This window comes from Zootoca vivipara, chromosome 9 (assembly GCF_965207765.1).
Source record: "Zootoca vivipara chromosome 9, rZooViv2.hap1.1, whole genome shotgun sequence".
Taxonomy (NCBI): domain Eukaryota; kingdom Metazoa; phylum Chordata; class Lepidosauria; order Squamata; family Lacertidae; genus Zootoca; species Zootoca vivipara.
The window spans coordinates 13593554-13665642 of record NC_142592.1 but is presented as its reverse complement, the minus strand read 5'-3'; the positions used below and the strand labels follow the sequence as shown (position 1 = coordinate 13665642).

Genomic DNA, 72089 nt, shown 5'->3' with positions numbered 1-72089 from the left:
TTGTGGACTATCACAGTGTAATGCTTCCTATGATTTCTTTCTTCCAAGCTCCAGATGTGAAGCAATATTCTCATCCACAGATAATCCCCATCTTTGATTCAGAGGAACTCCGTAGGGAAATCTGTTTACAGGATCCTCCCTTGGATGCAATTATGTGAATTCCAAAATTACATGTGTGCAATTGGAATTGTTCTGCGCAAAAGAAGAATGAGTCATCTGTGACACTGGTGTGACTGAAGAGGAATGGGTGTGGGTAGGAAAAACTTACTCATTTGGCCAAGAGTAGCGTCAGAATACACATACCTTGTCAGAAACTGTAGTGTGTGGTGTCACACTTTGCTGCTGAAGTGACGCAGTGTGACATTGAAACTGACATTCTTTTCACAAGTTTTCCTGACAGGAATGCTAAGATTATGAATGTCATGTACTGATTGATTGATTGATTGATTCATTCATTCATTCATTCATTCATTCAATTTATCACCCATTATCCAAAAATCCAAGGGCTGTGTACAACATTAAGAACATAATTTACGCAGCATAATAATAATACAGTTGTACCTCCGGTCACAGATGGGATCCGTTCCAGAGGTGCGGTGGGATCCTGAGGATTCTACAACCTGAGGACTGCTTCTGCGCATGCACGCAGGGCGAAACCCAGTAAAATACTTCCGGGTTTGCCGCGCATGCATCCCAAAGTTTACGTAACCAGAGGGTTACGTAAATGGAGGTACGACTGTAATAACATAATGCACAGCATAAGAACACACAGCATAATAATAGCAGGGCATAGATTATTTAATGACCAAAGGCCTGGATTAAAGAGGAAGGTTTTCATCTGGTGCCTAAAGACATGTAATAATGTCTTTGCACTGCAAACGTTCTGAAACAGAATGGATCATTGGGCCAATATAAGATGAGATGGAGCTTCCCCTTTCTCTCTCCCCCCTGCGGCCCCTCATGGTCTCTCCAAATCTGTTCCGGGGGGAGTGTCCCTCAGCTTCCTCGAGAAGATGTGGGGGGCGCCAGGGCGCCAGCTATGCTTAAGACGGCCCTGAGTAGGAAGGAATAGGAAGCCATTCCTCCAACAGTGTTCATAGTGGCAGAAAACACTACTGAATTTCACTCTAAATTATTAAAAACAAAAGCAAATCTCTTAGTTTCACACTTTCTTTTTTACTGAAATAACTATTGTCAGTTTTTAAAATACACAAGATCTTATGGTGGTTTTTTTTTAATGTCTTGGCTGTCCTCATGTTCAATAAGATGAATGATCCGCTCTGCATTCTTTAGATATTTAGCTTGTACAACTCACAACCTAGGGTCTTGTTTCTGCTAATTTAGTAATGTTCTTGGATTATTTAGCCTTTGAAAAGATACTACAGGATGCAAAGGGAGAGGAAAACAGTGGCATACAGATGTTTGAAAGTTGCAATTCAAAATAAAAATAGATTGTGCACTGGTAAGTACAACAACCACAAAAGATCTGAGAAGGATGGCATTCTTTTTGTGCAATCACAATTGCACCATTTTGTTCAGAGTTGTGTGAGGGAGCATTATTCTAAGAGCAACAGGACTGCTAGTTCACATGGCGGCTGCATTGGTACAGGAACAAACCTAGGAGAGGTTCAGACTTAGGCACTCCCTCATTCCTTCTCCTCTCTGCATCCAGCATAATAATAATTGTAATTTATAATAATAATTTATTATTATTTATACCCTGCCCATCTGGCTGGGTTTCCCCATGCTTGCAGGGAGGAGTTTGGCAGCTTTACTTTAATCTATTTATTTAGGATAAATTATAGGCCACTTAATCAGAAATTCACTCTTTCAGTGGCGTACATAAAACAACTATCAATAAAAAACAAGCGATATCAGCAAAACTTTTAAAACAAATATAGATGACTAAATGATAAATGACATTATGGTTAATCTCAACTATGGTTTGTTCACAACATACCAACTTCAAGCCATGTGTGATGAAGCTTTAAGGTTAACTGCAGTTTAGATAAAATAAAAAAAATTCCTTCAGTAGCAGCTTAAAGACCAACTAAGTTTTTATTTTGGTATGAGCTTTCGTGTGCATGCCCACTTCATCAGATACACTGAAACAGAAGTAGCCAGACCCTTATGTATATTCAGAGGGTGGGGGTGGGGTGATGGGAATGGGTGATGGGCTGATAGGAGTGGTAAACCTGTTGATGACTGTTAACGACGGTTAATGACTGCAATTGGTCTTGCGGGGTGGGGGGGAGCAAGGGCTGAGGTGCTAAGGAAAGCTTGATCATGTATAATGAGGTAAGAATCCTATGTCTCTGTTCATTCCAGGTGGCTCCATGGTTTTAAGCTTGCTAATGAGTTGCAATTCAGCAACTTCTCTTTCCAGTCTGTTCCTGAAATTTTTTCTGTAATAAACAGCCGCTTTGAGATCTTGTACACTGTAGTGAATGAGAAGTCAAAGCTTCCAGTCTCCTTGTATTCGTGCCGAAGGAAAAGACAGGAAGGCTGATCCTACCATTAGGCAGAGTGAGGCAGCTGAGGGGCTATGAGTGGGCAAATTTGTGGTGCACATGCCATGCAAACTGTCCTGCAGCTCCCCCAGCTGCAGTGGATGATATTGAAGTAAGTTTCATCCACCCTAAGCAACTAGCCTGCAGGGCTTCTTGCCAAAAGTTGGCTGCCTCTCTGGTACAGTTCCCACTGTGAGCAATGGAACATCATTAATTCCGAGCACTCCTGGGAGGGAGAAGCCACAAACTTTGAGGGTCTGGATATATAGTTTCTGAAGTTTTGTAGTGGGGAGGATGGAGCAGGGCAGAGGCAACACGCAACCCTCCAACCACCTTGTAACTTGTAAGTATTTTTAGATGTGTGTTTGTCTGTGGATTTTAAAAGCGTTTCCCACTAAAAATCTGCCTGGAAATGGGATGGGATAAACTTAGTGCTGTGCCCTCTAAGAACTGGGATGGGCCAAAATTTAACAGGTTCATCCATCCCTAGTCACAACACCAGTTAGACTCCTACCTGTCCGGCTTTCCTTCTATGAATATAGATAATTTTTTTCCTTGCTCTCTGCTAGCCTACTTGCTGGTAAGCCACTAAAATGTCAACTTTAGTGCCAACAATTTGCATGCAAATGGAGCTTAGTGTGACTAGTCCAATGTGGTCCGACGTTTAGCCTTGTGACATCTAGCTTGTCATAGCAAAAGCCAAAAGATATTATGACCAGTCATGTTCTCTCAATAAAGAAAGAAGTATGGGAGGATGCCAATGAAATCACTTTTGGCTAATTGATGATGTAACCTAGATTCTGCTTCGTGGTAAACCTCCATGAGCCACATCCAACGGCCTTCATGTGGACTTCATAATAATATGCTCAGTCCCATCATGTGAAAAAGTTGTCGGGTGAAACCTGTGGTGAAGAAGATGAGATGCCAAGGAGGAAGTCTGGGATCGTAATCACACTTCAGCAAATCGTTTTACAAACAACACAGAAACTATCAATGATACATTTCACAATACATTTAATTGGTCAGCTTGTTAGCTCCCTGCCACCTGGAGCCTAAAAATATGCATTGGCTTTGTGTGTGTCACATTCTCCCAGTACAGATAAGGCATTAAAGCAACATCCTTCACGAGGCAAAAGAAGCATTCCTACACCCTCCTAAGTAGAAAGCCAATTCGGTTTATGCCAACATCGTTGAGTCATGGTGAAGGATCAAAAAAATGTTATGACATATACTTGAGGCCGTCACACACGCATGTACAGCACCTACTTTAGTATTACAACTTAGGGGTTCTCTTGAATACATGGACAGATTTCCATTGGTGTTGTATTTGAGGCATACAAGTTATACCTCGGTTTAAGTATGCCTCAGTTTGAGTATTTTCAGTTTAAGTACTCTGCGGACCTGTCTGGAACGGATTAATCCACTTTCCATTACTTTCCATGGGAAAGTTCACTTCAGGTTAAGCACGCTTCAGGTTAAGTACGGACTTCCGAAACCAATTCAGGTTAAGTACGGACTTTCGGAACCAATTACACTCATACCTCGGGTTAAGTACGGGTTAAGTTCAGGTTGAGTACTCCGCGGACCCGTCTGGAACAGATTAATCCACTTTCCATTACTTTCAATGGGAAAGTTTGCTTCAGGTTAAGTACACTTCAGGTTAAGTACAGACTTCCGGAACCAATTGTGTTTGTAAACCGAGGTACCACTGTAGTGGGATATATGCAAGTTCAGTGCGGGACATATTCAAGGTGTGATATAGGGAGATACATACAGAAAATTAGAAATGTGGAAACTTTGGGCCCTCCAGATGTTGGCTCCCCAGACTCCAGCTCCCACCAACCCCAGAAAGCAGGGCCAATGATCAGGCATGATGGGAGTTGCAATTCAGCAATCCCTGGAGGGCCCGGTTCCCACCCCCCATTCCTGAGTTAGGTGGAATCCTCCCCTGACGACTTCCTTCTCCTCCCTGCAGCCTAAATGTGATGGTTGTTTTTCAAACCATGGGACTCATTATTGGTACGAGAGCGCACCAGAGGGGTTAATGTTGGGAGCAGATTGCAAGGAAGTAAAGTGTGTGAGAAACAACATGTTTGGATACCATACGAAATTAGTTAGCTGACATTTTTCAGAAGACATTTTTTGGAGAAAATGTACGAGATGTTTCTTTTTTCTCCCTCACTCCCTATTTCCAGAATTCTCTCAGAAAAGTATCTGTTGTTGTTGTTGTTGTTGTTGTTACTTGGTTGTGTGGTAGCTGCCATTTTCCCCTCACAACGCTCTGGGAACAGCGCTAATTCTAGGGCAAAATGCAAAATGGGGGCCAGACTACCAACACTCTTGATGCTGCTGCTACTTGCAGTGGTAAGCATGTGGGGGAAAGCTGTGTTCCTGCTACTGCGAATAGCGTGCCCCATCATTTGAGAAGCAAATTTCTCTGAATAAAGTTCGTTAAATGGTTCCTCCGCCCACAAATAAGACAGAGAATCTGAAAGGCCATTTGTGCACACTTCTGCACTGAACCATGAGTAAGACTCAACCAGTGTGGCGTAATGGTTAGAGGGTTGGACTAGGACCTAGGAGACCAGGGTTCAAATCCCCACTCAGCCATGAAGCTCACTGGGTGACCTTGGGCCAGTCACTACCTCTCAGCCTTACCTACCTGACAGGGTTGTTGTACGGATGAAATGTAGAGGAGAACCATGTACACCACTTTGAAATCCTTGGAAGATAAAGGATGGTATATAAATGTAACAAACAAACAAGTCTTGGTGAGCTTCATGCTTGCATGCACCCACCCACCCTCATTCCTTCTCTTACTCCTGCCTGCATGGCTGTGAGGAGGACTCTGGAAACTTTTGCTTCCTCTTTTACTCAGCTGCATCTTCTTGTGTCATGTCACCTGAAACAAACAACCATGTAAAATCTAAATTGTGGTTTCTAAACAAGGAATATTTGATGTTATGTTGGAGGGGATGCCAGTAAAACAGGGAATCGTGTCCACATGTGGTGGGGGTGTAAATGTGTACAATCTTTTGGGGCAAGGTGTGTTTAATGAGATAACAGAAATCACTGAGTTAAAGCTGACCGGAAATCCTGAGATAGCGTTATTATCAATTTACGGTGGGGTGGAAAGTTCGCAGGCTAGGAAGGACTTGCTCACAAATTTATTGACAGCTGCATGAATTATAATAGCAAGGAAGTGGAAAGGGCAAGCAGAATATAAAATGGAAGAATGGTATAAAGAAGTGTGGGATATAGCTATTAATGATAAATTAACATGTGCCGTTAAGGTAAGATGGGGAATATGCAGGAGAAATTATTTTGAGGAGATATGGAGGATGTTTATAGAATTTATACTGTCAAAATGGAAAGGGGTCAAACCATTGCAAGAGGTGTTGAAATTTTGGGAGGTTGGATAGTTACAATGGAATGGTCTCGGTGGTGGGTGCACATTTTTATTCTTATTTATTTTTTATTATTACTTTGTCGAAGAAGAAGAAGAAGAAGAAGAAGAAGAAGAAGAAGAAGAAGAAGAAGAAGAAGAAGGGGGAAATAAATAAAAGTATATACAAGGGGGAATCTACTGGTAAATTGTGGTTTCTTCGAAAGAAGCCCAACTTGAAGCTATAAAACTCCAAGCTCATTTCGGCCTGTTTATGTCACACTAAACTATGGATTATTGTGATATCTGAATGCGGCCTACATTACACTGTGGCAGTTCCCCACACTCATCATGCACTTAATGATTAGAGGCAGGATGTAAGCATGTTGCTATTTTACCTGGCAGCTTTGAAGTTGATTGCAATCTGCATTGACCTTCATTAGAAACTAGTACAAGTTAACTTCTAGACTTGTTAAACAAACGTCATGGTCCTTCAAAGTCAACCTCCACGGTAATCGATGACATGTGATCAGATCAGTTTGAAAAATCCTCAGATTTATGATCCACTTCAGCCATCTTGCCCAGCCACTAATTTGTTCTCATGAGTTCTTTTGGCTTATAATGTGTTCTTCTGTTCAAGTTAGCAGTATGCCATTTTGCCTTAAGGGAACCAATAATTATTTTTCCTGGTATGATTTCTGTGACTTTAACTGCTGCAAACCTTTGCTAATGGATGTTTCCCCCACTATATAGTGTACTGTACTGAATTTGGCAAACTATGCTTCTAAACCATATTCTGCACAATCATCTCATTTTGTATTTAATTGGGTACACTCAAATCTTGTACTGATCCTGATGCGCTACGTTGTTAAAGATGAGCTGTGAGCAAACAGAAAGCTTAATTGTCATGATAGATGTTACAAAGAAGAAAGCTTTGACAATTCAATAGATTTGTTTCAGTGTTGCACACAGGAGCGAAAGCGGAAGCCTGAATATGGGGTTTGCCTGATGTTGTGGTAACATCAAATAGCAATAAAATATACTGATAGCAGTCGGTGTTGGTCTTTATTCGATACTGGGGCCCTGTAATGGCTGGATAAGCATGAAGGCCTCAGCCAGTCTTCCTGTTCTCCTCACCACTATGCCTAATAATAATAATAATAATAATAATAATAATAATAATGGCTTTTTTCAGCCAGAACTCACTGGAACTCAGTTCCAGCACCTCTCAGGTGGGTGCCACTGCCATTATAATATAACCAAGGGAGATATTTGTGGTGAGTCCACTCTGGGTGGCTTCCAACAGAACATTAAAACACAAACAGGCCAAACCAAGGATAAATGGACATAAATCTGACATCAGGAATCACAAGACAGAGTAACCAGTAGGAGAACACTTCAATCTCCCAGGACATTCTATACAAGATCTCAAAGTAGCTGTTATATTACAGAAAAAAATTCAGAAACAGACTGGAAAGAGAAGTTGCTCAATTGCAACTTATTACCAAGCTTAAAACCATGGAGCCACCTGGTCTGAATAAGGACACTGGATTCTTATCTCATTATACATGATAAAGCTTTCTTTAGCACCTCACCCATTGCTTTTTCCTGCAAGACCAATTGCAGTCATTAACAGTCGTTAACAGTCATCAACAGGTTTACCACTCCTATCAGCCAATCACCCATTCCCACCACCCTTCTGAGTAATACCCCTCCCCACCCTCTGACTATATATAGGGTCTGGTGACTTCTGGTTTCAGTGTATCTGATGAAGTGTGCATGCACACGAAAGCTCATACCTATGACAAACTTAATTGGTCTCTAAGGTGCTACTGGAATGATTTTTTAAAATTTTATTAAAACACAGTAAGACATCAAACATTAAAAACTTCCATATACAGGGCTGCCTTCAGATGTCTCCTAAAGGTTATATAGTTACTCATCTCTTTGACATGTGATGGGAGAGTGTTCCACAGGGCGGGTGCCACTACCGAGAAGGCCCTCTGCCTGGTTCCCTGTAACTTCACTTCTCTCAGTGAGGGAACCACCAGAAGGCCCTCGGAGCTGGACCTCAGTGTCTGGGCTGAGCGATGGAGGTGGCAACACTTCTTCAGGTACGCAGGGCCAAACACAGAAACTGTATGTGTAGCACCTTTTGGGCATGCGCAATTCCCCGTCCATCTAGGCCAGGGGTAGTCAACACACAATCAATGCCCTCCAAATGCTGTTGGACTCCAACTTCTGTCAGCTCCAGCCGGTATCGCTAATTATCAAGGGATAATGGACACTGGAATGCACCATCTGGAGAGAACTGTGTTGGTTACCACTGATCCAGACATACATGTAAGGAAGATCTTACTTAGGTTGAGACACGAGGCTGGCATCTTGCACACAGACTCCTTTATGCTCCATTGATTCCAACTGGATTTGAATAGTGTATTCATTTTGTGAAATAAACAACCGAACTGTGTTTAGTTTTGCCACCTACAACTGCATGTGTAAGACCAAGAGCTAACCAAGACGAAACATGAGTTGTGTAAATGCAATTGATGTGCACAGTTTTTAAAGTTTAGAGAGCAGGGCAGGGTGTGGAGACTGATTAAGGTTCCATGAAAGCTTGGGTGCCACTTATCGAGTGGTCATGTACACTGTTTCACAGACAACAGCCCTCTGTTTGAAGGGCTCTTTGAAAGATAAAGCACCATAATAACAGAGAGCAGAGGCCTTGAAGTTGCCCGTCAACATTCAGCACCTGAACAGCAGATAGGTTCGCCCCAACACAGTCTTCCCCACTATGCTGAGATGTATTGTATTTCTATTCAAACTATAAGTAATTATTTCTAAATCCACACCTATAAATATAAATCATTATGCAAACTTCATACAAATCAGTGTCCAGTGGCAATGCGTGGGTGACCACCCTAATGCAACTGGAAGTTTCCCTTCTAGAGTGATGAACAAGGAATGATTTTGATTGGGATCACAGCTTTGGGGTCTAGTCAAAGCCCCTTCCATTACTGATTCATCCTCCCATGGCTATTTTTGATGTCAAAACCAGTGCTTTTCTTTGAGAAGATCAAAAGGGTGCCGGTACTCACCATGAAGTTGTTACAGCAAGTGCCACACTTGTAATAAGTACACACACACACACACAGAGAGAGAGAGTATATATCAAAAAATCACATAAAATTCCAATGCATTTTTTTTAAAAAAAATCTTTTATATTGTCAACTTCCCTTCCCATTTTCCGTGATGTTTATCTTATCTCCCATTTTGCTGCACCCTGTCTTTCCTCTTTTTTAACATTGTCACAACACAATAATCTTTAATTCTTTCTGATGCTTATAGTTTGAAACCTGCTCATGGATTCTTCATGCTATAGTATTTCTTAAAATAAACCAAAAAGGCTTCAATTCCTCCAAAAACAACAAGAAGAACACCCAGTGCTTTTCTTCTAGAAAAAAAGTGCTGGTACTGATATACTTGAGTACCCCCCAGAAAAAAGCACTGGTTAAAATGTCTACTAAAAGCAAATAAAAAAAATTAATATATTGTTATAAGAAGAATTTTAAGGTCATATATATAATAAATGTTCATAAATGTACCAAGCAAACACATACATAAAAATATGAACCACATGTCTGAAACCCACAAAAAAAAGTCTTGAAACCATTTTGTCTCTCCCCAAATTGACCTCAAATATTTCTCTGCAAGGTCGAAGAAGAAGAAGAAGAAGAAGAAGAAGAAGAAGAAGAAGAAGAGGAGTTTGGATTTGATATCCCGTTTTATCACTAAACGAAGGAGTCTCAAAGCGGCTAACAATCTCCTTTCCCCTCCTCCCCCACAACAGACACCCTGTGAGGTGGGTGGGGCTGAGAGACTTCAGAGAAGTGTGACTAGTCCAAGGTCACCCAGCAGCTGCATGTGGAGGAGCGGAGACGCGAACCCGGTTCCCCAGATTACAAGTCTACCTCTCTTAACCACTACACCACACTGGCAAATGGGAAGCCTCCCTATTGTCTCTTTGTTCACAAATCCTGCCTCAAGGGCACATTTAAGATACGAACAGGGTGAGTCTGTGACCTGTGACCTGGATTCAGGAATTAAGTAGTTACAATAACAAAAGAGTGGCCAAAACCCAGGTAATGCAATCAGGTAACTTGGCAGACAGGAGATAAACAACACACTAAGGATACTGTTTTAGACCGCCCCCTGTGATGTATTTCTGTTGTAGACCGCCTTTTCTGTGATGTAGGTATAATGTATTGGGGTGGTGGTCTTGGGCTCCAGGGTGGGCAGCTCAAAAGTCTATATAAGGGCTTGTCCTGTGTCCTCTCTCCTGCATGTGTGGGGAGCACCCTGTTGCAAGGGTTTAAATACGAAAGATCATACAAATGACAAACTTAGTTGGTCTCTAAGGTGCTACTGGAAGGAATTTTTTTATTTAGTGTTAATAAAGACCAGGCTTACCAGCTGCTTTGCTTCTCAATATTCTCTGGTTGGCCTCTGTTATTTTCTCCTACTGATAGGGAACCCACTTAAGGACTCTATATGGGCTCTTGGATACCCCATAAGGGGAAAAGGGCAGATTTTGTTTACAACATACTAATTGCACCCACGCAATTAACATATTGCCCTGTTCAGCCCTTAGTGCCTCATCTAGATCACCCCCCTTCCCCAAGAAGTAAGTGCCAATTGTTTTCAGGACTGCAGTCAGAGATTGAATTTTAAGGACAAGCTTAATTGTATTTTACAGGCACCCAGAAGAGAAATCTTCAGCTGTATGGGATTGCTTGTGTGGTCAGGAGTTGACCAACTTATCTAGACCAGCTTTACCACCAGTCCAGTCATGCCTTCATGACACACTGACTCCTCCCGCCATGCTTGTTCCAGTAAACAGTGCAAAGTCAACAAAGGGATTAACTGTGTCGAACCAGCTTCTGTCGGTGGATGTGCAAACGCAGTCTTTCAAGCTGCATAAACTCTAAATCAAGCAGCTAAATGTTAAGAGAACAAGAGGCTTTGCTAATGCATACGCTTTGGCTATCTCACACAAGGGACTTGCTTGTAAAGTTGTTTGTCTTCCTGGTCAGTTGCCAGGACAGGAAACTGAAAAGTTGGGGAGGGGAGTTGGATGTGCTATTTTGTTTTGTTTTGACTTGCTTTAGGGCAGTTAAAATTATGGTTGTACCTAGTGGAGAAAAGCACTGCTCTCATGCTCGGAGACACTGTCTTTATGTTAAATCGAGTATGCAAAGATATTGCTCGCCCATCAGAGTGGAGGAACCTTCCAATAATGCAGGGAGAAGAGTGGGCGGGGTATACATTTATTATTATTATTATTATTATTATTATTATTATTATTCCACAAATACTGAAATGGTGCCCCTGAAGAACTAGGGAGGGGGGGAGCAGAAGAAGAGAAGACCCATTGGAGAAAAATTAATAATAAGCAGCTTCGAGTTAAAAATCAACTCGTTATTACGGAGGGAGGATTGATCTCTGCCCACTTCCTTCATGTTTGCATTGGCAGAGCTGGATACCTTACACTGGGCAGCTGGTGGAGAATGGTAGAATTAATTAGTTAATTAATTAATACCCCCCACCCTTCCTCCCAAGGGAGCCCAGTGTGGCCAACATCAAAGTGACAAAACAAGAATAGAATAAAAGCATTTTTTACAAACAATTTAAAACATCTAAAATCATATTTAAAACATAACAAGTTAAAACAACTTTCAAACAACTTAAAATATCTTTCAAACACATATCCTCAGAGCTAATAATTTCAAGGTTACCAGGAACAGTATCTTTCCACCATTCAATGCCTGGGCAAACAATAATATTATTATTTTTCAATTCCTCCTGCAAGTTTATAATGAAAGAGAGAGAGAGACAGATGCAAGTCACCAGATAAGAGTTTGGGACTTGGATCAGAGAGGGCTGGATTCACATCTCCACTCAGGGTCAAACTACATGTTACATTGCATCTGTCTACTCCCTTTACTAAAAAGTAGCTTAACCCCTTCCTCTCTGTGCCATTTTTTGGGGGAAATGAAGGGTACTCAGTAATTGTAAGCATGTGTTCTGAAGCCCATGTTTCATGCATCATTTCACTCTCAGTCACAAAGCTCCCTTACCTTGAAGGGAGGATGGGATGCATATTGACTAATAATAATAATATTTATTCTATTTATTGCATATATATCTAATCTCTCCTCCAAAGAAATCAAGGTGGTGTGCCCGGATCTTCTCATCTTTTATCCTCACCACAACCCTGTGAGGTAAGCTAGGCTGAGAGACAGTGACTGGCCCAAGGTCACCCAGTGAGCTGAGCAGATTTGAACTCTGGTCTCCCAAACCCAGGTCTAACCACTGCACCACACCAGCACCAAGCTCTTCGGCATCTCTTGTCCCACTATGCTATAGATAGGCTGTTGATAATTGTTGGAGTCGTACGATAATTTGCACAATAAATAAAGACATGCTTTTATATATAAAAATAGTTATCAGATTCCAGTTCGCATCAATAAGACGACGATTCCTCCCCAAATAGGTGCGATGCTTCAAACTTGCTGTATTTTTATTTTTAATAAACTGCTTCCTTACAAAAATATAATTCTCACCTTGATAATATGCTATATAATGAGAGGGGGGTCTGGTCATCTGGGCAGCCCAGGACCTCCATATACACTGCTCAGGCTTGCACCCCGGAGAGGTCACTATGTAGTTTGATTTCATTCCGGAGGCGCACTCCATTGTCTCTTGAGGCAGACAGAGGCCAACAACAACAACTTTAGAATTTGAAATATCAGAACAGTGTTACATGAACTTGATTGTTGAAACAGACATTTTACTGCTGATCTGTAAATGGTGCATCAAATTAGTCATTGTACTGGGATTTTGTATGTGTTTGAAAAATGGTCATGTTGTTGATCTTTTATGTGAGGATAATTTTGTTACAAAAGCTGGGTGCCACCAACTTCCAGGGGGTTCCAGGTACTCATCCAAGTTCTCAATTCCTTTGGAGAATTGAGACACAGCGGAGACTGTCATAGCTTTAAGAAATATGGTTTATTCGCCTATTTACACCTTCAGTCTACATGGAGGGAGTCCAGATCTTACAGCATAATCATTTCAAGAGGGGCTTGTACCGCACAGCAATGCAGCCCTGGAGTCTAAGGAATCTCTCCCAGCCAGCCTGCAGCCAGCCTGCCCAAGATGGATCCCAATCTTTCTTCTTATAATAATTAATAATAATAATTTATTATTTATAATAATAATAATTTATTATTTATACCCCGCCCATCTGGCTGGGTTTCCCCAGCCACTCTGGGCAGCTTCCAACAGAAAAATGAAATAAATTAATCAATTAAACATTAAAAGCCTCCCTAAACAGGGCTGCCTTCAGATGTCTTCTAAAAATCTGGTAGCTGTTTTTCTCTTTGACATCTGATAGGAGGGTGTTCCACAGGACAGGCGCCGCCACCGAGAAGGCCCTCTGCTTGGTTCCCTGCAACATGGCTTCTCGCAATGAGGGAACCGCCAGAAGGCCCTCGGTGCTGGACCTCAGTGTCTGGGCAGAACGATGGGGGTGGAGACGCTCCTTCAGGTATACTGGACCGAGGCCATTTAGGGCTTTAAAAGTCAGCACCAACACTTTGAATTGTGCTCGGAAACGTACTTCCCCCTCCTTCCCAGAACACCCTGTTTAAAAACACTCTTTTCCTGTCACCACACACCTAGTTACCCTGGCAACCTTCCAAACCCCTAGTTTCTGTTCACACCTCATGGCAAAGGGGGTGACCGTTCTCTTGCATTGCCAATGGCTCTCAGTGGCTCTATATTGTCTCTTAATGGCCCTAGCTTGGACAAGTTGTTGGGGTTTTTTGCATAGGCTATCCATTCTTAAGGAAATCAGCCCTGAGTGCTCACTGGAAGGGCAGATCCTGAAGCTAAGGCTCCAATACTTTGGCCACCTCATGAGAAGAGAAGACTCCCTGGAAAAGACCCTGGTGTTAAAAAAGGTTGAGGGCACAAGGAGAAGGGGACGACAGAGGTTGGACAGTGTTCTCGAAGCTACCAACATGAGTCTGACCAAACTGCGGGAGGCAGTGGAAGACAGGAGTGCCTGGTGTGCTCTGGTCCATGGGGTCACGAAGAGTCGGACTCAACTAAACGACTAAACAGCAACAACATCCCAGGAATTCCTCTGCAGCTTGTATTTCTCCCTTCACGTCCCAAATAATCAAAATCCTACCATTTATTTCTTTCAAATCTGTATAAGTTTTTAGTCTTTTTATTGTGCAGCTAGGCTAATGACTGATGTGGGATCACAGGGGGAAATATATTAATCTCTGCGGAAATCTGGTTAGCGCCTACAGAAGCCATAGCAGAGAGATGGCGGAACAGTAGTCTTGTATCCACCCCCCCCCCGGGCATTCCTTTTCACTCCCTTGGCCTGTTAGCTCTTTTATCTGTTTTGTTTTCTTCCGTCATATTGATGTCTGGGTTGTAAAAAGCTTTTCCTTCAAGATTAGATTATAGATCTAATCTGGCCATGGGACTTGTGAGTTCAGGAAATTGTGACTTGCGGAACTCTCCCTCCTCATCCGAGGGTTGGGGATATGTTCTCCTCCTGGGGGAGTGTCCCATTACTAGAGGAGGAGGGCGAGTCCAATGGGGCCCATTTGCTTTCCCATCTGTGGAAAGGAAGTCTGTCTTGGCATTTCTCCACAGAGTCCCTGGCACTGCTAATGTTTCCCAGAAAAGTGGGTGGGTGTTGCTACTGCTTTGGAAACAGGCTGAAGCTGGCTCGAGACTGCACAATCTATGCCTATTTTGTACGTGTTTTTTAAGAACAAAAAAGGAAACTTGAGACAGACGGGAAGCTATTTGGTTGTTGCTTTTTGCTTTTTTGCACTTTGGACCTCGGATGTGAATATTGTATTCACCAAAAGTGGAGGGGACAGGTCTCTCCATGCCCACCATTGATAAATATATACCAGTTTACGGGAGCTCATTAAAAGCAAATCAACGATTCTTTTGCAAAAAGAAGCAGGCGGATTAGTTCAAGGTTCATTGTAGCAAACCCACAATGTCTGTAAGTGCAAGAGAGAATGTGTTGGTCCCCCCCCCCCAACTCTGGGCTTCTGCTATTGCTTGATCTGTAAACACCACTGTACTAGAAGCCACATGGATTTATGCAGATTTTTTTGCCTTCCAAATCCAGGTGTGTAGATAAGAAATGGCTCCTAGGCTAACACACCCATGAAACAATACGAGATACAGTACATGCCGGAGGGGGCAGAGCACCATTCTTTATCCAGCGAGGGTGGGGCTTGGGGCTGCTGTCTTTTGAAAACAGTAGGCCTTTTGCATATGCTCCTTCAGTCAGAAGAAAAAGAGGCCCAGCAAACGCATAATATGCTGATCCTATCTTAATACTAAACATTTGTACAGTACTGTATAGTGATTTCGAGTGTTCAAAAGATCATATGCATTATGTACTTGTAACCTTTACATCATGGAACCCAGGTGGCACTGTGGGTTAAACCACTGAGCCTAGGGCTTGCTGATCAGAAGGTCGGCGGTTCGAATCCCTGCGGCAGGGTGAGCTCCCGTTGCTTGGTCCCAGCTCCTGCCAACCTAGCAGTTCAAAAGCATGTCAAAATGCAAGTAGATAAATAGGAACCGCTACAGCGGGAAGGTAAACGGCGTTTCCATGTGCTGCTCTGGTTTGCCAGAAGCGGCTTTGTCATGCTGGCCACATGACCTGGAACCTATATGCCGACTCCCTCGGCCAATAATGCAAGATGAGCGTGCAACCCCAGAGTCGGTCACGACTGGACCTAATGGTCAGGGGGTCCCTTTACCTTTACATCAACTCTGTAATATAAGTTCAGAATTTCTATTCTCCATTTTGCAGATGTGGAGACTGAGGCTGAGAGAAAATGGTTGGTTAAATTGGTAGCATTTGCGGTGCCACAAGAATCTTGCCTGGTTTCATGGTAGAAGCAAGGTTCAGACCAGGAACTTCTCTTAGCCACTTTGTGAACTGCTGGCTATGAGTTGATGCAGATTTTAATGTATGATGTTCTGTTGTTGTTGTTGTTGTTGTTGTTGTTGTTGTTGTTGTTGTTGTTGTTGTTGTGTTTCTGTATATTATGTTGGAAGCCACCCAGAGTGGCAGAGGCAACACAGTCAGATGGGTTGGGTACAAATTATTATTATTATTATTATTATTATTATTATTATTATTATTATTAGCCAATTTACTCTATATTTCCAAGATAACCCTGTAAAATGGAGACAACTTCTGGAGATGTTCTTCCTTCACCTGGAAATGCCAATAGCTTCGAAGCCCACTCAAGACATTTACTGAAGATATATTCTGGTACTCAGACTTAATGAGCTGTGGCATAAATTGACGGTGGATATTTGGGGAAAACCAAATATTCAGCATCTCTTGACATAGCAAATCTGCTGATGGGCAGCATTCTGCAGTCAGTAAGTTTCTCTGTGTGCCAGTTGGCAAATACATCGGGGAAATAATTTGAAGGATATCATTGCGTGCTCTTTGCATTATGTCCTCTTCATATTGCAAATTTTGTAAAAGCAGGCGGATAAAAAGGAAAATGTTATCCGTCAGTTAATGTCATGGTTTGCCAAGTATGTCATTAATGCTGGCCAAACTCTCATGTCTGGGTGTACGTATTTGATTCCCAAAGCAACGTTTGCTAGAATGGCTCAAACATTTCCCCAGCTATTCCAAAGCATTGACAAACATATGCCAATTCAATTTCCTTACCGAAACCTGCCGATGGTATTTATAGCTCAGACAAGTTGGCCTCTGCTGAATAATTTAACAAAGAATTAGCTAAAACCAAATGCCTGAAAAATATCCTCAGCCATTCTCATGGCTGGAGACAATTCGCCTTCTCATTTATGACGTGGTATCAGAGGGACCCAGGTGGCGCTGTGGGTTAAACCACAGAGCCTAGGGCTTCCTGATCAGAAGGTCAGCAGTTCGAATCCCTGCAACGGGGTGAGCTCCCGTTGCTCGGTCCCAGCTCCTGCCCACCTAGCAGTTCGAAAGCACATCAAAGTGCAAGTAGATAAATAGGGACCGCTCCGGCGGGAAAGGAAACAGCATTTCCGTGCGCTGCTCTGGTTCGCCAGAAGCAGCTTTGTCATGCTGGCCACATGACCCGGAAACTGTCTGCGGACAAACGCCGGCTCCCTCGGCCTATAGAGCGAGATGAGCGCCGCAACCCCAGAGTCAGACACGACTGGACCTGATGGTCAGGGGCCCCTTTACCTTTTATACTCATTATCAGTTTGCTCATTTCTTGTCCTCTGCCTTGTGACGTTGATGTTTTGAATCCTCCAAAACATGAATAGGGCAGCAAACCTAAATACGTGAAGGAGGGAGAGCCATTGAACACAGTGGGACTTAATTCTGAGTAAATCTGTTTAGTAAAACTGTGTGGTGTTGTTCACTGCCTGATAAAACTTTCAGGTCAGATACAGAGTGCATCTCTGGAATCCGTATCATGTTCAAAACATTCCTTATGTATCTAAGAAGTGACTACCTTGTAATAATCGAGCTAATTTTCAGATGAGAACAGTACAAGCGGACCTTGAGGTTTCCAAGTAGGCATCTGGAAGGAAAGGCGAGGTCAGCATGGAGCTGTTGGAATCAAAATACCGTCCGGCTATGGAAACAAATCTGAGGGCACACGTCAGAAGTACCTTGAAATGCCATAATGACGCAAGACAGTGTATTGGAAAGTGTGTCTGCAATAAGGGCAATGATGCTGCTTTTGCGCAGACCTGTTTTGCTTTATCAGTTGAATGATCTCAGATCACTTCGTGCCTCTGACGCAGTAAGTCATTGATTACGAAAGCACAGGTCCTCTTAAACCAGTTTAGAGTCTGTGATGCCTCAGCAGCAACCCCATAGCTCTGATCAAGAGAACTCTACTGCCAATGCAAATGGCTAATGCTTGAGATGGTTATGTGTGACCTACAGTCATCCAGCACTGGGCATGCGGCCAGCATGACTAAGCCGCTTCTGGCGAAACCAGAGCAGCACACGGAAACGTCGCTTACCTTCCCGCCAGAGCGGTACCTGTTTATCTACTTGCACTGGTATGCTTTCGAAGTGCTAGGTTGGCAAGAGTTGGGACAGAGCAACAGGAGCTCACTCCATTGCAGGGTTTTGAACCGCCGACCTTCCGATTGGCAAGCCCAAACAGCACCACTCGTGTCCTCTTTTTAACATTTATTTATCATAATTTGAATACTGCTTAATTGTTTAAAAGGGGGGGGAATGGCTTAAGCGGTTTACAGAAAAAATATAAAACATGCATTAAAATTATCCATAAAAAGTCAGACATGAAAAACAAGTAGACCTAAAAATAAAATCAAAATATAAATAGTATCAGCAATTAAAAATATACATTATATAAAAGAATATAAAAACGCATGTCAGCTTTACATATCTGGGTATGCTTGCCTAAACATGAAGGTTTTAAGCAGTTATTGAAAACAGCACAGTGAAGATGTCTACCTAATGTCAATGGGCAAGGAGTTCCAGAGTGGAGGCGATGGCATCTAATTAAAAACTTCGAGAATATACTTTTAATCTGGTGGGCCTCTCCATTCGAGATGACAGCCATAAATAGAGGGAAAAAAGAGGGGAATTGGAAAACATATCAAGAAATAGTTAGGAGAGAAGAGGGGGATTATTTATTGAAATCATATGAAGAGGTAAAAAAGGAATGTGCAAGCTGGCTCCATTACAGCCAGGTCCAGAGTCTCTTCCAATGCCATAAAAAATTGGGATTTCAAGAGGGAAAATCAAAACTACAGGAATTATTAATTGAAAGTGGGGATAAACAAATTACTAAATTATATAAATTCTTGTTAGAATGGAATTTAAAGGATGAGGTAGTCAAAAATGTAATGGTGAAATGGGCACAAGATATTGGCAGAATTATATATTGTACACAATGGGAAGGACTCTGGAATGGAAGTATGAGATTTACAGCTTGCACGGCAATAAAGGAGAATATGCAAAAAATGTTTTACAGATGGCACCTAACTCCGGAAAAATTACATAAAATATATAAGACAGGATCCAACAAATGTTGGAAATGTAAAGAAAAGATAGGTACATTTATGCATTGCTGGTGGCATTGCAGAAAAATACAAGAATTTTGGAACAGGATTTACGAGAAATTAAAAAATATTTTAAAATTAACATTTGAAAAAAAAACGGAACTATTTTTGTTAAGCATGCTACCAGAAAATATTCCTAAAGAGAAGAGAAATGTAATACTGTATGCGGGAGCTGCAGCAAGAATAGTAATAGCACAAAAATGGAAAGGGGAGGAGGTGCCTTCGATTCAGGATTGGTTAAAGTGATAGAATATATGAATTTGGACAAAATGACAGCGGCCGTAAGGAATGTAGCAAAACAGAGAGTACAAAAGGAATGGAAACCAGTGGAGGATCACCTGAAGAAAGAGGGTTTGAATTGTGAATTGGTAGTTTGTCTAAGTTAATTTAAGGATTGCTTAAAGAGAAGATAGAGGAAGCAATGGGAGAAGAGTTACCCACAAAGGGTGGGAAAACAAGAAAGAGGAAAACAGGGAAAATAAAAAATGGTGAGGAACGGTATATCAACAATCGGAAGTTCTTTTATTCTTTTATTCTTATTTTTTAAATATATGTATATATACATATATGCATTTCCTTTTTACCTTTATTTTATTTTATTTTATTTTTCTTCTTCTTTTTCTTTTTACTTTCTTTTTCGCCTTTTTTCCTTTTCTTGGGGTGTTGGTGTATAATTTTGTATATATTATTTGTAGCTATATTTGTGTTCGTTTTCTTTGCGTTGATTTGGTTGATCTTGTAGTTTATATGCATGTAACTTTTTTAAAAGAATAAGAAATAAAGCTTTTTAAAACAAAACAAAAAAGAAAACAGCACAGTGAAGATGTCTACCTAATGTCAATGGGCAAGGAGTTCCAGAGTGGAGGCGATGGCATCTAATTAAAAACTTTGGAGAATATACTTTTAATCTGGCACCTAAAATTTAGAAGAATGTGCACCTGCTGATATTCCCTGGCAGACACCCCATATCATTTCCTCCTCCGCCTGGTTGCCATTTACCTCACCTCAGAAGCAGGACAGTTCTGAAACAGGGGTAGCTAATAATAATAATAATAATAATAATAATAATAATAATAATAATAATAATAATTTATACTCACCCATCTGGCTGGGTTTCCCCAACCACTCTGGGCAGCTCCTGACAGAAAATTACAAACATTAAAAACTTCACTAAACAGGGCTGCCTTCAGATGTCTTCTAAGGGTCAGATAGTTGTTTATTTCCTTGACATCTGGTGGGAGGGTGTTCCACAGGGCAGGTGCCACCACCGAGAAGGCCCTTTGCCTGTAACCTCGCAGTGAGGGAACCACCAGAAGGCCCTTGGAGCTGGACCTCAGTGTCCGGGCAGAACGTTAGGGGTGGAGACACTCTTTCAGGTATACTGGGCCGAGGCCATTTAGGGCTTTAAAGGTGAGCACCAACTTTTTGAGTTGTGCTCAGAAATGTACTGGAGCCAATGCAGGTCTTTCAGGACCGGTGTTATATTTAATGGATCACAGTTACCAAGACATGCATAACTTTTGCAAGTCTGTCTTTGCTTGGGAGAAGTTGTATCTGGCACACCAAGCTAAGCTGTTGAACGGCACTTTGTGCCATGGAAAACGCTTCGGCCTCTACAATAAGGGCCAAATCTATAACAGAATCCCCAGGCTACAATCTTGATGCAGAAGAAAGTGCAGTTATATCCAGAACAGATGGAATGACACCATTACCTACCAACAGTATCTGTCGTGTGTGAACATAAATTAGGTAGATAACTAAATAAATGCAAAGGAACACTGTTCTCATCAGAACACTACAACTTAATGATCTGTTAAATGGGGACTACAATGACTTGCCACGTTAAAGAGAATGATTAATCAAAGAACATCTGTGCATGTTACAGCATTTCCCCAACATGTAAACTACATTAACGTAACGTAGTCTTGCAAGATGGCCAACTGTTATGTCTGAGCACCATCCAGCCAAGGTTAAGTTCAGGTCTCAGCGCAACAAGTCTGTGCACTTGATACCTGAAAAATTATCCAATGGAAACCCTCCACGTATAGAAGCAAGGCTGAAAAACTCTGTATCTGGAACAGATATAATACATTGATGCAATAAACACATGAGCTGCAGTACCGTACCGTGAAGTTGTTTCCCAGGAAAAGACTCCTATTTTGTGGTGTATAGCAATGCACAGCTATCTTCACGATGAAAGCGAAATGGGTCCCCTCCTAAAAAAGGAAATCACCAACAGCTACTTCGCAACACGTGTGCTTGCAAACAATCTTTCAAGAACCTGGGTAAAATTTGCTTGCTTCCTTTAATTCCAAAAGCATTTGTCTTCACCATGCACCAAGCAACACTGAAAATTGCTACCTGGAAGGGGTGGGGAGAGAACACAACTAGGTTCTTAGATTCATATGCATCTTCCTTTGTAGGAGACAAGTTAGAAGCAGCTAACCTTTGGCTGTTACAGTAATTTCATTGTTCTGTCTCTATCTATCTATCATCTATCTATCTATCTATCTATCTATCTATCTATCTATCTATCTATCTATCATCTATCTATCTATCTATCTATCTATCTATCTATCTATCTATCTATCTATCTATCTATCTATCTATCTTCTAAGCAAGGGATACAAACCCTGGGTACATCTTCACCTCAGCTGCCTTCAGCATGCATACCAACTGTCTGTTCACTAATGGTTCCTCATCATCCTGGAAAAAAGTGACAAGTATACTTTCCGGATCAAGAGAAGTAATAATCCTGTTCTATTCTGCCTTGGTATGACCACACCTAGAGTACTGTGTCCAGTCCTGGGCACCACAAAAGGAGGATACTGTATTGACAAGTTGAAACATGTGCAGAGGAGAGTCTGGAAATCAAGCCTTATGAGGAATGGTTGAAGGAGCTGGGTAAGTTTAGCCTGGTAAAGAGGAGACTGAAAGAAAATATGATGGCCATTTCCCAACACCTGAAGATGGAGGAGCCTTGTTTTCTCCAGCTCCAGAGGCTAGGACCAGAACCAAAACCAATGGATTCAAGTTGCAAGGAGATTCTGACTAAACATAAGGAATAGAATTATGGGCACTAGTTTGTTAAGGGTTTCTGGAAATTGTAACTACATTGCCCAGAATTCTTAGAATGATAGAATGCACTTTAAAGGTATATTGTTTATGCAGTCATACCGATCTCTTCTATAATTGGGACTGCACACACACATTCAAATAAGTCACTGAGGATTCATTGGGTTCCCTGGAAAACTACTATCCAATACTCTTTCAGCAGAAGCTTTGTTCACACAGGCATTATCAGATTCAAAATATTTGGCTATTTGATGCACAGAACATGGAGACGAAAACCACCCAGCTGAGTAAATTCAGAATGTTCAGAAGAGGGTCATAGCAATATGATGTGTCCTTCTCCACTCAATCACTGCCAAGGAGAAAACACTGGTGGCCTTTGGTCTCCTATATTTATAATTCATTTGTTTCTCCAGACTACAATTTGACCTCAGACTCACATAAATTAAAGCTGGCTGTTCAGGATTTGCTTGAAGCTATTCTAGACAAAACACAATTCTACCTGGGGGAGAAACTATGAGCATCACACGGACAGTACTGGCTTTGTTATCCAAAATTATGGCAAGGTACAATAAAACAAGACAGTGGAAAATGTTGGCATAATTAAATTTGGAAATGTTCTCTGGGGTGCTGTGTTTATTAGTACAGTGGTACCTCCGGTTGCGGACGGGATCCATTCTGGAGGTCCAGTCGGATCCCGAGGTTTCCACAACCTGAGGACTGCTTCTGCGCATGCGCGCATGGTGAAGCCCGGTAAAATACTTCCAGGTTTGCCGTGCGTGCATTCTGAGGTTTACATAATCAGAGGGTTACCATAAGGTACGACTGTATTCCAAGCCATTTTAACCCCAGAAGCTGTACGCTGGCTCCCTTGGCCTGTAAAGCGAGATGAGTGCCGCAACCCCAGAGTCGTCCACAACTGGACCTAATGGTCCTTTACCTTTACCTAGGATAATATGTAAACAGCGATAGTTGCTGCTGAAAACCAAGGAGCCTGCAAAGAAGTCACTTAGGGAAGTCACTAGGAAACCAGAATTTGATGGGCCTCAACTCTGCTTTTATGTAGCACTGACAATCCGAACAGCTAGGTTGTGTGCCCTGGCGCTGAGGCGCGGAGATCGCTCCAATGCCCCCGCCCTTGCAGCGCGCAGCATGGCTTCCGTGCGGCTTCGTCACGCAGCACTCCGCCTGCCAGCCCGGTGCCCTGGTGCCCCGCGCCACCAGGACTATACCTAGAGCCGGGCCTGCTTAGGGGGCTGGTGCTACGTGTGTCATCGTCCCCACCCCAATTTTCCTGAAGGACAATTCGATTTGCAGAACAGGGCTAGGGGACCTCCAGGTGTTGCCAAAGACTCCAGCTCCCATCAGCCCCAGCCAGTGTCATTAACAGATGATAGACATTGCGGGATAGCATGAAACTCATCATCTCAGGTTCGTGGGTTCAAGCCCCATGTTGGGCAAGGATTCCTGCACTGCAGGGAAACCAAAATGCTTGTTTACAAAGCTTTTGTACTACCAACCTTACTGTATGCTTGTGAAATATGGACCATTTATGAATGCCACCTCCAACACCTCGAAAGATTCCATCAACGGTGTCTCCAAACATTTTTTACACATCACTTGTGAAGAGAGGCAAACTAATGCCAAAGTACTGGAAGAAGCAAAGATCACCAGTGCAGAAGCAATGATTCTTCAACATCAACTTTGTTGGACCGGTCCTGTTGTGCGGATGCCTGATTATCATCTTCCAAAGCAACTACTCTATTCCCAACTTAAAAATGGAAAGTGTAATGCTGGTGGTCAACAAAAGAGTTTTAAAGACTCTCTCAAGGGAAATCTAAAAAAATGTAGTATAACTGGGAAACTCTGGCCTGCGAGCGCTCCAATTGGAGAACAGCCTTTACCAAAGGTGCCATGGGCTTTGAAGACTAAAGGGAGAAATGTGCTAAGAGGAAGGCATGCTTGGCAAACCCTCACCGTGATCAACTCCTGCCCGGAAACCTGTGTTCCCACTGTGGAAGGACATGTGGATCCAAAACTGGCCTCCACAGTCACTTACGGACTCACTGTTAAAAACCGTGTTTATGAAAGATAATCTTACCCAGCTACGAGTGATCGCCAAAGAAGGTGAGGAATTATGACCCTGCTGCAGGGCCGGATTTAGGTTTGATGGCTAAGCTACTGAAGGTAATGGGGCCCCTTATATGTCCTTTGTCAACAACAAATTGTTGCTGTTGGTAACTTATGGACCCAATAGGTATCTAAAGCCATTTGTACATATTGCCATGCAACCAGTCCATGCAGAATGTAGGCAACCTATATATAGAAATGAGCAAACCAGTGATATTTTAGGGAGCTGACTAGCAGGCTTACATCATTGCCTACATCATAGGAGCCTACACAACACAAAACACTGTACAGTCATACCTCGGTTTAAGTACTCTTCGGTTTGAGTATTTTCAGTTTAAGTACTCTGCGGACTGTCTGGAACGGATTAATCCACTTTCCATTACTTTCAATAGGAAGTTTGCTTCAGGTTAAGTACGCTTCCGTTTAAGTACTCCGCGGACCCGTTTGGAATGGATTAATCCACTTTCCATTACTTTCAATGGGAAGTTCGCTTCAGGTTAAGTTCGCTTCAGGTTAAGTACAGACTTCCGGAACCAATTGTGTACTTAAACCAAGGTACCACTGTAGCTGTATGTAGGCTTTATTTTATTTATTTTTTATCTTATATTTTGGAAATGTACATCCGTTTCTTTTCCTTTAATTTTTGGGGGGCCTCCAAGAGAGTGGGGCCCTAAGCTATAGCTTGTTTAGCTTATACGTAAATCCGGCACTGGCTTCCTGCCGGTCCCTTCCAAGGGGTTCCAGTCGCAGCAATACCTGGCGGTCCACCTGGGGCTTCCTGGCCTAAGGCGCGCCAGCACTTCTTCTTTAATGGCCGCAATTCACTTCCGCCCACCTTTAGTTACAATGCTAGGGGCTGCCAGCTCGTTCTGATCAAGCCGGAGCCCCCTTTTCGAGGGGAGATCCCGCCCCTCGGCTCCTTCTCCTTCTCCCTCTCCCTCGACTTCATTCATCCTGTCCCTCCTCCTCCCTTTTCCCCTCCCCCTAACGCCTCCTCCCTGCCGGCGCTGGCTTCCTGGCTGGCTGGCTAGCTGGCTCTGCAACTTCCAGCTGTAGCTGCCTGGCTGGGTCTGAGCTTCTCTGCCTCTGCTTGTGCTGCTGCCGGCGCTGCCGGCTGGGGGAAAATGTCCGAGCGAGGCGGCTTCTACAAGCAGGAGCTGAACAAGACGGTGTGGGAGGTGCCCCAGCGCTACCAGCACCTGACCCCGGTGGGCTCGGGGGCGTACGGCTCCGTATGGTAGGTGGAGGCTGCTCCGGAAAGGGGGGGGGCAGGACAGGAGGGCTGCTCTGCTGCGCATTAGCAGCAGCAGAAGGTGAGCGGTGAGCCCCAGGCAAAAAGGCTCCGCTCCAGCCGTGCAAGGTTTCTTCCTCGCTGGAGCTGCGGGAAGCAAACAATACCAGCGAGCAGCTCGGCGCTGGAGCCGCTAGGCCTGCCTGGTGCGTCCTCGGGCATGCATGGAAAGCCAGCGCGCACAATGGGTGCGCCCATAGACAAGGCGTCCCCAGGATCTGCATGCGTCCAGGGTTGGTTTTCTTGCGGGGGGGGGGGGACGACGACACCTGCGCGGATTGTACGCACGGGCAGGTTCTACGCACTGCCCTAGTTAAGGGGCCTCCCTGGGAGCATGGGCGAAAGCCAGCCATCTAGCCATGTACACCCACCGGGTAGGTGGGTGCGGAGACCACCTAGCATGTTACGTACACGTACGGGAAGGTTCGCTCGGAGGCAGGTGCGATCCCGCCCCAGGTAGCTGCTTGGTGCGAAAGCAGGTGCACAGGTGATGGATTGGCATGTGTGCCTTAGTAGGCCAGGCGAAGGTGTGGACGTTGGGTGTGCATACAGGAAAGTGTGCATATGCAATGCACAAATTGATCATATTTCACTAAGGATGATAATTTTGGGGTGGAAAACAAGAGATTCAAGGTGGGTTAGGTGCTCTGAACAGGAGCAGGTGTGTGGGTGCGCGCACACCCACACCCACACACCCCTACCTATATAGCATAGTAAGAAAATGCTTCTTCGTTTTTGTCTTGCGTTTTGTGAGCAGAGGCTGAGCGTGTATTTGCGGACAGCTGCGTGCAAGGTGCATAGTATAACAATAGGTAGCACCGCTTCCCATGGAATGCATTTGTGAGTTGACCTATAGCCCTGTGCTGTGTGTCATGGGTGGGGGTGGGCTGTGTTCATTTCCCTGCCTTTTCCCTGCCCCCACCGGGAGTTCGGAGCACACACAGAGAGAGGCAAAGCTGAGCTGTGCTCTCACAATGCCATTCAGCCTGGAATTCCTCTCGGGTTGCTAAGGGTAACCCTGGGCCATGCCAGCCATTGAAAGAGGTTTCCCCAGACTATTTTTAAGACCTCCTCCTCCTCCACCTCACCACCATCGAAGCGCACGGCTGAATGGGACTGTGGAAGGGCGGTGCTTTTATTCACACAGCCATTGTGGTCAAGTCCTAAGTGTGCTTTTAGGAACTGGGAGCAATGCATGAAAATACGGACTGACTTCCCCTCTGGATGAGCGAAATATTAAACCCAGTTCTCTGCCACCACCTTTGAGTAGCTTCAAAAGCATTGCATGGCAGCGTAAGATACATTCCTCTGAAACAGTGTTTCCCAAGCTTGAGTCTCCAGCTGCTTTCGGACTACAATTCCCATCACCCCTGACTACTGGTCCTGCTAGCTATGGATGATGGGAGTTGTAGTCTGAAAACAGTTTGAGAAACTCTGAAATAATGTAATCCTTTTCCCAGTCACTCATTACACTGCATGCATCATTGGGGGTGGGGGTGGGCTTGTGTTGGCTCTGTTGTGCAAGCCAGAAGCATTGATTTAGCAATAGTAATGATGTTAGCTGTCACTTGTTTAGGGCATGGTTGGAAACAACCAAAGTTGTGGAAACTAAGCAGCGTCTCTGGGCCTGGTGAGTTCCTGGGTGAGTGATCGGTACTCACCATGAGTCCATCTAGCTCAGAATTGTCTTCACTGACTGGCAGTAGTTATCCAGGTTTCAGGCAGGGTTCTCTCCCAGTTCTATGTGGAGATGCTGGGAATTGAAGCTGGGAACTTCTGCAGCCAAGCTCTACCACTGAGCGGTGGCCCTTCCCTAAAAATAATAATCCTATGTATAGTCCATGCAGGAAAAGGATGTGTGGAAGACAGAAATGCAATAAAGACAAGAATATATAAATACTGTAAGGTTTTCATCGCGACCTCCTGCTTTTGTGTGGTCAGTAGAAAGCAGAGAATGGGAGTGAATTGACTGTTTCCTTAATGGAGGGGTGTAAGCATTGGGACTGCTGCTGTTTTGCTTGTTCAATAAACCATTTGGAGCAGTGAATTGTGTGGATGATGCTAGTTCATTCATAAGGGTGAAACCCGAAGCTGCCTGTGGGAAAACGGCCAAAGGATCTGTCCAAACTTTGCGGTTTGACAGCAAAAACGGCAAAGAGGATAGTCAGGTAACAAAGGGCCCAAAACACTGGGTCATAAACAATCTGCAGTGTTACCTGTGCACCCTGATGGGGTCCTGTGAGTGTACAGGAAATGCGCCTTGAGGTTGTGGTAAACACCTCGCTGGATAGGAAATACTCTTGTGTTTCAAATTTCTTGGAAAGGGGTTGAAAGTAAAGTGCTAGCCTCATAATGCTTTTATGTAAGTCTTTGCTGCAGCCACATTAGGAATATGTGAGCAGCCTAGGAGCCAACTCAAGGGGGATGTGGGTGCTTGGGTACCCACAATAATATAATTGGGGGGCACCCACAAAGTCAAAGAAAGGCAGGCAGCTTCTGTGTGGTGCTGCCTCTGAAAGATAAGCAGTTCAGCTCCGCCCTCCTCAGCCAGCCAGAGAGTCTCCCTGGGGGGCGGGGCTCGGACAAGGAAACAGGGTCTCTCTGCCTCCGGCACTGTGGGTTAAACCACTGAGCCTAGGGCTTGCTGATCAGAAGGTCAGCGGTTCGAATCCCTGCGACGGGGCGAGCTCCCGTTGCTTGGTCCCAGCTCCTGCCAACCTAGCAGTTCGAAAGCACGTCAAAATGCAAGTAGATAAATAGGAACCGCTACAGCAGGAAGGTAAACGGCGTTTCCGTGTGCTGCTCTGGTTTGCCAGAAGTGGCTTTGTCATGCTGGCCACATGACCTGGAAGGTATACGCCGGCTCCCTCGGCCAATAATGCGAGATGAGCGCGCAACCCCAGAGTCTGTCACGACTAGACCTAATGGTCAGGGGTCCCTTTACCTTTACCTGAGTCTAAGCTCCTCCCCACCCCAAAATGGAAAGAAGCAAAGGAAGAATGGATACAAAACCGTATGGAATATGCAGCAGAAATGGCGAAATTTACCGGAAGAATAAGAAATCAAGATAACAGACTTTTTATAAAAGAATGGAAATGGTTTAGTGAATATTTACAGATAAATTGCAAACAGATAAAAACATTTAGCAGGATTATTGTAATAACCTGCAGTTTTTAAAGAGTATATAATTAAATGAGCAAGGTAAATGAATTTGGATATGCAGTAGATATAAAAAAAATAAAATTAAAGAACCACAGAACGAGGGGGGAAGGAAGTCAAATTTTGAAATGTTAAATTGATTGTAAAAACGAATGAAAATGTATACATTTGAAAAGTATGAATAAAAAAACTAAGGAAAAGGAAAAGGGTGTCTCACTGGGCTGTGGAAAGGAGGAGGAAGAGGAGCCACCAGCGCAACTCGGACGTGCGACATCACACACACACACACACACGTCCATGTTACGGCAGTGGGCACCCACAATTCTGGTGGTGAGATGGCTCCCCTGATGAGGAACAGTGCAACATCTCGCAATGGAAAACCTATAGGAAAGAACAAATACTTCTATCTGGAGTTTGGAGATCTTTTCCCCGTGAGGAGAGTTGAAAGGATTAAAGGGGATTTTTAAAATAACTATTAAGAACATTATGGAGAAAGTGGTGAGAGACAAACTTTTTTCTCTTATACGTTGAGCAGCAATAGGCTCAGAACAGCCGTGAAATGGAAGTGCTGTTTCAGAAAATGCAGTATCAATTTTTATGGAACTCAGGGTGCCACAGGATGGTACTGGCTGCTAGCTCAAACAGCTTTGAAAGGAGAACAAGTCAAATTTAAGAGGATAGTTATATCATCAGTTCTGTCTCCTGAATAGCTAATTGGGAATGTCCATGTTCAGAGGCCATATACTAGAAGCTGGGCTTACAAGGAGAGCAAGTGTTGCCTTCAAGCCCTTCTTGCGGGTTTCCCAGAGGCATTATGCTAGCCCCTGCTGGAAATAAGGTGCAAGCAAGCTCAATGAACCAGATGGTCTGATTGAACAGGCCTCTTCTTATGTTCTTAAGTTCTTATTTGGCTTTTGTAAGGATTACCGAGAAGTGATTTGAGTACTCAAAATGTATTATGTAAATGCCAAATGCTTTTGATGACTGGTGTTGCTACTCAAGTGATCATAGTCATTGCGTGGCGATTTTTGCTGGGACCTCATGGTGCGATCCAGGTGGAACTGGGAAGCTCTCAGTTAACCTATTTTTTTTTTTGTCTGCCTTAAAGCACGAGGCTTGCTTAAACTATGATGCCACAGGTGTCCAGGACATGTTAAAAGAACTCTTTTTGCATGAGGTTGCCGTTTTGTGATGGGTAAACGCGACATCATCTGAACCCACTCAGCATGCTTCAAGCAAAGGTATAATTTGGTCGTGTGGTTTGGAGGATGCAGTTGGAAGCCCTGGCTGTGTGATATGACATGGTGGGGAAACCCAGGATTCATTGCGTTGGCATGTGCAATGCATGCGTTCGGTTTCTTGTGTGTTGCAGACAAAAGCAGCATTTTAGTGTCTCTGTTTTCACACGCTCGGCGTGTCAGTGCTACAGCAGGGAACATATTGTGCCTCAGCTGTCTAAACAATGACTGCTGATAAGACCAGAGATGTGTTTCTTCAGAAGGTTGGAACCATGGAAGCTCATGATGGTGACCAAAGAAGGCTAGTAATAATCTTGCACTTGAGAATGCCCGGCCTAGAAATGTCGGGAGCCTTTTCATATGCATGCCTCGGAAGCTTCCGGGTTCAGCCCTGAGCCTCCCCAAAATAAAAAGGGAATGTCACATAGCATTATTTTATTTATTAAATTTGTATATTGCCCCATCATCCCTCACAGGGAGGCTCACGACATGAAAATACAAAATGAGAACACAACATACATAATGAAACAGGAACAAACCAAGAAGTCCCCACTCCCACAGGCACACGTAAAAGGCCATAGAAGGTTATAGTTTTATAGAGAAACATTTTTGCCTAGTGCCTAAAGATATTTATTGAAGACACCAGGCGAGCTTCCCTGGGGAGAGCATTCCACAGATGGGGAGCCACCACAGAAAACGCCACTGTACTCTCATGGAGGAGGGCACATGAAGAAAGGCCTCAGATGATGGTTGAAGAGTCCTGATCAGGGGTGGCATTCCTTGAAGTATTCCCATGGAACCCAACCTGTGGGTCCCAGGAGGTCTCCCTTCCAGGCACTGACTGGACACAGACCTGCTTAGCTTCCAAAAGACTTGGTGGCCTCATGTGACTTCTGACCACATGTTAAGAATAGCTGCCTTATTCTCAGTCGGTCCATTGGCTTCTCTTCCTTGGTAATGGCCGTGCACTGGCTGTGGCTCAATAGGGTTTCAGACAGGAGTGTTCCCCAGCCCTGCCTAGGAATGATGGGGATTATACCTGAGACCTTCTGCATGCAAAGCTTTGCAGCCCGACCCCTTACATTGCTTACATGCCAATTCCTTAGAAGAAAAAGTTGTCTCAAAACTTTCTTATCATATCTGCTTAGCCTCAAGATTATTGTGGAGGTAAAAGCTTGCATGATTTGCAATATTTGATAAGTCACAGGGATACATCAGTTGGACAATACCATGGGAGAAGTGGTGTGTGTGTGTGTGTGTGTGTGTGTGTGTGTGTGTGTGTGTGTGTGTATTTACAGCCAGCCTCTCTTGTCAAAACATTGACTTCTTCCCTGTAGCAATGCCAGTGATTTTACAGACTCATTGTGTGAATCAGAAATAAAATTTAGTTTCTGAGAAGCCAAAGTAGCCGCGTGATACTGCGAATTATTTGCAGGACTGTTTTAAGAGCTTATTGATAGCATCTTTCTGAGAAAAGCTGCTGCAGGTTATTTGGTTCCCTGGCTTGCTTCCCTCTCACTTGCTCCCATGATTGCTTTCCCCTTGTGTTTGTGTAAGTGATGCCGCTGTTGGCAAACAGGGTAACGCTAAAGGCAGGAGAACAATGATCTCATTGGAAACAATGCTGATTTGGGGGTGAGAAACAGCCTGTGCTTCTCAGGGGGGTCACCATCTTTTTTCATAGCAATACTTACCCCTACTACCAGCCTCGCTGAGTTATATTCTGCCATACAAAACTACAGAAATGAATGATAAATCTTGGCTTGATTAAAACCAATTATTTTAGCCCTGTGTTGATTGGGTTTTCCAGAATTATTACTGTTGTCTGAAAGAGAAATGTTCAATTCTATAGACCTTTGACAGGCAATAAGGAACAATTGGGAGCAAACTTTAAACGCCATCTTTTCCTAGTGTCAGGTGTGGGGCTTGTGGGTGTGATGGACCAACTTTGGACCTGCGGCAGGTTTAATTTGTGCCCATGGGCCACAGATTTCCCACTGCTTCTATAAATGTTGGCACAGGGCTATCAATTAATTGGATGAATATATGCTAAAACATCCAGACTTTCAGCTTACAGGTAACTCTTAATTGGGCACAACAGAAAAGTAGCTGGGGGGGTTAGTTACTGGTAAAAAAAATATCATATGATTCAGTTATCACTCAGCCCAAGGTTCAGCTTCACAGATTTTTGTTTGGAGAGGCAATAAATGGGTGCTTCATATTTTTTCTAGATTGTTGCCTTGTTAGGATATATGATGATGATGATGCATGGTACATATTGCTTAGAATACTGAGTGGAAAGTGAAACTTCGAAATTTAAATAATAATAATAATAATAATAATAATAATAATAGACTCTTGTAAACTTCTACCTATCTATCATGCATCTGTCTGTCTATATTTGTCTGTCTGTCTAGCTATCGGTCTGTAACAGGTTCTTGGATAGCTGATAACACCAGTATTGCAGGTTCGACTACATCAGGGGTCAGCAAACTTTTTCAGTGGGGGGCCAGTCCACTGTCCCTCAGCCCTTGGGGGGGGGCTTGACTATATTGGGGGGTGGGGATGAACAAATTCATATGCCCAACAAATACCCCAGAGATGCATTTTAAATAAGAGGACACATTCTACTCATGTAAAAACACGCTGGTTCCCAGACTGTCTGGGATTTAGAAGGTGATTGGGTCAGATCTGGCCCCCGGGCCTTAGTTTGCCTACCCATGGACTAGAGATCATGGGTAGGCAACCTAAGGCCCGTGGGCTGGATGTGGCCCAATCACCTTCTCAATCTGGCCCGCAGACAGTCTGGGAATCAGCATGTTTTTACATGAGTAGAATGTGTGCTTTTATTTAAAATGCACCTCTGGGTTATTTGTAGGGCATAGGAATTTGTTCACACCCCACCCAATATATATATATATATATATATATATATATATATATATATATATATATAGTTCGGCCCATCACATGGTCTGAAGGATGGTGGACCGGCCCATGGCTGAAAAAGGTTGGGACAACAATGAGTGGTCAGAGGGAGAAGACTGGGAAAAGGAGGTGTAGGAAGCTGAAGGGGCTTAGTGGGTGGGATGAGTCTGTGGCAGAGAGAAGTCAAGAATCAGAGGAAGAAGCTAAAGCAGGAAAGGGAGGAGACAAAGAGGCAGGGATGATTCAGGCTGGTGAAGAGGCATGGGTGTTTCCCCCCTCCTGCTGTGACCAATTCATCCCCTTTGGTCTCCCAGAACCAGAAGAGGCGTGGAAAGGGCAGAGGAGAAGTTAGCTTCACACAGGGGCAGCCTCAGATTGCTTGGGGGAAACCTTGGAGAGGAAGGGACTTCAACCTTCAGTCTTAGCAACTGCTTCATGGGAGCAAGACCTGCCAGAGAAGAGATGCTGTGCTCATTAGGCCTGACACTCCGGTGCAGATCCTGTTTTTGAGATATATACCGGTATATATATCTCCAACTTGCTCAGTTGTCACCCACATTTGCTCTGGCCCACCTTGGCATGCAGACCCTGAAAGTGAATGCAGCCTTTAGTCTAAGAATTATTTCCTTCCTAATGAGTGTTGAACTGGACCATTAAGACCTGGGTTCAAACCCTCCCTATGCCATGAAGCTCGCTGGGCTGTCTCCCAGCTTTGTTTTGTTGAAAGGACAAAATTGATATGAAGTCCCTAGCTCAGGCATCCGCAAACTGCGGCCCTCCAGATGTTTTGGCCTACAACTCCCATGATCCCTCGCTAACAGGACCAGTGGTCGGGGAAGATGGGAATTGTAGTCCAAAACATCTGGAGGGCCGAAGTTTGGGGATGCCTGCCCTAGCTGTTTGGGAGAGAGGCAGGGTGAAAAGGTAATTAAACAATAAATTAAAAAACCCTAACTTCCTGTTTTGCAATTAGTAAGTTCATAAACTGTGTCACATCTCTTAAAAATTTAATTTTAGGACACATCATGGCGGGACTGGCTTTTCTGGTAGAAGTGTTTCAGTCATAGTCATTTTTTAAAGTGAATTCATGCAACCTCTGAATGACCAGTCTCACTCAAGTAGCTGCTGTCTGATGTCAGAAGCACTGGATCAGATACTGCACACCGCTGTAACCAAAGTTTGAATTAAGACACAGTGTGTGATGTTAAAAGTACCATCTCTAATGCACATAAAAAAAAGATTTACAGCATTTGTACTATTCGATCTCTCTTTTTGTCTGGGACTTAACCCCACTCCATTCCTGCCACCCCCAAGTAATTTGAATCATTATGTGAAATAGCTATAACGACGCAACCCTATGTCCACTTTCACGGGATTCTGTTTCTTTAAGGTGAATGAAATTTTATTGCAAATGAAATGGTTAGGATGGGAAAGCATTTTTTTTTTACGCTGAGGTAAAAGAAATAAAAATCCCTGCTGGAAAATTCTAAGGGTTGTTACCCAGTGTGCTGTTCTGCTAATGGACTTCCACTGGTGCAACAGAACTTCTATTTCTCCTCTTCCATGCAGCCCCTGTGCACCTCAAAATGTCTTCCAGAGATTTGGGGGGCTCCAGAGAGCAGCTATAGGGATGTGTAGGGAGAGGGAGGGGGAACTCTGCAGGATAGAACCCAACAGCTGTCGTTTCCTTCCATGAATAGAACAGTTTACATTTACAGAGTGGGGCTCTCCCATCTCCACCTCCCTCCCTTCTGTAGCCTGTGCTCACCTGAAAATCTGTGTCTGGAGGACTCTTGGGAACAGTGTGGGACATGGGCTGCAAATGTTGGGTGGGGGCTTGGTGGCCATCTCCCACTTTCTTACCTGAAAGGAGGAATAGCTTAGGATTCAAGCCAGTATCCAAGAGGCTGTTGAATTGCTTCTAAAAATAGCTTCAGATATGGCCTTCCTACATCAATAGAAGTTCTGCGCCTATGTGTCAAAAAGATCATAGATTTGCCACACATCTACTCAAACTACTGAAACTCAGGATGCAGGTAGCTCAGAAGCAGGGCCGTCTTAAGTATATCTGCTGCCCTGCCGCCGTGGTGCGACAGATCCCTCTGGCACCCCCTCCCTGTTTCCCAGCGCGGCGGGTGGGCGCTGCGCACAGCGCGGTGTCCCCCTGGTGGCTGGGCGTCCTGCGCCACCCAGCCTGGCCATAGGGCCGGCCCTGCTCAGAAGCCTCTCTGCAGTCACACAGATGTGTGCTCATTTGCCACGCATGATGTTCTGCACATGGCTACCCCACTATGCTGCGTGGAAATGTTATCCTACTTGGAAATCTGGTATGCTTTTAAGTGGCCCTAAGTGGCAAGTTTAGGGCTGAGGTATTGGGTTCAGTTGCACAACAAAATAATTACATGTTTCCGCTATGTAGGTCATCTGAAGACGTATGAGGCCAAGGCTTGTTCTTTGGTTGTGTCTCTGGGAACAGTCGCTCGCTCTACTGGGAAAAAGGGAAGACTGTGTGCGCAGTGTAGATTAACTTTGGTTTACTTTGTGCTCTGCCTCATATTTGTTGCAATGTTTTGCTTGCATAGACTGCTTCTTGTTCTTTTAGCAGGTGTGGCCTTCAAAATGTTATTGGGCTCCTAACTCCCATCAGTGCAATGTCCAGCAGTCAGACAAATGGGAGTTGTAACCCAGAAACATTTGATGGAGCACAAATTAGCCACCTCTGTCCTTATATCAAGTTTCTCTCTTGTAGCTGTGGGGTGCGTGTGTGTGTAAATCTCAATTGGTTAACATGCCAATTCAGCCTCCAATTTAACATGAGGGGGGGTGTTTATTCTGCTCTTGTTATCTGAAGCTTATCTTCTTTTTCATAAATCTTCCTCTTTCCAATAATTCTCAGTCTGTGAGACTGAGATTTATCCCTTGTTACCCATTAAGGATTTGTTTTTTCCTAATTGCACTTGGTTGTTGTTTTCTAATGCCCATGTAGCTATGAAAACCATTGGGGTAGTGAGAGTGCCATTTTTTTTCCCCGGGCATAATGATGGAAGTGGAAAACATGTGGTGCCTCACACACACTGCTCAGCAGGTTTGCCGATGTCCCATTGCTTTATGTATAAAGGAATTGTTGTACCTAATGCCAGGGGGGAAAGAGAGAACATTAAGGGACAGATTATTTTGAAAAAGGGTGGTGCTTCAAATTTATATGTTTTTGTGTCTTCTTTTTGTAATCAGTTACTTGCTTCCAAGGTAGGAGTGAACTGAAAAGAAAGCAAAGAGCTGCTCAATAATGGAAGACTTTGGAGTCACATCTTTTTCATCTGCACTCAATAACTTGTTCATTATCTTGGATATGCAGAGGTGTGTGGCGTTCAGAATTCACTGCAAGCAGGCAATGGCATGGAAGGAAATAATAGGCAAACAAGACAGTGCTGGAAGCCTTAGAACTGCTTGCTTTATAAACTTGATTGATTTTGCCTAGGATCTATAATTAGGGTTGCAATTTTTTTCAGTTTGTGCCTGCTGGCTGGGCTGTCATTGATCCTAAACACACTGGTGTTGCCTGAAGACACATAAGGTCCCAACTAAGTGTGCAGCCAGTCATGACGCACCACCCGAAGTATACAGGCTTCCCCAAGGAAGTGCAGGTCTCCCTCACTCTTGACTCCAAGTCTAGAAATCTAGGAGCGCAAAAGTGGGGACTTCATGGTGGAGCATCTTGTGCAAAGCTTGCAAACAACAAAAATTCAATCTCCAGGGCCAACAGATAAATAAATGTCATGTACATAAAGCTTCTCTTTCCGAAACTGCTTGCAGTGCGTAAAATCAGGACGATAGCTAGCCGTGTGAAGGGAGTTTCATGTGTTGATCCCTGACACACTGGCATGGATATGCAGGGAGATGGATATCCAGTCAGATGGGCAGCATACAAATAATCAAATTATTATTATTATTATTATTATTATTACTATTATTAATTGCTTGAAAGTCTTCACATGGAAAACAGGCGAAGGGGGCTTATGTTTCCCGGCATTACGACTGCTGCAGCAGCCAACTTATATAATAGGCAGGGGCAGCCCATCCCACCACCTGAGGCAAAATGGGAATTGCTGCCTCCTGCCCCCTTCACAGCCGTGCCCCAGTCTCCCCTCCCACCGCCACCATGCCCCGCCCTCCAACACACCACTGTGCCCACCACCATTTCCGCCACGGGAATGCCCTGGCTCTTGCCAAACGCTGGGAGAGTTGAGGCATGCTTCAAAGTGTTGTTGCTCAGCTTCACCCCCTGGGGGTGAGGGAAACCTGAGTGGCAACGTGGCATGTGGGAATATGTAGCAAGAGTCGAATGCAGCAAGAGCCAGGGTGTTCTGTAAAGCATTGCCAGAACGCCTCTCTGTCACCACCAGCGGCAGAAGCGATCGGGCCATTTCCTGTACTTCTGCCGCCTGAGGCGAGTGCATCACCCTGCCTCATGGGCAGGCCGGCTCTGATAATAGCATTTCCTTGTAAAACAATTTGATTGTGTTGTTGTTGTTTGTTTGTTTGTTTGTTGTTACATGCTCTCAGAGCTTGGAATATCTGGGAAACAGATGTGTGAGCCTCATTGATTTTGGCCTCGCCATTAGCTAATTGAAAAACAGCCTTCTCTCTGTTTATTTGTGTTATATGGAGGAATTGTCTGATATGGATGTAACAGATCAGCAACAATTAAACCGTGAGCTTGCACTGTCACGTTAAAGGCAGCTAAGGGCCAGTTCGTTTTACACCAAGGGTTGGCCACCTTTTGAGGCCTGTGGGCACTCTGGGGAGGCAGGGGAACTATGGCTAAGTGGTAGCTATGTCTTAGTCGTAGCTCACATGCTCTGCGTGTTGAAAGCCCCAGCTTTGAATCATTGAGGTATCTTGAGTTATCTCAAGATTGAGCTTGAGCAAGAGGGCTGAGGAAGGCTTTTGCCTGAGATCCCGGAGAGCTGCTCTCCGTCAGAGTATTCAGCACTGAGCTCAATGGACCAACACTCTGACTTCGATTAAAGGTGTATCAAATGTTCAGTCCCAAATACCTGAAAGATTGCTTCCTTCCCAGTGTATTTTCTTGGCTGTGAAGGTTTGGGGGGGGTTCATTTCTTGGTAGTCCCACTGCCCTCAGAGGTTTGGGGTGTGTGCAACTGCCTGAGAGAGGGGGCTTCTCTGTGGTAGCCCCTAAGCTCTGGGATTCCCTCCCCACAGCAGTGTGTCTGGGACCTTAATTGTGTGCTGATGATGATGCACCTCTGTACTTTGCCTTTGATACCTGAGAGAGATTTTTTAGCACCTACTCTGTTCTCTTCATTGTAATCTGTTTTAATTGTTTTTAATGCTGTGGTTTTTAAATGGTTGCAACCCATCCTGGGGCCTTATAGTGAAGGGTGGATAAGAAATTAATAAACAACAACAATAATAAGTAGCGGTGTTCACATGACTGCCTTGGAGAGGCTAAGAGTGGCTTCTTTTCTACTTGAGGAACACATTGCATCCAGGATTACAGTCACACCTCGGTTTAAGTACGCTTTGGTTTGAGTACTTTCAGTTTAAGTACTCCGCGGACCCGTCTGGAACGGATTAATCCACTTTCCATTACTTTCAATGGGAAAGTTCGCTTCAGGTTAAGTACGCTTCAGGTTAAGTACGGACTTCCAGAACCAATTACACTCATACTTTGGGTATAGTACGCTTCAGGTTGAGTACTCTGCAGACCCATCTGGAACGGATTAATCCACTTTCCATTACTTTCAATGGGAAAGTTTGCTTCAGGTTAAGTACGCTTCAGGTTAAGTACAGACTTCCAGAACCAATTGTGTACTTAAACCGAGGTACCACTGTATATGCATAACTTCCGTGTGTGAAGGCTGTGGTTTTCTTCCTTTGTCTTCTTTTTCATTAGGAAGGTTACTGCCATGAGGGTTTGTGTCACATTTTCTGTATTGTTTGCAACTGCCAATTTCCCCTTCAGGACAAAATTTACCATATTGCATAACCTTAGTTAAATGCTTATCCCTTGTGTTGCACTTTGCTCAGTTCCATAATGCTAATTTACAGAGTTGGGTGGTTTCGAGTTGGGAAGGGGGGGGGGAATAGTGTGTGTTGCCGTGAGAGCGGTCTTGTTCTATTCTCAATCTTGCTTGGATACTTCAAGGATGGGGAACCCGTGGCTCTCCAAATGTTGCTGGATTCCAGTACCCATAATCCCTGAACATTGGCCATGCTGGGTTGTAGCCAATTCTACTTGGAGAAGGCCCACTGAAATTAACAGCTCTGGCTAATTTTGGTCCATTAATTTTAATGGGTTTATTCCAAAATTTAGTTGGAAACAACCTGCTGGCTGGGACTGATGGGAGCTGGAGTTCAAAAGTATCTCTGGAGAGCCTTCCTGGGCTATTGGATTATTTTAGCTATGGGTTTCTTTGGCTATTTGAGCCCATTGCCGTTACCTTGCTGATAAAAGCACTGCAAGCAATCCTGGGCATTTGGGTTCAGTGCAACATCAGTTTCATAAGCTGTCTTATTGAGAAACACCTTGTAATGACGACAATCTCTTTGTCATTTTAGCATTTGCATCTACATCCCTTAGAACAAGGGTGAATAGTAACTTTGTAAGTTGCTTCATTCCACCACCACCCAACACAGGAATTTATAAATATTTATTCTGCTCTTCCTCTCTAAGAAGACCAGAGTGCTGTATACTAAAACCAGTAAAACAATATAAAATTGCACATATCCCGTATCCGTTTCACATTTCTCTCTGAGTGTATCTGGTGTGTTGCATGATATAGCAGGCAATACCACTTCCTCTTTGTGTCACATCAGATAAACAAGCAGTTGTGAAAGGGATAATTTATGTTAAAAGAATAGTAATACCAGGTTTTAACCCATAGACTTCTTAGAAATAAGCCTTTGCAATTTCTAGGAGAAAAGCTTGAGTTAATGGTCTTATTCTGACCAGAACGTCTGTCTTCAAAACTGTTTTTTTAGATGAGTTTGCATTCTTTATTTGCTGACTTCTACTTTCCTCTCTGAGTAGAAAGAGAAAGTTTGCCTGCAGTGGATCACTGTGGACTGAAACATCTGCAAATATTACGAGTTTGAGACTGCACAAACAATTGGCTTGTTACTAGGACTACCAAACCATTAAGGATGCTTTAAATCTGATTATCTGACTTTTCACTGACAAACCAGTCAATTAATAGTCACATACTGTATACTCCAGGGACGAATCAGTGCTTTAGGTCTGCCATTCAGTGTTGCTCATCACTCTTCTTGGAACTTAAATGAGATGTTTAAATTCGATTTCCTTCCTTTTTATTTTATGGACCCTCCTTCAACTGTGCATTGCTGTGGCTACTTATTTAGATAGCAAGGCATCAAAAACAGCTACAGTAACAGCCATAGTAAGGAGCTGAATATTTAAAGCTGCAATCTCATGCACTTTAGAACTACTTTAATTGGAGTAACCCCTATTACATAGGATTCGTCTACATGTAAATATGCATATGATCAGGCTGCATGTGAGATCTTTCATTTGCTTCTCATTAAGAGTGTGCTGATCTTTGTGAGATTCATTGCAAAAAATGAAAGGGTTCTTGTATTTGTGCTGTTGCTGTTGCTGTTGCTAGGAGCTCCCACACAAGTATCAACAATGACATTGCAAGACATCACGAGCAGGTAAAACACCCAACCCTTTTCTCCATTTCCAACGCTTTAAAAACCCAGGATGTACTGCTAAGTGCTCCACCTGCAATCCTGTGCAGATCTACCTGCAAGCAAAGTGGCTATGTGTCCTACTTAACAGAGGGCAGCCTTCTACTAGAATAGCTGTCAAAGGACAGTCCTCTCTTTGAAAGCAACCTCAGTTTGGAAACAGCCCAGTCAAATCGTAAGAAGGGAGATCAGGAACCTTGAAGTTGTCCTATACAGCGGACGCTCGGGTTGCAAATGTGATCTGTGTTCGCAACCTGCAACCCACAGTGCTGCGTTTGCGCATGCGCGAGTCGTGATTCGGCGGTTCCGCGCATGCGCAATGTGCAATTTAGCAGTTCTGCGCATGCACGAGCGCTGAAACCCAGAAGTAACTCGTTCGGGTACTTCCGGGTTCGCTCAGTGCGCAACCCGAAAAGACGCAACCTGAAGCGTCTGTAACCCTAGGTATGACTGTATTTAGTATCAGGGCAGCCACACAGGACAATATACATCAGTCTTCCCATATTATTTCTGAATTTGCCTCTATATATATAAATTAGCATACACAAAGCTATTCTCTGGCTGGAATTTTGTCTTCTTTCCATCTCTGGGCCAATAGTATTCTTGCTGCTGTCATCGCAAACATAAATAGTTTTTTCTGCTCTTTCAGAATCTCTGTACCTAAAATGCCTAACAAAAAAGCCTCTGGTTTTTTCACAAATGTTACCATATTTTAAACATTTTTTTCAACTCATTATATATCATTTCCCAGAATGCTTTTGCTACCTTGCACGTCCACCACATATGGTAGAATGTGCCTTCTTTTTCTTTACACTTCCAACATACATTAGAGGCAGTTCTGTACATCTTTGCTAATTTTACCGGTGTTAAATACCATCTATACATCATTTTCATATAGTTTTCCTTCAACAAACAGCACGCTGTGAATTTTAAATTTTCCTTCCATAGTTTCCCCCAAGACTCAAGTTGAATATTATGCCCTATATCTTGTGCCCATTTTATATTTTGCATGCCATTCTAGCAACAATTTATACATTCTAGATAGTAATAATTTCTCATTATTTTCCAGTAATTCCTTTTCAAGCCTTGAGAATTCTGTACTGAATCCTCTTTTCTTATCTGCTTTAAACACATCATTTATTTAATGATATTGCAACCAATCTGTAACTAACTGCTTTATACCTTCCATGTTTTTTAATTTCAATTGCTGTTCTCCCTCAATGAGCAACTCTTTTAAAGTTGCCCATTCCGCTTTTGTGTTAACCTTTTTAAGGATATCGCTTCTATTGGGGAAAGCCACCATGGTGTTTTCGGTTCCAACAGATTTAATTCCCATTACTTCCAAGTAAATATGATTAAGGATAATGTTGTTTGACCCAACTATGAGGAAGAGGAAGCGGAACGAGACAAAACAATTATTTTGCAACTCCAGGTTACCTCTGTGGCAGTGGGCTGGGTGCAGAAGGATTCCCCCTCCCACCTCCTGGGCTGGAGGAGGGAAATGAGTGGGATTCCTTCAAGAGAGTAGTGGTTGGTAGGGCAGCTGTACTTACCTGACTTCCCATCACCAATGGACCATGGATGAAATACTCTTGTTTCTGGTTACCCTGTTGTGGTTTGTTTGGGAGAGAGGAACCACAAGCACAGGCTGGAGATGTCATGCCAATTGGCCAGCCGCTCCATGGCCCGTTTCCTTGCTCAACTACGGTAATACAGGAGCAGAGTAGGAGCACTCCGCCCTTTGTGCGCACCAGCATGCAGCTCATATGCATATTTGCTTAACGATGATTTATGGCTTAGCATGCATTCAGATGCCACCATTACGTGGTCAAAATTAACATGGTTAAGGCAAGCCAAGGGGGGAATCTTGCGATACAGATAGATTGGCAGAGTTTAAGCCCCCACGCTAGGCCTTTGTTCTCTTTTGTGCTTTCTAGCCAGAAAAGCCATTTATGCGTTCACATTTCATTTAAGATTATGAAAGATCATCTTACCCCTCATATGCCCAATCAATCACTGCTCTCTACAGGTGAGGGCCTCCCACAGATAACCCATTTTATCAGGAGTTCTGATCTGCACAGTATAGGAATCCAGCCTTTTCATGTTCTGGCACCTACACTTCGGAATTCCCTCTCCTTACGTATTAGGCAAGTTTTGTCTATCCAGTGTGTACTGTATCTGCATTGGAACCGTGTTTAGCTGTTTTATCGCTTGTGTGGATGCCACCCTGGGCTCCTTTTGAAGGAAGCAGTGCCGGATTTACGTATAAGCTAAACAAGCTATAGCTTAGGGTCCCACTCCCTTGGGGAAAAAAATACCTGGATGTACATTTCCAAAATATAAGATAAAAAGCAAATAAAATAAAACCTACATACAGCAACAGTGTTTTGTGTTGTGTAGGCTTCTGTAAGTAATGGGCCCCGCCTGCTAGCCTGCTCCCTAAAATATCACTAGTTTGCTCCTTTCTATATACTGTATAGGGTGCCTACATTTTGCATGTGCAAATGGCTTAGATACCTATTAGGTCCATAAATTACCATCTAGCATATATTCAACACAAAAAACAGTGACAATTTGTTGTTGACAAAGGACAGCTGGACATATAAAGGGCCCCATTACCTTCAGTAGCTTAGGGCCTCATCAAACCTAAATCCGGCCCTGGAAGGAAGGGCAGGATTAGTGATATGAGGTAAGAATATTCTCTGCTGGAAAATTCTCCAGAGAATATTCTCCACAAACTGTAAATTCTAATGTAAGAACCAATTTTACAACCCACGTTTTAAAAAATCTAGTAAATAATAAGTCAGGCTGTGATATTGCCAGTGTAAGTAATGAATAATGATTTTTTTAATCCAGTTACATTACTGGGCATTGTGTCATTCACCATTGGCAGTTCTGAAATGTGGGCTATAGAAAACTTTTTAAAAAAATTTAAAAAATGCTATTCATTTAATTTGATGAACATTTGAATTCGTATGTATTTCAACTATATGTAATAGCCTTTTTTCTATTTTGGTGTGACCGTATTCTTAGCAGTTCTATGCCATTGGCCATACAGTGTGGTTCGCCCCCCCCCCGAAAGTAGCTCTAATGCTTTATACACTTAAAGTACCTAGGCCTATACAATTATGTGTAACAGCATGCGAGGTGGCCTTGATTTAAACAGTTGACGTTTCTATATTTTTATTTAGTGCCAGTAACTGGTCATTAATCGAGAATATTCTCGAGAATTTAACATCACTAGGCAGGATATAAATTTACTTCATAATAATTCCCATTTCCTTGAAATTCTACAAAACAAGAAATATTGAAGAGATAGAGGAGTATTGGAAATGTTCCTGTATTGTACCAATCTTTTTCTTACCTCATATGTTTATTAGCTGGCTTATGCATGGAGACAATTTTAGATCATGCCACATGGTGGTTGTGCAACCATGTGTGTGGAGCAGCTCTCTTTGGAAATTCAAAAATTGTGGTGTGACCATTTGTGGTATGGTGCCATTGAAAAGCTTGCTCAACTTGTGTGCTGAACATGCATCAAACGTTTGTGTTTTTGACTTTACCATGTGATGGACAGTCTTTTGTGAATCATGATAAGAAGAGAGGGCAGCTTCCAAGTAAGTGTGCATCAAGAACAATATAAAAGGACAAATCTAGGTGCATTTTGAGCCAATTTGTTCTAAAGAAGGGGAGTTTACACCAACAAACATAAGGCAATGCATGTATGATGGGATCCATAGAAATGAATGAAGCCTCCTCCTTCCCTGCTTTCAATAGTTCATAAAGGCAATTGCTATGGCTGGCTCCATACTTCCCATAGTTAGATCAAACGCGTTTGTTTCTCCCATGCAAAAACACAGAGGAGGGGACTCCAAATACAAATAACAAAGTGACAAATCACAGGAACCTAACTGACAATAAAATGAAAGTGATGAATGAAACGTGAATATAAATATTTGCAAATATGTGTATAGAATACAGAATTTGCACAGTGCAAGTTATCCAAGTTGTGGCCATTGTATGCAAAGCAATGATGTTCTCCAAATAATATAAATAATAATTGGTGTCTCTTTCATACTTATTCAGAAGCAAATTGGAGAATTATTAATGAATGGCAGTCATTAGCCCCCTTATTGCCTCAAATGGGCTACAGCATAGATCTTAAAACAACCTTGAAAATACGGGTTTAATAATATTTTAAATCAGGTTACCTAAACAATGATATTAGCAAGAAAAGCTTTGCAGAAGCCGAGATCAAACCAAACTTCCTTTCAGGAACAAGATACAGCAGGTAACTTGAATAATATGAGAAATTCTGTAGATCAGTTCAGCATATGTACATAAGAAAAAAAGACATTGATCCTTAAAATTCAGCACTATAAAGCACCTGCCCAGGGCCTTATTATTTTTTATATCAACATAAGTTTTGGAAAGTGAAATTTAAAAGAATTCAGATTTCAAAACATTGGTTTATTCCACATTTTTAAGAAGGCGATTTGTCCGTAAGTCCCATTTATTCAACAGGCCTGAACTTCATAGAGTCTGTGATATAGCTGTGTGATAGGAGTTTCCTGTTCTGTGCTAAGATGATAGTTTTTAACACGCACTAAATTTCTTCATTGTCTTGGATTATGAGCAGCAGTGCAGCTTCTGTGGCTGTACTTTGTGTTCACATAAGTTTACCAGATTTTTTTTCAACGAATCCGGGGACACTTTTCAACTTCCCACTAAATAGATGGATTTTGTCAGGGGACTGATTTGTAAATCCGACGCCTGGTAACCTTAATTTGAAGGCATTCTGTGCACACAATAGTCCAGCAAGATAGAGTCAGCTAGATACATAGTGTTGTAGGCCAAAAATGGCTTATCTTCTGAGTTTACGCCAATAAACCTCAGAGACAAGAGGAGTTAGGAGTCCATTGTTGCTTATTGCTAGGCAATAGGTTACAGTCAAATTGTTTCGCAAAACTGTCGGTATTTATAACATTTCAAACAAAGGATTTCAATTTTCACCAATCATGTACATCATTACCTCCTTTCATGTTTAATACAGATGCGCAATAAGCATTAGCAATTTCTTTTGATTCAGCTTCGATTCCCAGTGCTCTCTGTTAAAATACTAACTTCTGTTACATTGTTTTAGTATGCATGTTGGGAACCTGTATTACGTGTATCCATTTGCAGCATGTATCAACTTATGTTCTAGCTTATGAGCAGTATCTTTGTGATTCACATACAGTGGTGCCTCGCAAGACAAATTTAATTCGTTCCGTGAGTCAATTCATTTTGCGAAAAATTCATCCTGCGAATCGCAGTTTCCCATAAGGAATGCATTGAAATTTCATTTTTTGCCCATAGGAACACAATAATTAAATTTCAGTGCATTCCTATGGGAAACCACGATTCGCAAGACGAATTTTTCGTAAAACGAATTCGTCTTCAGAGTCACCATCAGATTGCAAGATGCATTCGTCTTGCGAAAATTTTGTCTTGCAGGGCATTTGTCTTGTGAGGTACCACTGTATTAGCTGTACTTCTGCCCCAATACAGTGGCAACTTGCAAAAATAATCAGTTTCATAAAGTAACAGGTTACCATAACTTCTCTATTAGAAGCACACTCAAGGATTTATAGGGGTTCGGTTCACATTATCCTATTTATTGTGGCCCTTTGGTCCACCACCACAGTAGGACAAAAACCTTTGGTATTTAGGCTTTGTCTTTCGCGTAGGTAAGGCTGTGGTTGTGGGAATCATTACAGCAAACGCAATATCTGCATCATAAGGAAAGGAGGTGTTCAGCTAGCTGCTGATAGGAGAAAGGGGGTTGACAAGAAAACGTTAAGGTTTTGAATCATCAAGGCCTACACTATCAAAGCCTCGAGCATTTATATTGAAGGTTTGTTTATTGTCAGTGGCGCCTAAGGCAACCTTTTATAGCCTTGTAATCTGGTTGGCTTTAATTAACGATGCACATGAGAAGACTGCATGCAGCTTGCCAATGTTTGGCAGGCATAATTAACACCCGATACACCTAGACAGGGTGGCAGACTCCGTAATTAATAGAGGCTCCTGTCGATACACCAGGGGCCCGGAATCCAATTCTTGGTGCTCCCTATGGAGTCTTGATTTGGGGACCTGGGAAACCAAATTAATGATGCTAATTCTCTGGGTGTTTGTCATGGCAGATGGGAGCCACAGATATCGCCTAGGGATAAAGCTTGTAGTGTCATCACAAGGAATACTTAATTTGAGGAGAGGAGAGTTTTCTGTAAAAGGTCACTATGTTAAGATAATGAAAGAAATAAGTAAGTAAGAACTTTCCCCCCACAAATGACATTTGCTTATTTTGGAAATATATAGTCATCAAACAAGATATTCGGGTCCGGTCAATGAAAGAGAAACCGTAAGCTGCTCAGCAGACCTTAGTAGAATTGTTACCGGTAGCTATCTCTTTATCTGTTTCGTTTCTCTAAGGTTGATCCTGTCAGCATCTGCAAAGCTATTGTCTCAATAGTTGCTGCTTTTTCCGGGTTTTTATCCTCTGGTATGGTGAGGTTACTGATGTTGAAGTCTGCTACTCAATTTGGTTAAGTTTATTATTGCTGCTTTCTGTTTTAGAAGTACAGAAGTGCCCTGTTGATGTCAGTAGGGTTATATTTAGCAATGTCGTTCCCTGTTTCTGTCCCAGCATTCTTGTCTCAGTTTTTACTTGACCCGATGTAAGACCTGGGTAGAGATGTACAGGTCTGAGTCGATTTGCCAGGCCATCATTTTGGTGTGATGCCATAACAAACATGAAAAAATGGAGCAAGGACCCAGTTCACTTGCTTTATTTACCTTAACATCAGCCGATTAAAAGGCATTCAAAATACAGGTAGGTAGCCGTGTTGGTCTGACGTAGTCAAAACAAAATAAAAAAATTCCTTCCAGCAGCACCTTAAAGACCAACTAAGTTTTTTATTTTGGTATGAGATTTTGTGTGCATGCACACTTCTTCAGATACACTGAAATAGAAGTCCCCAGACGCTTATATGTAGAGAAAGGGTGGGGAGGGGTATCACTCAGAAGGGTGGTGGAAATGGGTGATTGATAGTTGACGACTGTAAACGACTGCAAATGGTCTTGCGTGAAAAAGCAAGGGGTGAGATGGCTGAAGATCACTTTATCCTATATAATAAAGTCCAAGTGTCTCTGTGTCCAGTCCCTGTGTCCGTGGGCTTGCGCTACTGCGCATGTGCCCCACGGGCAGCCGTTGGGACTTGGAGCGCAGAGACACGAGGCATTCGGCTCCCTCCCTCAGTTCAGTCAATCAGTTCTTCAGTGCTTGAGAGTCGTGTGTTGTTCGTTGGCGGCGGTGGCGGAGCAGGACAGGACGGTCTGCTCTGGCCGGTTAGTCGGTCGGTGTTGGATGGAGGGTCCTGTCTGCCTCGCCTGCTCTCTCTGGAATGTACTGGGGGGCAGCTGCCGAGTGGGAGGGAGGACTCTATGGGCGCAGGCAGCGCTGCTACTGCCGCTGAGGAGAGGTGAGAAGGAGGGAAGCCGCGGCGCTGGTGGGCGGGTTGGGGGTGGGGGCAGATTGGCTGTGGTGGGTGTGTTAAAAGCCGGTGAGGGGGCTTCGGGGAGGGAACGTGCACGTGCGTCCGCCCTCCCACGCGAGCCATTAAGCGACAGGCGCGTGCGCGGTTCCACGCGCGAGGGTTTTTACAAATGTTTGACAACATATGTTCTAGCGCCCATTTATTTAACGGGCTCAATGACACTAGTCATGTATAATGAGATAAGAATCCAACTTCTCTGTTCAAACCAGGTCTCTCCATGGTTTTAAGCTTGGTGATAAGTTGCAATTCAGTAACTTCTCTTTCCAGTCTATTTCTGAAATTCTTTTGTAGTAAGACATCTACTTTGAGATCTTGTATAGAATGTCCTGGGAGAGTGAAGTGTTCTCCTACTGGTTTCTCTGTCTTGTAATTCCTGATGTCAGATTTATGTCCATTTATCCTTTGGCATAGGGTTTGGCCTGTTTGTCCAATATAGAGAGCTGAAGGGCACTGTTGGCATTTGATGGCATACACAATGTTAGAGGATGAGCAATTAAATAGTCCTGAGATGATATGTTGGATGTTGTTGGGGCCAGTAATGGTGTTGTCTGGGTGTATGTGGCAGCAAAGTTGGCATCTGGGTTTATTGCAGGCTCTGGTACCAGTGTCCATGTTAAGTCTGGTGGTTGTATTATTGTGGGTGAGGACAATTACATTTGCTTAATGTTATGTTTTTTCAGGTTGTGTCCCGCGGTGACCCGGAAGTACCGCAAAGGGTTACTTTCGGGTTTTGCCACTTGCGTATGCACAATAGCGCTAAATCGCGCTTTGCGCATGTGCACAAGCGCCAGGTTGCGTTGCGCACCTGTGCAGCTACGGCGCTTCAGGTTGCAGGATTTTCATGTTGTGAATGGGCCTCTGGAATGGATCCCGTTCGCAACCAGAGGTACCACTGTACTTAGAAAATTGAGGCAACTTTAATCTTTTGAATGTTTTAAAGTAGAGTTGTTATTTTTTTCTTGATTTTACTCTCTTTTGCAAGCGACTTTGAGGGTTTGTTTGGGTTTTTTTTTTTACAATCCAGTGATGTATAAATTTTATGAAATAAAATATAGTAAAATTCCTTTTCTTTTCTTTTGTTTCAGCTCAGCATATGATACCAAAACAAGGCAGAAGGTGGCAGTCAAGAAGCTTTCGAGACCTTTCCAGTCCCTTATTCACGCCAGAAGAACCTATCGGGAGCTTAGATTACTGAAGCACATGAAACATGAAAACGTGAGTGGAACAGGCTGTGCGAATTGTGAATAATGAGCTTGTAATTCATCAAATCATTTAGTTTTATTATAACGTTCATCAGTTAGACACAACTGACTTCATTAGGTTTTGGCATACCTTATCCTGTGCTGGGCTGCCATTATCCTTCATTTTAGATTTGAAACTGGTAAGTAGAGATAGCTGTGTCTCCAGATAAAATGAAAACCCCTCTTCTTCTGTTTCAGGTTATAGGATTACTAGATGTTTTCACACCTGCGGCATCAATAGAAAATTTTAATGAAGTGTAAGTAAAGTTTGACCTAAACTTGTTGGCGAGTTGCTAAGATAAACGCCCGAGTTATGCATACCTAAGTCTTATTTATTTCTGTAGAAAGCATGTGCTCACCTGTCTTCCGCTGACATCTATAGGCCCTGAGAGCAGTAGCAGGCAGTGTTGGCGCTGTGGGGCTGCGTTGCTCGCCCAACCTTCCTGCGGCCGGAGTGTTTCAGTATACAGGATGATGGAGAGGGGAAGGGCGAAGTGGCAGCAAGGTCAGCACAGTGCAGTTGGGATGCTTCCGCCAGGGCATTTGCACAGCGCCGACCTCACCATCACCTCACCTCTCTACATCCTAGGATGCTTCAGGAACCTGGCCTGTGGGAGGTCAGGTGAGCAACACAGCTGCTCCGATGCAGCTGCTCTTCACTTCATTGGAACCAGGGCTGGGGAAGGTGCTGTTTAAAATATACAGCAAGTACGGTACCTGCAGTGTGTGTGTGTGTGCGTGCGTGCGTGCTCATGCGTGCTTTGTATGGGACAATAATGGGGAACCTTTGGATCTTGGGACTTCAAATCCCACCAGTCTATTCAGCGTGGCCAGTTGCCAGGGAGGAGGGCAGTTGTTTTTCAACACCATCTGCAGGGCAACAAGCTTCCCATACTCCATATAGACAGAACTATTTACTGTGTCATAACAATGGTGACTAAGAACTGGCGCCTGAGCACCCTCCCAGTCTTTTTCTTTCTGTGTTGTGTCTTTTAGATTGTAAGCCTGAGGGCGGCGGGGGGGGGGGAGAGAGAGACTATTGATCTTTGTAAGAAGCTCTGGGAGCCTCCTTCTCTAAAGCATGGAGAGTAACTGCTTTAAATGAATAAACATAGGATATTGATCTCTTGCCTGGACGTCATCTAGTGCTTGCTTATTTATTTAAATTTATTTGTTTATTTTAGGGAGGTATGTTCCCCCATTGCTACTGTACTCACAGTATCTTTAACCTCCTTGGCCTTTGTTGCTCAACTTTAGTATACTTGGCTTAATCCTGCCATAGCTGTCATGTTTTCCCTTTTCTCGTGAGAAAGCCTATTCACCATAAGGGAATTTCCCTTAAAAATAAAAAAGGAGAAACTTAACAGCTATGAATCCTGCACTGAACTCTGTTGGTAGGAGCCAAAGTTTTGGCTCCTCCCTTGGGAAGAGTCAGAGGAAGGAAGAGTTGGGCGCACTCCTGCGATTCCAGAAACCTTACGCTGAGTTCAGTTTCTCTTAGCCATGGTTTGTGACAACCTAGACTTCATATTTTCCCCATTCCTCAATTTTGTGAGGAATGGGGAAAATGCATGGAAGTCCCATTCTTACTAGTGTCTGGAAGAACTGATTGCAGAGCCTCACCAGAAAAGCACTGATACAAGGGGGGAGAAGACTTTAGAAACAATTGGATGTCATCTGAATGCTTTGTATTTACAGGTACCTTGTCACAAATTTAATGGGTGCTGACCTGAATAACATTGTGAAGTGCCAGAAATTGACAGACGACCATATACAGTTTCTTATATATCAGTTACTTCGAGGGCTTAAGGTAAAACCTATGGAGGGAGAAAAAAAACGTACTTGAGCTGAAACACAGGATGAAACATCTCTTAAGATAATGCCTGCTGCTCATGTTATTTGAATGTTCTTAGTATGTATTCTACAAAAGCCTCGCCCAACAGACAACACTTGTTGGGTAAGCACTCATAGGTTTTTCCATAACTGCTTGTATTTAAAACAACATTTTAACCCCTAGTTAATTGATTTGATCAACCAGTTAATCAAAATGTTTTAATTGGTTAAACACTGGAGCTCAATGTGCCACACAGATGTCAATAGTGCTGAAATCATACCGGTAATTCATGGATTAATGAGATTTGTAAGTTCCGCTATAATTGGCACATATGTTTAAGTTTTGCTGCTTTAGCGATGGGGAAAATGATCGTAGAGGGGCCCTGGTGTCAGAGGCAAATTATGTTACAAACGGTGTGTCTGGAAGGGCCTTTTAAACTCGCAAAAACTACAGATTGAATTGCAAAACACCAGCAGTCTTTCTTATTGGTGCGTTCTCTCCTTACTTACATCACTTGCTACATAGGTGGAAATGCAGGTTAACCTTTATCTCTTTGTTCTGTAGAGAGAGAAAATCTGTCTGAGTGGATGACAGCTAATAGCTATCATTAATCACTTGCATTTGACTTTGTTGTCTGACCTCACCTATTTTCTTTTTATTTAACAGTATATTCATTCGGCTGGAATCATTCACCGGGTACGTTGCACTGGGGATATAAAGCACTGGGAGCACATCATTGGTTGGGCTTGCTGCTCTGATAGAGTTGCAAGACTGTTTTTTACCTCATTCGTTTCAGCCCTGTTTTTATGCTCTTAACTTTTTTTGTTCCGATGCAGGACCTGAAGCCTAGTAACTTAGCTGTCAATGAAGACTGTGAATTAAGGGTAGGATTCATGCTATTTTGATTGTTTCGGTACGTTTTGAACCAAGACTGAAACAGGAGCGGTGCCTGTTGTCACGCCAGCATCTGTCATTAATGGTTGTTCTGGTACCGAGTAAAAAACTAAATGCAGGTTTGCTTTTTTAAAACCTGGCCAATTTAAAACTGATCAGGAAGCTCTCTGAATAAATGAGCAACTATGGAAGTTTTGGGCCTTTAGGGCAGTGTTTCTGCAGTAACTGCTCACAAGAAGTGTTGCTTCCATTTCAGGCCCTGGACAACTAGATGAAATAGTAGGTGCTGCAGATATCAAGCAACTACTTGCAGTTTGGAACTAGCATTTTAAAAAGGAAGATGTGTACAGTCACACCTCGGTTTAAGTACGCTTCGGTTTGAGTACTTTCAGTTTAAGTACTCGGCGGACCTGTCTGGAACGGATTAATCCAGTTTCCATTACTTTCAATGGGAAAGTTCGCTTCAGGTTAAATACGCTTCAGGTTAAGTACAGACTTCCGGAACCAATTGTGTACTTAAACCGAGGTACCACTGTATTAACTATAGTGCAATCCTTATCCTGCTCCAAAATAAGTCCTGTTCAATGGGCTTTGCTCCCAAATAATTTGAATTTAGGATTACAGGCTAAACTGTTACATAGTAATGGACACACCAACAGAGTGGGGCCGTCTCTGAGTCTCACTTGACAGTTTATAAGACCTTATTGTTTGTACTGGTGTTGCTGTAGATGCTCCAATTTCTGATTTTTTTTCAAGTTAAAATACCCTACGTTGAGAAGTCCTGGTTAATTATATTTATATCCCACTTTTTGTTCTGTACAGCAAGAGAAGACATCTTCTATTTATTTATTCATTCATTCATTCATTCATTCATTCATTCATTCATTGTAGGTTTTTTTAATTTGCTCTATTCCACACTAAGCCAATCAGTTTTAAGAACAGGGCTGGCCCTACAGTCAGGCTGGGTGGCACAGGGCACCACGGCGCCGGCTCGCCCGCTGGCCGGCCGGCCTTCCGTGCAGCTGCGCCCACGGCAACCGCACTGTGCCTGCCCACCCGCCGCACAGCAGTGCCTGTGGCAGCCGCGCTGCGCCCACCCGCCCACCGCGCTGGGAAACGGGGCAGGAGGGCGCCGGAGGGATCCGGCGCACCACGGCGCCAGGGGCGCTTAAGACGGCCCTGTTTAAGAAGAAATGCAAACATAACATTGTTCATGGAGTGTTCAAAACAGCAGCTGGAAATGCCCCTTGAGTGGTTATTACTCCATCTACTGTTGCAACGCAGCGTGAGAAATGGTGCTCACAGCCACCAGAATTGGGTGCAGAGCATGAGGCAAGGGATGCCATACTTGGAATGCCTTCCTGGATGGAGTCTTTTCATTTGCTTGGTTATTTTATTTTATTTTGGTAAAATGTAAATTTGTTTTATCTAAAAAATAAATTATTAGTTCATGGGGAAGGCAAATGAAAGCATGATGGTCTGCTTTGGGGACGCAGACCAATTTTTACCTAATCGGTAGTTGTATTGCTGTGTCCCTTATTCTTCTTTGTGAGGTAAGCTCTGTGTATCTTTATATGGTTGTTGCCTACCCACCCCACCCCCGCAAAAAACCCGTCTTCATATGTTCTGCTCCTTGTCCTATCGTAGAGCACACACCTTCCATTCACCATGCAGGTGACTTAACTCCCAATTTTTCCACCAATAATCAGAGCACACATATGTATAAGGCCATCTTGTGGTGAATGGAATGGATTGTGCCTGCTGCTCAACCCTGTGCAGTGCCTCAGGTGGTTTATAAACATGAGCATAACCAGGCCTTTTTTTCAGCCGGAACTTGCCGGAACTCAGTTCTGGCACCTCTCAGGTGGGTGCCATTGAACAAAGGAGTCATCCATTATGAGTTCCGGCACCTCTTTTTCTAGAAAAACAGCACTGGGAGTAATCCTATTGAATTCTGTGGTTTGAAAATAGCTACGACTACACACGGCTCACTCATTTTGCAGAGGAGGTCAAGAAGGAAAGAAACCATATGAAAGCAGACAGCGTCTTGTCCTCCCCCTTCTCTCCCGGCTGTTGTAAGGGTTTTCACGCTTCCTAAAAATCACTCAAATAACTTCAGAGATCCAAACCCAGTCCTTTCAGCAGCTGATGCATTGCAACCCTTTATCATACGCTGTTTCAGGACCGCCTCATAATTAACGCCAATATTCCAAATTAGTGAGGATCACAAATCATGCTGGAGGTGGAGGTTCGTCCATGGCAGGCACATACTTCCCAGCTCACACCCGACCTACCTTTCAAGTTGGCAGATATGGGCTTAAGCGACACCGCGGGATGCAGTGAACTCCCCAGAACCCCATTAGGAGCATTGCCAGGAGTTTTACCTCATAAATCCTGGCTTTCTCCTACCCAAACCATCATGAGTCATGACGTCAGCCGGAAACCTACTTGAATGGGCAGAAACCCATCATTCTGCCTGAACACTGAGGTCCAGCACTGAGGGCCTTCTGGCGGTTCCCTCGTTGCGAGAAGCCAAGTTGCAGAGAACCAGGCAGAGGGCCTTCTCGGTGGTGGCGCCCACCCTGTGGAATGCCCTCCCATCAGATGTCAAAGAGAAAAACAGCTACCAGATTTTTAGAAGACATCTGAAGGCAGCCCTGTTTAGGGAGGCTTTTAATGTTTAATAGATTATTTTATTTCTTTTTTTCTGTTGGAAGCTGCCCAGAGTGGCTGGGGAAACCCAACCAGATGGGTGGGGTATAAATTTATTACTACTACTATTATTATTATTATTATTATTATTATTATTATTATTATTATTATTATTGAATACATTTGAATTGGCATCAATTGGTTTATGGGGTGCACTTTTCAAAGTATTTAGATGTTCCGAATCCTTTCAGTCAGAGTACACTTCCTGAACGTTGAAGTCTAATGGAATGGTAATTGACTTTGTAGATTATCCAAGTGCTCTTGAAAGTATGACCCAATCTCTCCATGGAAGGGTTATTTTTTAATACTGTGTTTTTTAATTAAAAAAGTTACAAGAAGCTTTGAATTAATAGAAAATGCTTCTATTTTCATCCCAGTTCCACAACAGCAGTCCAGAGAATTATGAACTTCACTGAGCATAAGGCTCAATGGGACAATGCTATAATATAAGGGAGGGCTTTACGATCCGATCTTGCTGCTGCAATGCATTGAAATGCTTAGGGTGATACCTATCCCTTGGACAACACAGTTTTCCAGTGAATGTAAATCAGTGTGGCAGCAGGATATTTAGGATGACAAAAATTTACATCAAGGCACTGCCTTAAAGACATCGGTCTCTAAGTCACGACCCACTTAAGTCACAAGGCCCAAGTTAGAGCATATGGCTTCTGAATTATCCCCTTAATATTCATGGAAAATTTTAATGAGGCAGGTAAAAAGCTGAATTAAGCCTGGCATAGTGAATTCATTACTGATTAGCCTTCTGGATCAAGTATCCTCAAAAGATTCCCTGAGTCAAAGAATCAATGATTCAGGCCTCTGCATCTATAACTTAAGACATACAAAACAGATGTTTTTACCTGGTGGCATTTTTGTCCTCACAGTCAAAGAAAGGAAATAATCCATGAATCACCCTAGTAAACAAACAGTAGGAAAAGAGAAATCTTACAAAGATTTTATTGATCATTGATTTTATATCCTGCCCTCCCCCCCCCCAAACAAGCCCAGGGCGGCAAACAGATACACAATGTAGGAACGGGGAGGGGGAGCATTCTAAAGCATTGTTAAGCAATTACAATTAAAAGCCTCTAGTTCCAGTTAAAAACATTCTTCCATCCTGTGGGTCTGGGGGCTGCCAGGAGCAGCATTCTTCAGCCACCAAATGCCTGGGTGAACAGGAATGTTTTCAGATTCCTCCTGGAAGTTAATAATGGGTAGAGACCGGCACACCTCACTAATACTGGGTTAGTCTGAGAAATAACAGTTTATGAGAAATTACCATCAAAATAATGGATAGAGAGCATCACCTTCTGGTTTGTGCTTCCTGATTTTATGTGCATGCTTTGTGTCACTGGGCGTCAGGTGAGATCACACCCTGGGAGAAAAAGGTTGCCCTCAGGAAGGACCATAGCTCAGTGACTGAGTAGTCCATGCTTTGTATGTAAAGGGGACCCGGAGAGCTGCTGCCCACCAGAGTAGACAAGACTGGGATAGATGGATAAATAGCCTGAGCAGATATGAGGCAATTTCCTATACACCTAAATCCTGGGACACCTTCCTTTATGCTTTAGATTAGGACAGGCATAGGCAAACTCCGGTCCTCGAGGTGTTTTGGGACTACAACTCCCATCATCCCTAGCTAACAGGACCAGTGGTCAGGGATGATGGGACTGATGGACTGATGTGTGAATCCTGAACCATCTCTAGCACCCTCCCAAAATATACCAATTTTTCCCCTTCACCACTGTCATTGATCTGCCAAGCTCTGTGTGCCAATATAAATGCTCAGTTTTCTAGGTGACCTCATAGTTGGTTCATACTGACTTTAGGCCTCTTCTGACCAGTGAAGGAAAGAGAAACTAGCAGGATTATCTAGCAACATCACACATGATTTCCCCCCCCCTCCAAATGATCCTGCTGTTTTCTATGATAGGCCTCAAGCCACTGAACAGACCAAGCGGTTGCAGGAGAATCTGTTCGGGTAGTAGAGAGAAAGCAGGAAATCTCTAATTCTTGGAACTGCTGGTGACAACTGTGGGTTAGATCTGGACCAGATGTTCCTGTTGTTAATTTAGATGAGTCACGAGAGCCAGAATAAAGATAGGCTTGACCATTTATATAATAAAAATAATGGGAATTTCATTATTATTATTATTCTGTAGATTTTAGACTTTGGCTTAGCCCGGCAAACGGATGACGAAATGACAGGTTACGTAGCAACACGGTGGTACAGAGCCCCGGAAATCATGTTGAATTGGATGCACTATAATCAAACAGGTAAGATGGGGGTGGGGTGGGGGCAGGAATCCTCTTTGTGTTGTGCTATGAAATATATCCCTTAAGGGCTTGAATGGGAAAACCTTTGTCATGTAGATTCTCCCCACCCCCCAACCCGGCAAAAAAGCCCCTTCTGATTGGTTGTTTTTGTGTTTTGGCAGTTGACATTTGGTCAGTTGGGTGCATCATGGCAGAGCTGCTAAAAGGGAAGGCCCTTTTCCCTGGAAACGACTGTATCCTTCCCCTTACCAAGTGCAAATATACTCTGGGTCTTGCACTGCTGGTGCCACGGGTATGCTTTTAAAGCAGTGTTAGCCATTTAACAAAAAATAAAATAAAATTGTACAATAAACATATTGCTAATCATTAAAGTGACTGTTTCGCCCCCCCCCACACACACACACACAGCTGGATGTGATAATGGTCATAAAGAGTAACAAACATTGTGTCCTTAAGCCACAGTAGGCTGCCTAAAATCTTTGCTTTTCTACGCTTCATTTAAATAATGACCCAGATACAAAAACAGTTTGAAAAACATGGTGGTTGCTGGGCTGGAGAACAGAGATGCTGAAAAGATTCATAGCTCCCTTGGAAAACACAGGGTATCGGCCCAGAATGGCTGGGGGAAATAATACAATTTTTTAATATATAAATTATTATCCCTCTCTAATTTAGCAGCACCCCGGACTATCTGAAGACGATCTGTTCTTTTCATGTTTTGGAGCATATTGAAAGCAATCCGTTTGGGGACTTCAACACTGGTACCAACCAACATGGGTGGGGTGATGCATCCCATGTGCCAAGTTCGCTTTTGAATGCAGATTCCGTAGGCTTACATTCTGTGTCCATCGTTGTTTAATGACTCATGTTATAAGCAACACTTCCAGCAAGGTAACCATAGGAACTGGGCAGGCAGGTACCTTTATAAGGAGATGGATTTGCAAACAACAAGACCCTGGGGAAACCTTCCCCACTGTAGTTATTAATGGCACTGTTAGAGAAAGAGTGATAAAAGAGATGATGGCTTTAGTCCCAAAGACCATGGGTGGATAAGGGCTCTCCTTATTCATTTGTGAAGAGGAAAGGAACAGTATGTACTCACTGAAAACAAGGGCTTTGCCTTTCAAAGCCAACACTAGGAACTGTGCACACTCCTAGTGCTTGGACTACTGTCATAATAAACCACGCTCTGTAGGCTTAGAAGTGTGAAGGCTTTCAACTTTGGCAGAATGGAAAGTTGGGTGATTCCTTTTATCTTCTGCTAACACACACGCACACACACACACACACACACACACACACACACACACACGTACCTTGGAAGTTGAACAGAATCTGTTCCAGAAGTCCGTTCGACTTCCAAAACATTCAAAAACCAAATCATGGCTTCTGATTGGCTGCAGGAAGCTCCTGCAGCCAATCAGAAGTTGCGGAAGCCCCGTTAGACGTTCAAGTTCCAAAAGAACGTTCGCAAACCAGAACAATCACTTCCGGGTTTGCAGCTTTTGAGAGCCAAAACGTCTGTGTTCCAGGGCGTTTGGGAGCCAAGGTACAACTGTATGGGTAGGCTGTGATATATGTTGATATATATCGATCACAGCCTACCCATATAATGACAAGCTTTATTTGGTATTTGGTGATGGATCACACACTCATAACAACCAAATCTGAGATTTCTACTAAACTCTTTTATCATTTCCTAAACAGACCAATAGATCATTCAGTTAATATAGCCAAGGACTTAAATACATGTATAACTCTGTTTCAGTTTCCATTTTCTGGTGAAGAATAAGACTGCACTGTGTCTGCAAAGAGCTTTACGGCATAAGGAAAGTCTACTCTAAACTTCCACCATTGTATAATGGAGTAGATTAAGCAGAGGTCGGACACGGGTTTGGCAATTTATGTAAGCAAGCAGGTCATCTGCTATTTCCCCATGTTTCCTGTAGCTTTCTTAAATTTGTACAGATATTGACCAGCTGAAACGAATAATGGAAGTGGTTGGTACACCCAGTTCTGAACTTCTCAAGAAAATCTCATCAGAGCATGTAAGTGCAATATTTCACCAGGAATAATCATTGAAATCTATTTGCTGTCTCATGTTGGTTTCCTGAGTTGTTCAGGAACAAAATGTTTGCAATTTACAAAGCCTTTTTAAGCAGTTAATGGTAATCATGTGTGAGCAGTGAATTTTAGAATGTTAAAAGATGCTAGGTGTTTTTAATACAATCCTATTGTGGGTTTGTGAAGAAAAGGAGATCCACAGCATTTGGTTTGTAGGCAACGTAATCTAAGCAACCTGTGAAAGACAAGTATGTAGGGAAGCCACTTTCAGTGATTTGCCATACTTTATTATAGTTTATGCAAAAAGACATGCTTGCTACAGGGAGAGCAGTGTTTGCCATGGCAAACACATAATATGGATGCCATTTTCTAAGCATGGATAGAATGTATGCATGGTTGCAAATTCCAGGGGATACCTAGATTAGGGGCAAAAAAAACAAACAGAGAGAAAAGCATATTTTTAAGAACTAAAAATATTATAATGGCATAAGATTTTGTGGACTTGAACCCATGACATTGCATTCAGTAGGCAGATTACATACAGTGTAAACCATTGACAAATGCACTCGCCGGAGATAATACTTTCTTGCTATGCTGTGTTAATTTAACGCCTGTCGTGGGAAAGAAGCACACAGTCCTGATGAAGTCCGATTTGAGTAAGACTGAATTTGCTGATAAATTCTAGTTCATAAATGTTATGCCATAGTCTCCTTTTGAAGCCTTTTATGGTGAAGTATGGTGATTTTGAGGTTAGCATGTCCCAGGAGACTGAAACATTGGCAACATTCAGAAATTAGTGGGACATATTGATGCCAAAGTTGTGTCCATTTATTCTCTTGCATAGAAATTGATACGAAGCTGAAAGGTGTAGCGTATATAATGTTGGAGAATGTATGAGTAATGAATCCCTAGTGGTATGGTTGATGTTTTTGGGTCCTAGTTTTGTAGAAGTAGATTGTCAGGAAAGTGTGGCTTGCTGCAGGCATGACCCTGGTTTGTATCAATGCTGGGTGGTCCATTGTTGGTTGTGAGTCTCTAAAGGACAACAGACCTATCAGACAAGATAGCTCTAAGAAAAAAGTATCATTGTCCACAATTAGCTGTAGATTATTTTAGTAATTTATGTCACAACTGTAGAAGACACTGGTTTGCATGTCACACTAAGCCTAACCATGGTTTAGTTAGTGCAACCACATGCAGGCTCCCACAAGAGATCATGGTCGCAGTGTCACAGGCATTTTTGCTGTTGACACCATGCATTGAACTAAACTATGGCTGAAACCGGGACTCATCATTTAGTGCCTTCCAGTTGTAACCCAGATTTGGCTTAATGTGACATGCAAACCAAGCCACTAAGTAATAGTTTACCACTGTCTCTGTTCTATGTGTTTTTAGTGGGAATCCTGGGGAACTTTTGCTATTTAATATACTGTGTTTTGACACAGAACATGGGGGGGGGGAGTTGAATTCACGCTCCTTCCCCCACTACTGCTCCCTGGGTGATTGCTCAAATGATACTTTTGGATGATTCTCATCCCACTCCATGCATCTACATAGCTGAACTTATTTAATACACAGCAACTGGAAATGGCATCTTTAAAATATTCAGCAGAATTACAAGACGGCACACGAGAACAGTCTTAAGTCAAATATGTCTCTGTATTTAGCTAAAGACTTGCCAGTAGCATTTTTGGAATAAATGCCTGTTTTGCAAATTACACACCTAAATGCCATTAAACATATTGGGTGAGATTAAATGGATAATGGATAATTGAAAGATTATAATAGTAGTGAGATTAAAGGGGGCAGTTGAGGGATTAATTATCTACCCATTTTGTGAACAAATAATGATGGCAAGCAATGAACAGGTATGGCTGTTAATTAGGATGCCGTGATAGTGGCTTTGTTATAAAAAGCATAAAAAACATTAAGGAGAGAAATTAAAACTTGCAGGTACTTAGAAAAATGCCCAAGCCAATAACATGAGAGCATTGCTGTCTGCTTGCATGTTTTTAACTCAAATGTGCCACATTAATTCCTGACGAAGAACTACCCATCTTCAGGTTGAATCCTGACAAGACAGAAGTACTATTTTGGGGGACAGGGGGCGGGCGGGTGTGGGAGACTCCCTGGTCCTGAATGGGGTAACTGTGCCCCTGAAGGACCAGGTGCGCAGCCTGGGAGTCATTTTGGACGCACAGCTGTCCATGGAGGCACAGGTCAATTCTGTGTCCAGGGCAGCTGTCTATCAGCTCCATCTGGTACGCAGGCTGAGACCCTACCTGCCTGCAGACTGTCTCACCAGAGTGGTGCATGCTCTAGTTATCTCCCGCTTGGAACACTGCAATGTGCTCTATGTGGGGCTACCTTTGACGGTGACCCGGAAACTACAACTAATCCAGAATGCGGCAGCTAGACTGGTGACTGGGAGTGGCTGCCGAGACCATATAATACCGGTCCTGAAAGACCTTCATTGGCTCCCAGTAAGTTTCCGAGCACAATTCAAAGTGTTGGTGCTGACCTTTAAAGCCCTAAACTACCTCGGCCCAGTACAGTGGTACCTCTGGTTACGAACTTAATTCGTTCCGGAGGTCTGTTCTTAACCTGAAACTGTTCTTAACTAGAGGTGTGCTTTCGCTAATGGGGCTTCTTGCTGCCGCTGCGACACTATTTCTGTTCTCATCCTGGGGCAAAGTTCTCAACTCAAGGTAACTCTTCCAGGTTAGCAGAGTTTGTAACCTGAAGCGTTTGTAACCTGAGGAGTTTGTAACTCGAGGTACCACTGTATACTTGAAGGAGCGTCTCCACCCCCATCGTTCTGGCCGGACACTGAGGTCCAGCTCTGAGGGCCTTCTGGCAGTTCCCTCACTGCAAGAAGTGAGGTTACAGGGAACCAGGCCGAGGGCCTTCACAGTAGTGGTGAACGCCCTCCCATCATATGTCCAAGAAATAAACAGCTATCTTAGAAGACATCTGAAAGCAGCCCTGTTTAGAGAAGTTTTTAATATTTTATCTTTTATCGTGTTTTTAATGTTCTGTTGGGAGTTGCCCAGAGTGGCTGGGGTATAAATAATAAATTATTATTATTATTATGGCCATGCCTCCCTACAATGATCTGAAGTTCAGGACCAAAGCAATTTGAAGATTGTATTTTACACCTTTATATATTTGCTTTGGTGCAAATATATTTGGAACAAGAAGCGCTTCTCTGGGTGTATATAGTATAAGATAAAGATTACATCACATATCCTACCATACATCACTTGGTAGGAGGATGCAGACAACCAAACTGCGACCCTCCAGATGTTTTGGCCTGTAACTCCCATGATCCCTAGCTAACAGGACCAGTGGTCGGGGAAGATGGGAATTGTGGTCCAAAACATCTGGAGGGCCGAAGTTTGGGGATGCCTGACCAAGATGGTTATGTTTGGTCATCTATATCAGTGGTCCTCAACCTTGGGCCTCCAGATGTTTTGAGACTACAATTCCCATCATCCCTGACCACTGGTCCTGCTAGCTAGAGATCATGGGAGTTGTAGGCCAAAAACATCTGGAGGCCCAAGGTTGAGGACCACTGATATAGATGACCAAACATAACCATCTTGGTCAGGCATCCCCAAACTTCGGCCCTCCAGATGTGATGGCCTCTTCCTAGCTCAGTCAGTAGAGCATGAGACTCTTAATCTCAGAGTTGTGGGTCCAAACCCATTGGGCAAAAGATTCCTGAATTGCAGAGGGTTGCCCGTTATGGTCCCTTCCAACTCTACAATTCTGTGATTCTAGGACCTATTCGTCCCATCAAAAATGTCTCTTTCCCTTCTCACCTTGCCCTCGATAGGGAATTACAAAAGTTATTACTTTACATTTTCTGTTTCTCTGTTGTACTCAAAGCTGCTCTTGGTTGCTTGGCTTCCTTCCCCTATCATAGCAGTCTCTGACCATTTCCTGAGATGTTCCTGGTGATGTCCCCAGATTGCCAGTTATAAGTGTTCTAGGTTCTGAAGAAGAAGGGTGCTTGTGGAGACTTGCAAGCAAGTTAGACAAACTCTTGCTGCATAGTAAATCCTAAAATCCTATTAAAATGCATACCCGCTTTTCAAATGCAGCTAACAAATGTAGTTGTTTGCTTTTAATGAAAAGCTTCAGGAGGCTGTAATTTTCAGCACGTGAGTGTGGCATGGGTGTGGGAACGTCAAGCATGTCTGACCTGGATGATTTTTCATATGGAAAACGGAAGTGAGCAGGAAAACATGGAACAGACAAGAATGAATATAATTGGTCAAAAAACGCAGTTTAGGTTTTAATGTGTGCATGAGCAAGGATGTCACTTCTGCCCTTTTTATTGCTGTGACAGTACATTTTGACATTTCTGATGCCTGTTAAAGGGATGAGGACTGCGTGATTCATATGGTTGCCACTGGGAATAGAGGATATGACACCTCATTGCTGATCGCTGCTTTTCTAGTTCACCTCTATAGACCTGTGAAGATTCTGCAGTCATGTATTTAATAAGGTGTTTCTTTATATATTCCTTGAGGGTCATTCAGGGCAGTCCCTCAGGTACACTGCTCAGTCCAGACTTCAACTCAGAATACCTGCCGTCTTCACCTGCTGTCTTATAGAGAGCATTAGGACTATCCCTTTATATTTTTACTCAAGTCTATTTACATTAGGTATGCGGGGTCAGGTATGTTTACTTTGGAAACCACCCAGGCCAGAACACAGACAGTTAGAACTTCAGAATATATGTGAGAACGCAAACGTATATGTAATTAAGGTAACATTCAGAACAAGTAGTCACTATAGGCAGAGTCCTGATTTCCTAACTCACTAGCTTAAGTTTCATAACAGGGCTCTGATACTTCTACATATACTTCCACACTATCATTTGTCAGCAACACTCTACCAGTTACCCCCGGATGTCAACCATACTTCCACTTAATTCTTCTGGTTTCGATAGCATCTGATTTGCATCCATGTTTAGCAGAGGTGAGGTGGATGAAGAGAGCTAAACAAAAAAGTGGTTTGCCTCTCATCTTCGAGTTGCAATTTTGTTCACTCTCTATCTTATAGATAGATATCTGTAAACCTTGCAAATAATTGGGGATGGCTGGTTATGTTTAAATGCCGTTATTTTTTATGCCTAGGCACCAAAGGAGTTCTGTGTGTTGATTTTCCAAGGGTGTGAACATATATATATATTACCAAAAACCTGAATACATGCATCCACCTTCCTTTATTCCAGGCCAGAAAGTACATAGAATCTCTACCACACATGCCTCAACAGGATCTGAAAGCAGTATTTCGTGGAGCCAACCCATTAGGTATGAACTTGGAGGTTTTAGTATTTATTTACTCTGCTTGTTTTGCACAGGTACAGTCCACTCAGGTATAAAATGTATGGTGTTGTCAATTTTTCAAATGTCTTCAGTCTCATATAAGGGTCTCTCTTAACTAGCCATCGTGTCTCTCCTAAGCCGTGCTCTGACCTGCATCCTTCTTGAGAGCTTTTGCCTGGCTAAAATGTGAATGTGATAATACCTTTTGCTTACCAGAATGGAGAGATGTAGGTATGTAGAAACTCCCGAGTTTTGCATGGCTGAAACGTAGCCTGCTGTACAAAGGTAATATTTGCCTCCATTGATCTGTCCCCTTTTGCCTCTGGCCTCACCTGCCTCTGGAAGGTTCTCCATGAAGGACCTTGGACCCTATCCCTAATCTAATACTAGGACTAGCAACAGAAGTTCTGCACAAGGCACTGAATAATTCCTTTTTTAAAGGAATTTTCCGTTCAATACCTGCCCTTTTAACACAACGTCACAGCCCTTCTTAACTGCATGTAACTACCTAAACATGCATTTTCGGGAACTGCAAGATAGCTAGCAAGCAACTACTATGTGGCTCCTGGTTATCTGACATTATCCTTCTGCTTGTTACCAGAATGGCTGCAACATATACGATCAGTCTGTGGTTCAGTATTTGTTGTTATTGGTTTGCCTGAATGCCTTGTAGAGTGGACTGGGTTAGCAAATCTTTTTTTTTCCTCCTCCACCTTCCCTAGCCCCTCTCTTTTTCAGCATACACCAGCACAAAAGCCCTGGATGGTGAATGCGTGTGCACTTACTATAGTAAGTTGTGCTATATATCCCACCCCCTCCTCAAGGACCCCCACCCACTTGCCCAACACCCTTCATTGCCTTTACAGCACTTGCACCGATCAGCAGCTGCGAAGGGAGTGGAATTGATCAGTGCGGGACTTAAATGCAGCCTTGGTTTGAGGATCAGATTGTCTATTGCATTAGCTGTTCCTGCTTTTCAACCGAAAACGTTGCCCAAGGTTACTCATGGATATCTTTAATTCAAAGTCTTAAGGTCTCCCCGTTTACCCTTAGCACATAGCAATCTGGTTCAAGGCTCTCCCAAACCTTGTAACATTCAGATTTGCTAAGCTAATGGCAACCAGATGTCACAAGCCGCCTGAAACACAGCAGCAGATAAGGTGTTTGCCACTAGGCAGCACTTAATATTGGCTGTGATCATGCTGGTTATTAATTAGTGATTAATAAGCTGTGATCGTGTTGGTAGTTAAAGGATGTTTTATACGTTTTGTATGTAGAAACCTAACTCAGCTAAGCATCAATTATCTAGCATGCCTGTGTAAATATATCATTATTTCCTTTCTTTAAAATATACACAAAGAGGGATCTGTTGATTTCCTTTCCATCATGGTTCATCTGTAATTTCATGCTTTACTGTTTGCATTCTGTGCCTGGGAACTGATTCTCAGATACAAAATGCATTGTACAAAGTGGTACCAAATAAACATGTTTATATAATGCTATATTTTTCCTTGGGTTCATTTTTTTAAAATAAATATTTTGCAACCTTGAGATTAGGTTGTGGAAGGCATTCAGCATTTTACTCTGAAGCTCAGGATATTTCAGTTTTCCTGATGATGGTGGTAAAGCGAATTTTGGATGTTCTTTTCTTTTAATCCTAGCTGTAGATCTTCTTGAGAAAATGCTCATACTGGACAGCGATAAAAGAATAACGGCATCAGAAGCACTTGCGCACCCTTACTTTGTACAATACCATGACCCTGATGATGAACCTGAGGCAGAACTGTATGATGAATCAATAGAGAATAAAGAACGGATTATAGATGAATGGAAAGGTAAAGAAGTCTGTCGTTCTGCAGTTGACATGCAGAGCAACCCCCACCCCCAATTTTAGAAGACCAAAGAAAAGAGGGTTTTTAGACAATTTTTACAGAACTCTTTGATTCCATTTTTAGGATTGCATGCGGAAATGAAATCTCTTTGCCTGGTTTTGCTCAATTATCAGTGACTTGAGGGGATTTCTATTTTTTGTTTATTTTGGTTAAGCTTTATTTTGAAATCTAAAGAAGGAAAGCCATTTGTTCAGAACTTGCAAACATTCGATAGGAACTGGCCCACGGTATGTACATTGTGAACTATGGGACCTGTAGCTTCTTGCTAGAATTACTTCAGATGTTTGCTTTAACCTCAGCACCTTAAGATATATAGTCTCATTTCTGCTCAAGGCTGAAGTGACACAGAATATCCCTTGCTAGCAAAACATGTTGCCTGTGACATTTTTTAAACAGGGTAAGGCTTTCACTGGAAACTTGAAGTTTTAAATAATGCCACGGGCAACTTTTTTTTTTGCTAGCAAGGGATATTGTTTCAGGTTTAAGCAGTGAATGAAGACGGGCACCTGAAAATTGCATAAACGCGTAACTCGCTTTGTGCAAAATATCCTATGGCTTGGAGCCTATGTTAACAGCATTCAGAAGCCTCTCTGAAGGGTTGAAAGAACCCCTCAGCAATGTGGGATGGAGAGTTGGAAAATGCAGGGCAGGATTCTCTGCCTGAAATTTGACATGAGCCCTAATGCAACATTCAAGTTCACAGAAGGTTCCTGTTCCACATTTGTTCCTTTCTGATGAGCCTTCCACACCCTATCTCCAGAGAGCATTTTCAGAAGACTCAGGGGATTTCCACCTTATACGTTCGGGTTCTAATCTGTATTCTTTTATTCTCTTGTGTGCTCAACACACAGGGCATCATCTTCATCTGCCTCAGTGTTTCCCAAACTTGGGTCTCCAACTGCTTGCTTTTGGACTACAATTCCCATCATCCTTGACTACTGGTCTTGCTAGCTAGGGATGATGGGAGTTGAGGTCCAAAAACAGCTGGTGACCCAAGCTTGGGAAACACAGATACATACACATTCCAATTTTATTTTTCCTCTCTTTTGACTGCTGAGTCAAGAGACAATTCCACCTGCACTCTAGTTAGGTGCAGGGATCTGAATGTCGGCTTGCTGCTTGTTACAGGTCTATTCAGACGTTTTCTTCTTACTAAGGTAAAGGTAAAGAGACCCCTGACCATTAGGTCCAGTCGTGACCGACTCTGGGGTTGCGCGCTCATCTCGCATTATTGGCCGAGGGAGCCAGCGTATAGCTTCCAGGTCATGTGGCCAGCATGACAAAGCCGCTTCTGGCAAACCAGAGCAGCACATGGAAACGCCGTTTACCTTCCCGCTGTAGTGGTTCCTATTTATCTAATTGCATTTTGACGTGCTTTCGAACTGCTAGGTTGGCAGGAGCTGGGACCAAGCAACGGGAGCTCACTCCATCACAGGGATTCGAACCGCCGACCTTCTGATCAGCAAGCCCTAGGCTCAGTGGTTTAACCACAGCACCACCTGGGTCCCCTTTTCTTCTTACTAGGTGGAGTTTAAACACTTGCACCCTTTCATTTAGCAGCCAGAACTTATGCATGTTTATTTGGAACTGAATCCCACTGAGTTCAATACTGCTTGCTCCCAAGTAAGTGTGCATAACAAATCTCTCAGTGTACCCTGTGGCCCAATTAAAAGAATTTTAGTCAATGCGCACATGTGTGCTATGGAAATACTTTACCTAAGAAAGTTTTGTGGTGTATTTTCCACAACGTGATGGTGATAGTGGTCCTTATCCACTAATCTGGGATAAGATAGCCTGCCCAGTTGTATAGCTAGGGAGTCTACATTCTGCTAGACCCTACAAAATAACCTCATTCCCAAAACCTTGTAACAAATGGTAATAACCTCCCTTTCTTTAAATAATAGACAATCCTTGGTTTAAAGAGGCAGAGGACACAGTTGTATTTTTTTCCCTACCACTTTAAATGTTGAAACAAGCTGATTTTATTATTATTCGCATGCACTTCACCCAAAGGCGGGTATTATATAAGGAATGTTTCAGTGAAATGCCTTCTAGCAAAACTAGCAAAGAAAAGCAGAAGTGAAATCCTTATGTACACTGGGCTTTCGATTTTTAAAAGATATGTTGTTTTCCTGGAGATTGTTGCTGTGATGTGGCCAACCATCATTAATCATAACACATTTTGATTCGATCTCTCTTAAGTTTCGATTTTAAAAATGTCTGTGTTTTATTTTCACAAAAGCTTTCGCTCCATGTTTTACTGTTTTCCACCATAAACCATCTTAAAGTTGTAGAAGCAATGTTTTGAAATTAAAAGGGTTTCAAAATATGTTAGTATTAGTTCTCATCAGCATCCAGATGCTAAGATTTTCCCCTAGAGCTGCCTTATCCGGTTCTTTCAGAAAAGCTGGGTGGGCTTTTAATTTAATGTGTATGTACAGTAATGTCACTAACGTAAAATCTGCTGATATTAACACCTAAGTGGATGAGGGGGGAAGGAGATGGTTGCTCAGTTTTGTGGGGTGGGGCTACATTATTTAGGACTTTAAACACTACTGCAAGTACCTTGATTTTGACCCAGAAACCAGTTGTTGTTCTCTTAATACTACATCTCATCTCCATCGCTTCCACCATGTCTGAGTTATGGGAGAGACCAGTTTTCTATGCTCGGCTGTTCTATTTTAATTTAAGCAGTGTCAGCCTGTGTGCAAGCAGAACGTTAAAGTTTTACATCCATGAGATCATTCAAACCAAATAGCCAGACAGGTAGGTACTTTCATTCAAATTTAAGGAAAGTTTCTGTAGTTGTTATGTCCATAGGCAGGCATGTCAATGTGGGGAAATTGTGTTATTTTGTATCCTGGGCAAACTAGTCAAATGACGCTGTGTGTTCCTGATATGGACTGTGCATTCCAATTTTTGATTTTAAAAAGCGAGACTTCAGTTCATTAGGAGTTGGGATCCTTACACAGGTGGGAAAATGTATTTAAACGGTCTTCGGCAAGACATGCAGAAATCTGTCTACCGGAGCTGATTGTTTCTCCTGCAGAGTTGGGTCATTCATCCTCAGTGCTAGAGAAAAAAATGTGTTTTTAGATATTTTATAGCCATGATTTGTTACAGTACAGTAGTCAGCACAGCCTATCCTTCAGTATATAGTTATTGGCACAGCAAATCCGAGATTCAGGTTCTTGGTATATTAAAAATGTGTGTGTGTGTGTGTGTGTGTGTGTAGAAAGCGAACAACCACAGACACTTCCTTGAATATGTGTGTTCCTTCTGCCTTCAACGCCCTGATGCATATCTAAATTACTAATATTTCATATTCACGTTGCTCTTCTTTTCTCTCTCTCTCATTCAAGAACTTACATATGAAGAAGTGGTCAGCTTCAAACCACCCGATTTAAAGATGGATAGCCTTGAAATTGAACAATAAATCCAGAACCTTATCTTTTCTTGCCATGCTGTACTATGAAGACTATTAAACGGATTGCATTGCAATTTAATTTCATATACCACAATCATAGATTTTACTATCCAAAGATCTTGGAAAAGCTATGGGAAAGCAGATAAATAGCACTGAAGGAAAATGTATCCGGGGTGTGTTTTGCCTTGTACTACGAATGTAATAATTACAGGACATTCAGAACTGCTTCATTATGACAAATGATGCACTGAGGGTTTTTTTAAAAAAAACAACAACAACTGTGTCTTCTCTGCATGTCTCATTCTATTGGTTGTGATGCCAAAAATGGTGATTTTAATATTATTTTGAGGTTGTACAGTTAAAGCATGAATGTATGTTGAAACAAAAATAGAAGCCCATACAAGCAATTTATTATTTTTAAGAGTTACCTTAATTCTATGTTGTGTTATGTTTATTATTTTTTAATTTATAGATAGTGCCTTTAGGAGAAGGGGCCACTGTAGTAAGTTAGTCATAATAGATACCTGTAGTGGTTTTCATGACCATGCTAAGAGTTTCTGGAGTGATTGACCAACAGTTGGAAGTCAGTGAGTCAGATCATTGTTTTGTCATTAGAGTTTGCCGTCATTTTTCCTATAGTTGTAGAAAACTGCAGAGCACAGTTTTACTAGTGATCTAGCCCTAAAATGGTCCACTGTGTCAAGTTCTAATGAGTGGAATTTATCGCACACATTTGAGTTCTTTGAAGATCTAGCTCCCCACTAGAGCACTTTCTCTGTAATTTTGGAGTGCCTGTTCCCCCCTCCCTTGTCAATAAACTGTTTTAAAGACAAAACATGTTTCCTGTGCTTTAAAAAAATATATGACAGCAATTAATTTTATTCTGCGTAAAATTGTATGTGCTGTGCATGAGAACGTCTTTGGATTAAAAATAAAATAAAATCTGTAACATACTATAGAACAGGCGGCCCCAAACTGCGGCCCTCCAGATGTTTTGGCCTACAACTCCCATGATCCCTAGCTAACAGGACCAGTGGTCAGGGATGATGGGGATTGTAGTCCAAAACATCTGGAGGGCCGAAGTCTGGGGATGCCTGCTATGGAATGTATAAAGAAGTGGGTGGACAACTCTGGCCTGCGTATGGTAATGTGTATATCATTATGTCCATTAAATACATCTAGTTCAGATCTGAGACTGGCAGGTCTATGCTTGCCTCTAAAAGGCAGACTCATAAATGGGACATTTCCTCTTTCATACTCTCACTTAGGAGCTTCCTCTGGAAAAACCAGCCTTGGAGTTTGAGAGTCTTTGTATGTTTGCACGCGCACACAAGCACATATCTGAGGCTATGTAAGCCGGCCTAACCATTAAGAGTAGTTTCTGAGGCCCTGTTCTCTAGCCCTCCAGCCAAGAGCCATCTTGCTGACACGTTATCAGGGATGAGGCTTTCTCGGTGGTGGCCCCTTCCCCAAGGAGATTAATACACTTGGTCTCATTAGTGGAAGGTTCCAAAATTGGGAGGCAGCGTCTTGAGCATCTCTTGGGATAAACTAATAGATATATACCATAATGGCACAGTCGGTACTTGGAACAGGGAACTATATGGAAACTGTAAAGAAGTTGTCCACACAAGTGAGCCGGTTTGAACCATCCTGTGCAAGAGCAATCTGAATATTGTTGGTATAATACGGGAGTGGTGAACCGGTTCCAGCTTCCATCATCTCAAGTCAGCTATGCCAAGTCAGGATGATGGAAGTTGGGGGTCCAATATTTGCAAGGCTGCAAGTTCACCATCCCTGAAATACTGGAAGCCTTCTAATACAGAAAAACCACTTCCACACCAATATGTAGTGGCAGTTCACGCTTCTAAGTACTTGCCATTTTGAATGTCCTCAAAAAGGGAGTGAATGGCTGTTAAAAGAAGAATTCGGCAAGGTAGAATATTTCAGAATCTCTCAGTGTACCATCTTTGATCCTGGGGTTACTATCATACACAACACCCTAAAAGACTTAACAGGTGTACTGTGGCATAAGCTTTTGTAGACTAGAGCCCAGTTGGTCACACACTCAAAGAGTATGAAAAGGGCCTCCAAGGTCCATCTCGCCCACCCTCCCTGCCAAAGCAGGAAATCCCACTGCTACAATTTCTGTCAAAAGCCAGTTGGAAGCAAGGAGCTCCAAAAA

At 42.9% G+C, this 72089-nt stretch overlaps 1 protein-coding gene across 2 annotated transcripts; it reads left to right on the top strand.

The window, feature by feature from the left end:
• Positions 1-24987: 24987 nt before the first annotated feature.
• On the top strand, positions 24988-70739 carry MAPK11 (mitogen-activated protein kinase 11). Of its 2 annotated transcripts, none has more exons than XM_035127030.3 (12): positions 24988-25516; positions 49310-49439; positions 49664-49722; positions 51164-51275; positions 51966-51995; positions 52136-52183; positions 57068-57182; positions 57344-57415; positions 59151-59230; positions 64492-64570; positions 66247-66420; positions 69840-70739. In XM_035127030.3, the coding sequence occupies exons 1-12, from the start codon at positions 25404-25406 to the stop codon at positions 69911-69913; spliced, it is 1086 nt and encodes a 361-aa protein (XP_034982921.1). In that variant the 5' UTR covers positions 24988-25403; the 3' UTR covers positions 69914-70739. The 2 variants fall into 2 exon arrangements, with proteins under 2 accessions (XP_034982921.1, XP_034982922.1); XM_035127031.3 differs by lacking the exon at positions 24988-25516 and adding an exon at positions 25550-25803.
• Positions 70740-72089: the final 1350 nt, after the last annotated feature.

Coding starts and splice junctions, on each gene's coding strand:
- MAPK11 (XM_035127030.3), top strand. CDS start 25,404: ATGTCCGAGCGAGGCGGCTTCTACAAGCAGGAGCTGAACAAGACGGTG. Junction 25,517..49,309: donor GGGGCGTACGGCTCCGTATG/GTAGGTGGAGGC, acceptor CTTTTGTTTCAG/CTCAGCATATGATACCAAAA. Junction 64,571..66,246: donor TCGTGGAGCCAACCCATTAG/GTATGAACTTGG, acceptor TTTTAATCCTAG/CTGTAGATCTTCTTGAGAAA.